Source organism: Callorhinus ursinus, unplaced genomic scaffold (genome assembly GCF_003265705.2).
Source record: "Callorhinus ursinus isolate GAN/ISIS: 27379988/994484 unplaced genomic scaffold, GSC_fseal_2.0 scaffold11, whole genome shotgun sequence".
Taxonomy (NCBI): Eukaryota; Metazoa; Chordata; class Mammalia; order Carnivora; family Otariidae; genus Callorhinus; species Callorhinus ursinus.
Window position 1 is genome coordinate 59107267 of NW_027397073.1, and position 72089 is coordinate 59179355.

The window sequence follows — 72089 nt, forward strand, 5'->3', positions numbered from 1 at the left end:
GTCTTTTGGTTGGAGAGTTTACATTTACATTTAAACTAATTATTGATAAGTATGTATGTATTGCCATCTTGTTAACTGTTTTCTGGCTGTTTCTCCTGAGTTTGGTAAGGATCTTTATCATTACTTTGAATTCTTTATCAGGTAGGTTACTTATTTTCATATCATTAAAGTCTTTCTTTGAGGTTTTATCTTATTTTTTCTTTTCATTTGGAACATATTTCTTTGTTTCCTCATTTTGCTTGATTCTCTGTGTTTGTATTTATTAGGCAAAACAACTGCCTGTTTCAGTCTTGAAGGAGTGGTCTTGTGTAGGTCATGAAACTTCTTGTTCAACCTAGCCCTAGCTCTTGGTTATCTCTTGAGCCTTTGTGAAATTGTCTAAATTGCCTGATTTATTCTTGATATGTCCCCATTGTTGAGTGTGTGCCAAGACCCATCTTGATGTGGTCTTTTTATCCTGTGTTGTGAGGAAGCAGTTCATCTGGTTTTCAGAGGGAAATAATCCACATGTAACTATAGATTTGGTGTGTCCGTGGGAGGAGTTGAGTTCAAGATCTTTCTAAATCACCATCTTGTGGAAGTCTCTATAATGCTGTGTTTTTGTTTTTAGTAATTGTTCACTTTTTATTTCTTCTTTGGTCACCTGCTCTATTCTGATATATATATATATAGAGAGAGAGTGTGGTGATTTGGTGGCATGGGGTAAGGGGTTCCTGGTTCCTGGGGAACTTTGGGGCCTTGATAGGTGGGGCCTTGGTGGAGCTGCTGCTCTGTATTGGTTACCTGTAGGCAGGCCCAGTCTGCGCCTTCATGGAGAACCTGCACACTAGGCTTCTCCCCAGCTCTGCACATTTTTTCCTCTAGAGAATCTGCCCACCATCTACAGATGCTGCTCCAGCCAGAACCACAGCTCCCATGATCTGAGAAGGCCCTGCTCTCTGACTGTTGGGCTATCCCAAGTTGTCCTGGGTCTCTCAAGTAGCCTTTCAGAGGGTCTCAGAGCCCATTGGCCTTCTGTTCCCTCACTGCCGAGCCCTGTGCTCTGAGGTGTAGTCTGAACTTGTGTCCTCTTTTCCACCCCCAACTCCTAGTCTAGTCATAATGATGAGACTTGATTTGAGTTCTCCAACCTTAGTCCTTTATAAACTAAAGAAAATTGTAATACACTTCCAGTAGGTAAGCCTGTTTTCTTTCTTTCTTTTTTTTTTTTTTTTAGGTTTTTAAAAAATTATTTTTTAAAAGTTAACATGTGCATAAAAGGAAACTGGACAACACAAGAAGCAAAGAACAAAGTCATCCATAATCACAAGCAGTTTACAGTCTGACTTCTAGGTCCCATGTGTGTATCTACATAAGTAAGCATTTTAATGTAATTAAGATCGTACAGTTATGTATCATGCTTTTTTATCACCATGAATATTTATCATTTCAAAGTCCCCAAACTTTGAGTATTTTGATAACCAGGAATACACTACACCAACTCCATCTTCCGGGCCCGTTTGGGCCTCTGTCCACTGTTCTCCGTAGAAGGTGAGGTTTCATCCAATGGGGACGGATAGGTCATCCCAGAGCCGATCTGTGGGGCTCCAAGGCCCAAGGATGGTTGAGCTTGCGTCCATGCAGATCCGCCTTCTCAGGCCCTCGGAGGCCCCAACGGCCGTCCGTGGCATTCGAGTGGCCGCCATTCTTCTTGCCCCGCCACACCCAACGTCCAAAGGCGCCGCGTGCCCGCTGGCTGGGCGAGGGCTGCGTGCAGGGCCCACACAGTTGGGCTAGGGGAGTGGGCAGCCGGCGAGATCTGGGCTCCGAGAGGCCGCCGCCATCGGCGCCAAGGTGGGGGTGGGAGTGGGGGTGGGGAGAGCCTGGCGGCTGCTTCACAGTCTGCGCCTGGCCGGTGGACAGCTGTGGCGAGGGCGCTGGGTCTCTGCGGGTCAGAGCCCGTGACTTGTCCCCGGGCCTCCCAAGGCACCTGCCGGCCTGAGGCTGGGGGGCCTGGAGGGCCCCGGGACAGACTGCCGCGCTGCGCTTCTCACCTCGCTCTCTGCCGGAACTCGGTAAGCCTGTTTTCCAGGCCTTTTGTCCTGATAACGGGCCAAATACTTGCCTTTTCTTGTTCCAGGGCAGTAAATATGGAATCTACAGAGGAACATGCTTTAAAGGAGGCTATTTAAATGGAGACTTTGAGAATTGCTATAAATATCTCTATGGCACAATGTTTTGTGTTGGTCTCAGCCTATCCATAGTAATGCTATTGGCTAGGAATGCCTAAGGCCCTCGCTTGGGCCAGTACTACTTGTGGTGAGATCCTATAGACATTTCCTCAACCAGAGCCAATATTATGGCCGGACCGGCTCTGTGTTCAAGATGCACCTAAGCAACAACCATCAGGGAACTTGGATAAAACAAATTTTATTATCACAAGTCCTGGAAGGTACATGGTACACCTGGGGCCATACAATAAGGTCGTGGTTCAGAGAGAGAAGGAGAGAGTGTAGAGCTGAAGTTCTGGCTTTGCTGGGGTCAAGGAAGGGATGCTTAAGGTTACTTGGGTTTACTACTTATTGGCAAATTTAAAATGTAAGAAGAACAGGAATTTAAGCACTGGAAGGAGAAAGTGGGGTCACTCAAGTGACCAGTCAGTTTTCTAGGTCAGTTTTCTACGTTTCCCAGGGCTTCTGGAAAGGGGAACTTCATGGGTGGGACAGCCTAGGCCTTCATCTAGTTGTGTAGCTGGTGATGTGTTTATTTGAGATGGATGTCTTTGAAGTGGGTGCCTTAATAATCAAAAATTAATTGTCAGATGCTTAACCTACACAGAGGCTGAACTGGGATTGGAGACTGGTTATCTGTTCTCAAAGAGAAGGGTTCTCACACCCTATAATGCCTGGGAAGGTGGACAGAGGCTGGAAAGTCTCTGGGTAAGGAAAGCTGGTCCTATGGCCAGCATCTGGAGGAGAAGGATGGTGTTTCCCTCCTGTAATTAAAGTGGCCTCTTTCCCTTCTCCTGGCATGGTTTACTAGGAAGAAGGGGATTACCAGCATTCTCTAGAAGTGGTTGTTCTGCTGAAGGCTGTGTGCATTAGAGAGCAAGGGCAAGGGCTGAGGTGCCATTGGGAATGTCTGCTTCTCATTAGGTTGTGTAGGGGAGAGAGGGGCTAGGTAGAGTTCATTAGCATCATTAGATAGTTTATCCTAAGAATGAAGAAATGCATTTCCTTGACCTACCTCAATGGAAAGGAATGAAGCCTCAGGTCATTTTCAATTCAAAAAATCTGATTTTAACTTTTGGAGAATAGTTTTATGTTTATTCCTTAACATACCATTTCTAATAAAGTTCTTTGACTTCTAAGAGAACATTTTTTATGGACCATAAAGAATAAAGCAATCTTTGTGGTGTCCAAACAATGTGTCACAAATTCAGCCTGGAAGCATCTGTGCAGATCAAACAAACAAACCAAAAAAAAAAAAAAACCTCACTGTACAGACTTTTAGAGAATAAAATGTAACTTTTAAGAAGATGTTTACTTGTCAGAATAAAGGTATTTTGGAAATCCAAAAAGGCATTACAATTAATTTTTACAAAGTTAGGATAATGGATTTCATGTGTAATTAGTCTTGCTGGAGTGGCCACATTACCACTTGCCTACCCAATATCCATTCTCTCTGTCTGTTTCACTGACAGAACCCTGCTAAAAAATGACATTTCTTGGCCTCTTTCATAGTTGGGTGGAGAGCTATGTGATACTGTTCTGAATAATCAGAAGTAAGTGGAAGACTGCTGGGAATTTCTGGGTTGTTTAACTTCCTTATTTTGGCTTCCACTACTTTTTCCTTTTATTATTTTCCCTTTTCCTCCAGAATAAAACGTGACTTTAGTTGGCTTTACCTCTAGGAGTCATCTTGAGACCATGATACAAAGACTGAGAGGATCACAGGACTGTCAGCCCTGACATTTGAGCTGCTGAAGTAATGCCAATTGGCCTACTCCTGGATTTCATGTACATGAGGAGAATAATGCTAATTTATTTAACTGACTTGTGGCCAAATTTTCTGTATTTCTAATTTATATATGACAATCCACGAATACAAATATACTTCCTTTATTTTTCCTATTAAAACACTTCTGCTGCCATGCCCCCATATTTTTAGGAAGCCCAGGCTCTTCCTCTGTGGGTCTTCTCTCCTGTTATCCTCCCCACCCCTCTCAACTGGCCAAGGATATCCATTCTGCTTCCAGACAGAAAGCAGGTGACAGAAACTGGAAAACGCAATTGCCCACCAGCAGAGTCTGTTGCTCATTGCATGATGTTGTTGTTGTTGAAAAGTGTTCCTCATCAGTCTGATGCTTCTTACCTGCCTTTGCTACAGCCTTTTCTTTTAAAAAATTTATCTGAAAATGTCATTATTTCACCTATGTTCTTGAAGGATATTTTTGCTCAGTATATGCTACCAAGTGTATAGTGATTTTCTTTCAGTTCTTTAAAAATATCATTTCATTGTCTTTAGTTTCTACTGTTTCTGTAAGAAGAAATCAGCCATCAGTTTATTTATTGCCTCTTTAAGGGAATTTATCTATTTATCCATACCTCAGACTTCTCTAAGGCCTTCTCATTGTCTTTGGTTTTTAGCAGTTTTATGGTGATGTGGTGAGGGATGGGTGTTTTTGGTTGTTGCTGTTGTTTGTTTATTCTGTTTGGGGTTTGAAAGACTTCTTGACTTTGTGACTTAATATTTTTTAATCTGTTTTGGAAGGTTTGGAAATTATCTCTTCAAATATGCCTGTACCCAAATTCTTCCTTCTCCCCTAATGAGTTTCATTTATTTGTATGTTAAACTTCTTATTGTACATCCTATATATTTTATCCTCTCTTTAGTGTTTTACTTCTTTTGTTTTCCTGTGCTTTATTTTTGGATATTTTCCTCTGATCTGCCTTCTACATTACCATTTCTCTCTTCAGCTATGTCAGTCTGTGGTTGAACCTACATACTGAGTTTTTGATTTTGATGGCTGCATTTTTCAGTTCTAGTATTTCCTTTTTAAAGCAATTTCTAGTTCTTTGACAAAATTCAAAATTTTTTCTTTTATCTCCTGGCACATATTAAGGATAACTATTTTAAATTCTGTGACTTATGCCTCAATTACCTGGAGTCCAAAGGGTAAATTCCCCCCCCCTTTTTTTTTTTTTTTTGGTTTTCTTGTTTTCTAGGACGTTTGGTTGTTTTAAGTTTAATGCTAGACATTGTATATAAAAAAAGGTTAAATATTTGAACCCTAGAATGATTTTATCATCTTACAAAGAGGATACAAATCAATATAATCCTAGTGCATTCTGCATAGTTAGAATCACCAGAGAGTTTTAAAAACTACTGCTATTTGGACTCCACGCTCACAGATTATGACTCAGTTGGTCTGGAGTTGGGTTTGGACATCAATATTTTGCAACTGCTCCCTGAATGATTCTAATGAGTACCAGGATTGAGATCTGCCCTAACATAAAATATGATAAAGATAGTACAAAAGGGGAAAATAAAAGATTAACCACTTAATCTCACTTGTGAATATAGCTGCAAAAATATTAACATATAAAATTCAGCTTTGTCAAAAAATAATGAACTCTGACTAAATAGATTTCATTGCAACAACACATGAATGATTCCCTCAGAGAAAGTTTATGAGCAAAATTTATTACATTATGTTTCCTATGGAGAAAACTCAGAGAACATATCAATAGATGTTGAAATTTTAACAACCAAATAAAAACTTTTTAATAGAAATGGAAAGAAATTACTGAAATGTAATAACGTCTATTTGGTAGATACTCATAATGCATACCAATATCTGGTTTCTGTCTCCTTCCAGGCATATAGAAGGCTCTAGTTCCCAGTCTCCTTGCAGCTCACTCAGTGGAGTCATACGATTACTTTTGGTTTATAGACTGTGCTCTATCTTGGGAGGGTGGGTGTGACAACACTGTGCTCTCTTCTTCCACTGTGGTGATGCAAGAGGCTTTGCATTATAATGGGAGAACAATAGGATTGAAACAGCCTACTTTTTGCCAGTTCATAGAGAACAGAATGCCTGGAGGTTGTCCAAACCCACAACTGGCTTTATGGGAATGAGAAATAAATGTGTTAACCTACTGGGACTTTGGAGTTGTTGCTACCAAAGCATAACCTCTCTTGACTGAGGTTGTTGGAAAACTTTTCCTGCAATGGACCAGAGAGTAAATATTTTAGATAATACAGGTCATATGGTTTCTGTCACAACTATTCCACACTTCTGTTGAACAAAAAAGCAACCATAGGTAATACACAAATGAAAAAGCATGGCTGTGTTTCAGTAAAACTTTTTAAAAATGGTTGGCAAATTTGGCCCATGGATCATAGTTTGCTGATATCTTGACTAATACTTTTGCCTACTTATATCTTATAAATAAAATTCTAAACAATAAAATCCTAAACCATTTCAATTACAAATAGGAACAAGCAGGATTGTCCACCATTGCCACTCAAGAATACTACTTTAGAGGGTGTAGTTAATACAATATAATGTGAAATTAAAATAATTGGTGTACATACTGGAAAATAAGAATTTTTCTTTTTTTTTGCTGTTAATGTAATAATAAACCCAGCAAATCTAAGGAACCCTAGTAAAAATGATTGGGATTTATAAGACAATTTGGTAAGATGAATGAATAAGATAACATAGAAAAGTCAATTACTTTATCATATATATCACATATATCATATGTCATATATGTATATGTATACATGTATGTATGTGTGTGTGTGTGTGTGTGTGTGTGTATGTATCCCCAATAGCAAAATCCTTACATCACAATGAAATGGGAGGTATTCATAATAATGGTAAAAATTACACAATAAAATGATTAAGAGTAAATTTAACAAGAAAGATACAGTATTTGTATGAACAAGAACAGAATATGAACAAATGGAAAGATATCCCATAATGGAAAGATTTAGTATCGTAAGAATGTCAGTTTTTTCAAATGACCATATATTAGAATGCATTATAAATCAACAAAAATTACGGTGTCAGGTATGGGAAGGAGGGAGGAGGGAAAAAGAACAAAAACAAGACAAACAAAACAAAACACACAAAAAACCCAATAAACGAACAAAATCCAGAGATATATAAAAAGGATTTCCTTCATACACCATTATGTAGGATATAATCCAATTAGGTAAAGTTACATGTGTGTGGTTATAGGTGTGCATACATGTATGCATAAAGGTTTGTATGAAGAAATGATTGCCAAATTGTTAATGATGTTTCTCTCAGGATAGTGGACCTTTTTTTTTTTTAAGATTTTATTTATTTGACAGGGAGAGAGAGAGGGAACATAAGCAGGGGGAGTGGGAGAGGGAGAAGCAGGCTTCCTGCCGAGCAGGGAGCCCGATGCGGGGCTCGATCCTAGGACCCTGGGATCATGACCTGAGCTGAGGGCAGACGCTTAACGACTGAGCCACCCAGGTGCCCCAGGATAGTGGACTTCTAAGTGAATTTTTCTTTTTTCCTTGTAGTTTTAGGTGTTACTAATGTATTGATGATGTGTTGTTCACTAATAAGAAAAAATAAAAGGTTTTAAAATTATAAACAAAAAGACCTCACCAAAACAACAAAAGAAATGAAACCATAAAGATGCCATATATATTTTTACACACGGATGGCAGAAATCATGCTTTACTACAAAGCCCTCATAGTGCAAGTACTACTCATCAGTCAGTTATAGTGCTGTGTTCCCCCCTGGATTGGGTGACTTTAGTAGTGAAACAAGGTAAGGAATTGTATGGAGCAGCTGTAAGAATATGCTCTAGGCTAGGGTGCCTGAGAAGGTAGATAGTGCAAGAGATGCTGGTATTTGATTTCCCCAGGGCCATAGAATTGCTAAATCTTCGTGCAAGTGGGCAGTTCAAGACCCAGCCCTGGTAAGTCTTCCAGAGGGAAAACTGTTCACCTCTCACCTCTCGGGAAGTCTTGCCGGTGGCAGGGGTACCTAGCAGAGAGGGGTGTGAGTGAGGATCGGTGGAGGTAGTGTGGTCGATGACAGTGGGTGGTGATGTAGTTGCAGCCAGTTCTCCTAAACTAGAAGACAGAAATTCTCACACTTCTGTCACTACTTTTTCATGGCAAGTTCAAATTTTTAAAATTCAAAACGTTAAAACGTTAGAGATTTAAAGTTGTGCAATTTTTTTTTCATGGATAAAGCATGTTGAATTCAGCTCTCAGCATATAATTCAATTCAGTAAGCATTTGTTGAAAAATTAATATTTTAATTAATTTAAAAATTAATATCATATTTAACTTAATGCTTCCATGTGTCACTCCCTTCATGAAAATTGCCACTCATTCTTTCTATGATATTAAATCCCAGTTTCACTCTCTGCTTTCAAAAGCTCTCCATAGTCACGCAACCACCATCTGTACAATTTTATTCTTCAATGGAAATTTTCTGTGTGAGGCAGTCTTGATTTTCTTTCATTCTTAGATGTTTATGCTTATGCTCATTTCTGTATCTTTCCATAGTGATTCTTCCATTCTGACAGCACAGTGGGTGAGGGCAAAGTCTTGGGGTCAGTGGGCTTGGGGTCAAATCTAGCACTTTCTGTGTGAACATGAACAACATGCCCAGCCTCTGTAAACCTCTGTTTTCTCATCTTTAAAATAAGTCTCCATTAATAATTACTTCACTGGGTTGCTAGAAAGATTAAATGTGCAGTTTATAAAGCACTTAACCCAGAGCCCGACACTCAGTAATTCTAGGTGACTTGCAATGCATCATCTTTGCAAGAGATTTTCTAGGAAATATAAGCTGTTTTTTGGTGGTGTTAGGGTAGGAACTAGGTATTGCTGGATTATTTTCCAAGAACATCCATGCCTGACAGCAGTCTAACTATGTTCCCATTTGTCTACATTCTTGCCAGTGCTTGCTACTACTGTCAGATCAGGCCTGCCCAGGGCAAGAGTACACATCCCCATATACTAAAGATCTACCTATTTAAAAGGTAGGAGTTAAGATATTAAGCATCTAAGTAAAACTTGAACATCTATTCTTCCTCTGATGGATATGGCTTCATATTGACTTGGAGAACGAGGTTTGAACTTAGAATTTTCAGACTCCTTGGCGTTCTTTGTTATGACGTGACAGCATGGAGGATTGAGGGTGTCCTTGGCCTCTTCCTATCCCCTTCTCCAGCCCCCAGCTCCATCCTGTACTGCCAAAGGCCTTGCATGCCTGCCCACACCCCTAGGGTACGTGAGGCCTAGGGATGTGTGGTCCCTTTGCAGGAGGACAGTCCCAGGGAAGAGCCCTGTGCAGGCCCTAGAGGCAGACTTCTTTGGGTAGGGTAGGGCTCTGGTCACCCCAAGGTGGGGGCCTAGGGTCTGGTGAGCACATCTGCTGGCCCCATGGACTTTTCTCCGATGAGCTTGAGGAGGCCATGGTGGGTCCTCAGAGCTGTGATGCAGGGCAGACTTAGGGTTTTTGTCCATCGGAGGGTGTAGAACAGTAGCTCATTGTTTTCATTTGAATAATTCTGATTATTATGAGGTTGAGAACTTTTTCATATACATATGGAATTTTTCTACTGAGTTGATGTTTTCCTTGGACAGAGTTTCTCTATGTTTTCAATACATACAAATACTTCATCTCTTAATAAGTGTTGTCATTTTTTCCCCCTCAGACTGGACTTTGTCTTTTGACAAACATTTTAAAGTTTGATGATGTCAGATTTATCATTTTTTTCCTTGTGAGTTTTGTTTAAGAAATCGTCTCATTATTCTAAGGTGTAAAAATATTATTCTGTTTTTTTCTAAAGATTTTGTTCACATCTGGGTCTTTATCTGGAATTTATCTAAGGCCTTTACATGAATTTTCACATTTAATCCTTGCAGCAATCTGTGAGTTAGGCACTCTGGTTTCCTAGTGGTCAGATGATTGGAAGGGGTTGAATGACTTTCCCAATTTCACACAGCTGATCAGGGCAGAGCCATGACGGGAGATGCCCTCCATTCTTCCCGGTGCGAGGTGATATGTCATTGTGATGTTGATTTGCATTTCCCTGATGATGGGTGATGATGAGTACTTTTTCATGTACCTGTTGGCCATCTGTATGTCTTCTTTGGGAAACTGTCTACTTTTAATTGATTTTTTTTCTCTTGAGTTGTATGAGTTCCTTATAGATTTTATTTTATTTTTTAAGATTTTATCTATTTATCAATTTTAGAGAGAGAGAGAGCACTAGTGGGAGGAGGGACAGAGGGGGAGGGAGAGGGAGACAGAATCTGAAGCAGACTCGGCACTAAGCTCAGAACCCCACGCGGGGCTCGATCCCTCCACCGTGAGATCACGGCCTGAGCTGAAACCAAGACTTGGACTCTCAACCTACTGAGCCACCCAGGTGCCCCTCCTTATATATTTTAGATTACAGATTTTAGATTTTAGATATTGGCCCCTTATCACATACATGATTTGCAAATACTTTCTTCTCTTCTGTAGCTTGCCCTTTCATTTTCTTGACGGTTTACTTTGCTGTGTTTATTTTTGCTTTTGTTGCTCTAGTATTTCAAATAAGCATAAAGGACTCTGTTTAATTAATATTGAGAGAGCAAGGAAATTGAGAGTTCAAGCTGCCCTCTATGGCATGGTTTTCTAGGCCATGACCGGCTGCATAGTCTTAGGAGCTCAACTGTTATAAACGACTGGAGCACAAATACGGAAGCATGCTGGTCCTGCGCTCCTGGAGCTGTGGAAGGGACATGCGCGGTGGGACGTCAAGGCAGTGCACCTGCTCCTGTCCCGGAGGCTCGGTTCACTGCTGTCACTGGCTAAATGATGCTGGTACACGAGCCCACCTCTTCTTAGGCCTGCCAGTGCTCCCCTGAGAAGCCCCCTGAATGTACACCCAGATGCTTTTACAAGAAAACTAATTAGGTTTTTTCCCTACAAAAGAAGCATATGTTGAAGTTTATGAAACTTCTGAGGTCCCAAATAAGCAGCCTTCTTGGTGTCATTTATCAAAATGCCACAGTTTTTCATTTTTTATGGTGGTACTGCGGCTTAATTAAAGCCCGACAATCAATTAAATCAAGTCAACGTAATCTGCTGAGCTTTGTCTAAACCAGGTTGAGAGCCTGAGACAACAGCAATTGTATATGATGCAGTCATGGCCTTCAAGGAAAGGACTGTCTGAGAGCAGCAAAGTGAATCTTCAGGGAGAGCATAGTTGTCAGGGGGAACCAAGCTGTGCAAGGCTGGGCTGAGGACAGCAGGGGTTCTGGAAGGAAGGTCTGTGGGGGCCATTGCTACTTCGTAAGGCTTCACGGAAGGGGGAGATTGAGCCTGGCCTGAAGGGAGCAGTGGGTAGGGGAAGGAAGGAGCGAGGGCATTGGCGGCAGGGCGGTTAGCCTGGGGAAGCGCAAGGAGGTGGGAGACAGTTTGGTACAAGTTGTTCACAATGGGGATTCGGGGTCCCTCAGAGGGCATACTGTGGTGAGTGTGCAAAACCAACTCCTGTCAACAGAGGGCAACAATCCCACCCACTGTGGAGTGGGAGGACCAGGGAAGAGGCTGTGGGAGTGTTGTGGGACCTCGGGATGGGACTAGGGGAGGATCACTCCCCACTCACAGTCAAACCTGTCGTGGGCAGCTCAGGAGCTGGGGCAGCGAGGGCTGCCACCAAGGCCTGTCTCTGCCATTCCACTGCAAGCGGCTCAGCAAAGAGTCGGGGTGATTTGGAGCAAGTTTCTGAATCTCCTGCCTCGGTTTTCTCATCTGTATATTGGGGATAATGATACATCATGGGGAGTGTGAGTGCTCAGCACATTGCCTGACACAAATATTTGTGCAGGGTGTGTGTGTATGAATTATGTTAGATATGTCCATTTATATTTATAATATACTCCAGGCCCACCAACATGGGCCCTGACATGGAGTTCCTGACGCGAGTGAACGAGGTGGTTGGTCACTTCTTCCAATCCCCATAAGTCACCCTCCAAGTGGAGAAGCGAGGGTAGTTCCTCCATAATTTAATGTCATTAAATTATATAATCAATATAATGTGTAATCAAATATATATTATATAATATATAATTATATAAATACATAATTAAATTATAATCATATAATTAAATCATAATAAATTAATAAATAATTAAATTATATAATATAACCATGACTTTATATAATGTTCTATATTATAACATGTGACTATATATTTACAAATGTATAAAATATATTTATTATAATATATAATTTATGTTATATATAATATATGATTATATTATTTATATTCACATACAACTATATGCATTGTAAAGTTTATATTTTATAAAACATTTTATAATTTATAATGCATTTTTATTTATTGATTTTATTTATAAAATTAGATGTATATTGATACATCACATATAAATAATAACTATATTTATATCTATAATTATTTACAGAAATTATAAAATACACTTATAATGATCCCAAAACTCATGGCTTGTCTCAGGTTCCTTTTTCTTACAAAACCTGTACTTGGGCAGAACAAGCAGATGAGGACTTGTGTGCAGGTGGGTAAGAAAACGGAGCTCCTTCCGTGTGCTGTGCTCGTTTCCAGTGTCTGTGCCTTCCCCTCGTGTCATCACCTGTGGCCAAGGCCACGGGAGCCAAGCTGCCTCCCATCACTGCCACCCCCACTTTGTTAAGAGCAGCCCGAGGCCTGGCCAGGTCTTCTCCCCTCCAGTCCTGTGCCTGCGCCAGGGTACCCTGCCACTTGTGAGCCCAGCAGGATTTCAGTGGACCTTCTTCATCACCTCGGGCTCTAACTACAGACTCGTGGCTCCATTTCTTCGACAAGATTTATCTCCTGAGTTTGCTCTTTAGGAACTCAGCCCCCCCGCCCCCGGAACTGGGATGAGGTGGGCCAGTGAGATGTGGGCGCTGTGCTGATGGCCAGGTGTGTGTCGTGTCACCACCAGGCTGGAGCCCTGCCCGAGGAGTGACTTTAGGGACAAGCCAGCGCCCCTAGGAGCCCGACGCGAGCTCCCTCCACCACACGGGGCTGGCTCGCGTTTTGGCCAAGCGTGTTTTCTATCAGAAGGATGCCAGCATGGGAATGTTCTGTCTAGAATTGTCTAGACTACTGCCACTGTCATTTTGTTGACTTAGTTAATGACATCAAGCTACTGTTGTGTTATTTCTGCCACTTTTTATATACCATACAGCTTATTAAACACAGGGAGGAAACCCCCCGCCTTTCACCCCCATTCCCGATCTTTACAACCCGGGTGCCCACTGTTTGTCTCTGAGTGTGCAGGGCATTTAGAGCTGCAGGAGCGCAGACAGACACATTGCCAGGGGCCACTTGGGTTTTGTCTCCGAGCAAACAAAACCCTGGAGTGCAAACACAGGACTTTTGTTCTCGTGGACACCGTTCCCGGGCATGAAAAGCACGCCGGCTCCTTCCTTCGCCACCTTTTGCCAGGCGTGACTTGGCCTCCTCCCGTGGCCAATCTGCTTTCCTCGCCTCATTCCCTGGCCTTGGCCACAGAGGGGCCTTAACCTCCCCGGGGGGAGACGACCCTGGGCTCTATTCCCCAGGGACAGGGCTGCTTTGAAGTGTGTGGTCTTGAAACCCACTCGCCCACGATAAGTAACAGCGTCCCCACAACACCTACCCATCAATGTGGTTTTTTCTGCATGTAAGTTGTTGAGAATAGTCAAGGTGAAAGCTCATCACAATTCTGAAGAAATTACTTCTTAGAAACTTTCTTGTCCTCCTAATTGGCAGGAAGCGAGTCTGGAACCTGCAGTAGGAGTAGAGACCCAGCCCTCCCCGGACCCCGGTGCTCCCACCCTGCAGAGCGCTTGTCTCGTCAACAACGCTCTCTTCCTGCCTGCCCCAGATTCTGGCTGCTGATTTAATTCGATGAGAGCCTGATTTGCCCTTTTGCCCTCACCTCAGATATGTGTAGTAATATAAAATGGCTTCCTTTATGGGTCTCTTGCTATTGCATCTCAGCACAATAGTCAGGGTCTGACGTGCCAGAAACGCAGAACAGATTTCTAAACGCTGCGATCAGAGAATGCGCAAACACCACAGAGCGTCTTGTTCTCTTTGAAGGTTCAAAATATCAATCAAAATACTGTAGCCAATGACCCTTGGTAGGCTGGTCAAGGAAATGCAACCCGACCCACCAACTGTCCCCAGGCAGTTAGGAAACAGATTGCAGTCAGGGTTGGAGGCACAGGAGGGTGAAAAGGGGAAATTGTCCCTGGCAGTCAGTCCGGGGCCTTCCCACGTCTGCGCACTCATTGTGAGGTTTCTCTGAGGTTTCTCTGTATTTCTTAAACATGGCTTTTAAATGGGAGTTTGTGATTTTGTAACACCCTGAATTAATTTACAGGCCTTTTGAAGCCAGAGCAGTTGTGGGGTGAGGGGGAGCATTGGCCTCCCCTCTGGGGAGAGTGAGGCAGAGCTGACCGGGGACTCTTCCCCGGGGCGGGGGGAGGAGGGGACTTACAGACCTTCGACTTGGGGAGTAGCCTTGATTTCAGGCTTCCTGTGTTGTCTTTTCAACTGCTTTCCCCCATTTTGGTTTGGAAAGTCACCTTTATACCACTTCCCCTTGATTTCAGTAATCTCTTCCCAAGTGTCTAGGGCACACCTGTTACCTCAGCTTTTCTGTCAGAAAAACTCGCACTGAAGTGCTGGAGGCCCCCTGAGCTGTCTGCTTGGGGTGGAGGACAGTGTTGGGGTTTGGAAAGGCAGCAACATGGGCCCTGACATGGAGTTCCTGACGCGAGTGAACGAGGTGGTTGGTCACTTCTTCCAATCCCCATAAGTCACCCTCCAAGTGGAGAAGCGAGGGTAGTTCCTCCATGTCACCATCCCCTGTCTCTTTGGCCAACTTTCTTTTTGTGACGGAAAAAAAAAAGAATACTACTTATTTAGCATACGAAGTACCATGCACTATTCTAAACATTTCATGGAAATAGTAACTCATTTAATCTGTACAACAACACCATGGGGTAGGTATTCTGTTTTTTTAATCCTGATTTGACAAATGAGGAAACTGAGGCACAGGGTGGTTTGTAGCTTGGCTTAATGATACAAGCATGAGATCGTTGGTGGTTACATATCTCTCTGTGGTGATGTTCTGAGCCAGTTCCCAACAAATCCACCATGTCCGTCCTCCCTGAGCTGACACAGCTGTCCCAGCCCACCTGAGCTTGCTGGGTTACTTACATTTCAGGACTCATTTCAGTCAGCTGCTTCATTTCACTTCAAGGTCATGTCTTTTCCTTCAGAATGGAATCCATTCCAGGGTACTGTGCGGAGGAGGCTGCCCTGCAAGGTGACTTGACCCATGCAAACAGAAGGTCATTCATTCTAAAGCGTTCACTCAGCTCCGGGGAAGGTGAGCTGGGAGGTCACCATAAGGTCAGCCTCATTTCGGGTCTGCTAAATTCACAGACCTCGAATTCCACAAAGATTCTGAAAGCTTATGAAATAAAAAGCCAATCAGCCCATTGTTCTTCAGCTTCTTCAAAATCTGGAATATCCACCAATCTGATCTGTTTGGAGAAATACATAATCAAAGCCCAACTAAGCATATTAAAAAAAAAAGGTTTTGAGTTTCTTACTGAAGGACAACCCTGGAGATGCTCAGGGGAAAGCCGAGCATACAGCTGAAGGGAATCTGGGGCGGTTTGGTGGGAGGCCATGCCATGGCGCTGCACTGCTTTATGCAGTCATTACTGCTTGCCTGGTGGCTCTGAATTGGTCTGGTTCTCAGTAGGACCCTCATACGTATGTGTCACTAGAGAGTAGATGATGGGATGAATGAAGTGTACCAAGTCTGTAAGGGAGCGTAACCAGGGTCTGGCTCTCAGAACACTGCAGGCCGGAGGCCATGAGGCCCACCTTCTTCCACCCTGGCCGGGGGCTATAGGAATTGCCCCCTTTCAGTTATGTTAACATCTCTAACTGTTCCCGAATTTCTGATCCCCCTTCCTCCCTTCTCATTCCCAGAAGAAACAGAAACTGCAGGAGAGAACTTTCTGCTACCAAATCAATAATCTTCCTTCTTCTCCTGTTCTCCTCAGGGCCTGCTGCTGTGGAGGTGGGGCAGCTCCTCTCCCCTCTCATCCCCACAGGGACTTCTCCCTGTGATGGATGATTCCTCCCCACCTATGTCTTCCAGCTCCTACTACGGGCTCCTTCCTGCCGGCATTCACACATGCTCAGGTCTCCTTTATAAGTTCAACAAAACTACCTCCTGACCTACATTCTTACACCGCCCCCTGCAGCTGCTGGCTCCTTCTCTTTATGGCCAAACTTCTTGAGAGCTCGTTGGCTCTCCTGGCCTCTCATTCATTCCAGATTCTGTTGTCACCAGCATAGCTCTCAGCAAGGCCACCAATGACCATCTTGTGGCTATGGAACCGATGACACGCTGGTCATCTCCGCCTTTCCTGAAACACTTCCTCAGCTTTTATGACACGGGGGACCCTCTTCTGGTTTTTCCTCCCATCAGTCTCCTTGGCAGCTGCCTTCCTTAGCTCTCCCCTTTATGTTGAGCTTTTTTTGGGTTATGTCCTGGTTTCTCCTCTCTTCCTGTCCAACATGCTCCGCAGATTGATTGTCTCCTCCCATGGTTTGAAGAGTTACCAGTGTCCTCCGACAACTCAGATCTAAATGTCTAGTGTAGTTGTTGGTGCTGAGCTCCTGGTGTGCACAATCCACCCCAGTGCTCATTTCCACGAGGGTGTGTATGGATACCTCAAACTCAGCATGTCCAAAATGGAGCCCTTTATTCTTCATCCATAACCCACGCCTCCTTGACTGCTTCCTGTCTCAAGTGAGGGGGACCATTGTCCACCCAGTGGCTCGAGCCAGAGCCCCGGGACTCACCCTTAACTTCTACATCTTTCTTGACTCCCCACCATCCAATCAATCACCACACTGTATGAATTCTATGTCCCAAATACTTCTTGAGTTTGTGCCTGTCTCCCCTCACCCACGGTGGCCCCCACATCCGGGCCACCTTCAGCTCTCACACAGGTCATGGTGTCTGCCTTCTGGGTGGCTCTATGTTAAGTATTGCTATTTTTCCATCTGTTCTCCAAACTGCATCTAGAGCGATCTTTTAAAAATGCACGTTATCAAGTCACTCCTCTGTTGAAAACTTCCAGTGGATTCCACGCATTTAGGAAGAAGTCCAAACGTCTTAATGCATGTGGATTTTCATGTCTTGGCCCCGACTCCTTCCACTCCCATCTCCTGCCCCTGCTTATCTGTGGCAGACTTTTACCTTCTTCAAGGAATAAAATGTGGGGCCGTCTAAATCCTCCTCTGTCCATGGCGATTTGACCAACCGCACGCAGAGTGATCGCCTCCCTGTGCATTCCCAGGGTCTTTGCCGGGCTCCAGGGGCAGACCGGGAATGTCACCTTCCCCTCCGAAGCCTGTGGTGAGTCTTTGTGGTTGCAAGACCTCTGGAGTCTTGCCCTGAGGCTTACCGGTTTTATTGTCACCTTCACTTCTTAACTAAGAGAGAGGGAGGGGACAAGGGTGGTGGATGCTTCAGTATTTAAAATCCCTAAACCCAACAAAATTTATGTGGACATTGTAATTATGACTATGCTGAATTAATGAACTCTATCCTCTCCTTTTTTGGTTGGAAGAACATAACGATCCCAATGAAAGGAAACAGATGTCGTTGCTTTGAGCATTTCCAAAGGCAACTGCAGTAAAATATGAAACATCACCGTCTAAAAGCCTGCTGTGTCACGGAGATGTGCTGATATTGTCAGCTGTGTGTGAGTGGAGTTGGTGCCTCTGGCCAACCCGGCCCCCACATCAGAGGAATAACAACGACAAAGTCATGGAAATGTTAAGGGAAAAACTCAAACTGCGCTCTGAAGTGCGCTCGGCTTTCCTTTTAACCAAAAGCCACGTAAAAGAAGTGAGTCCAAAGGAGGACTTGTGGGCTGGTCATTAAAAGTGATTTATGAACCCAGGAGGAGGAAAGAGGCTCATCAGGAAGAACGATCTTTGGTGATCAATGTCTAAGCCTGGTTAGCAGACGAGAACTCTGGTTCACCCTGATGGTGAACGAGAGCCAGCACGTGTTCCAGCGAGGGCCGCTGCTCACGCTCACTGCACGCAGAGCATCTGCCCATGACCCTCCTGTCTGACCTTCTGTGTTCAGGGCCGTCTGGCCGCTGCCTGGTGGCTTGGATGTCCTAGGATGTCCTCTGCCAGTGCGTTGGGGAAGGGGAGACTTTTTCCTTCTCCCAAGCCGGGCAGGGGTCAGTGGATATCCTTTTACCCCCTTACAAGCTTGCTTTCCTACAAAATGTCAGAGCTTGTGTATTTCTGTCCATTTTTTGAAGAAGTGCCGGACTCCTATTGGTGACTAGCCTCTCCCTCTTCTTTTCTCTTCCTTCTTTGTCTCCCGCTTCATTCTTCTTCCTCCCTTCCTACCAGTGCAATTTAGAGGCCTGAAATCAGAAATGAAGGGGAAGCCTGCCCTTAACCCCTGCAGCGGGAGAACTCAGTGATGGTGCTGGTCCCTTTTGATGGCAGAAGCCAGTGGGCGCGCCCGCTCATGGCGGGTGAGTCTGTGGACGCGCCGGTCTGTGCGGGAGATCGCTTGCTGATTTGGGGGCTCCCCACCAGCCTCACCGAGCCCTGGAGGGTGGTGGCTCCACTGCCATTGTCACCCGAGCAAGTTGCTTTGGTAGATGCCTTCATTCTTTCAAGCTGCCTGGATACTAAGGGGCTTGAATTAATAATTGACTAAAATTAATAGGCCGGTAATTGTCTAAGTGAAATGCGGTCTGGTCTTCATTCAGTTTGATGGTTCTTGTCCCCCTGCTGGATTTTTTGTTGTTGGTTCTGAGGCAACATTAAAAGGCTGTGGATGGGTGTGCCCTGGGTGATTTGTGGTTTAGCCGTCTACTTTTAAATGAAAATACCCGGCAAACAAAAGGCCCAGCTCCTAGGTCCAGAAAATGATTTGCAGAAGTCTAGGGTGGGTGACGGGATTTAGCAGGAATGGGGATAAAGCAGGCTAAAGGTTGGTTGAGAATAAAGTTAATATTCAGTATGGGTGTGTTGTGCCTGCCAAGAATATGAGCCTCACTGTGTTAATAAAAGTATAGATTTAGAAGGAGAGGTGCGATCGTCTGGTTCTGGCCTTGTCGAACCACCCGTGGCAGACGTCTGGGTTCTGCGAGGGGCACCTCTCCTTGAAGGGGGCATATTGGAAGGGGGCATGCTGAAAGGAGGAGAACCAGATCCACGTGGGCACCCCAACCATGCCATGTGGGAAATGGGGGAAGTGTGGGGGGCACGTATCTCGGTGGAGAGAGCTGAAGGGCCAGTGGACTGTTTGGGGACTGTCCCCATGTGGCCAGGCCAGGACACCAAGGGGCACTACCTCCATGTGAGGGACCCCACCAGCAGAACTCTTCAGGGGGACCGAGTTTTGGGTAATGGTGAGGCCCCTGTTATGGGAGTACTGCATAATCCCCCCCCATTGGTAAGCATGAGAAAGAAGTCTGTCTAACCACGAGATTCTATGATTTTCAAATGGACAAATCTGTATTTTTTAAGTTTAAGTGAAATTTGATAGGTGGGCCGAGGGGAATCAAGGTCCTGCATCATTCTAAGGAGCTGCTTGGACCAGCCGTAGTGGGATTTCAGCTCTCCCTCTGCCTCAGAGCCTATGCCCTGATTTGACTCCTGATATACCCCTGCAGTCTTGATGAGCCTGCGGCCGACCTGCCTGCCAAGGAGTGTGGCATCTCCTCCTGCCTCCTTCACTCTGTCCACTTTACTCCTGAGGAGGGGCTGACTTGCTGGGAGCAGATGATTACTTACTCATAGGCTTTGTTGGACATCAAACAATCGGTACTAACAGGATTCAGTACATTTCCCTCCTTTGACTTTACCATCCAAAGCCAGAGACGGGGAGAGCATCTGAACTGACTTGGGGAGAACAGGGTGGCCATACTTCCTTCTTGGCTGACACCGTGGAGAGAAATCCAAGTAGTCTCCAAGAAATCTAACGACCAGGATAGAATTAAAAACCCAGTCATTCCAAGTTTCTGATCTGGGGCCAGAACGCAGGCCATTTAAACCCTGTAGGCAAATGCTCCTGCCTTTGCTTCTTGCAAGAGAAATGGAGGGTCAGTGCTGGTGCCCTGGCAGGGACCAGGGCAGACAATTTAAGGACATCTCCGAAGGTGGTGTTTTCTTAAGGCTACAAGAAAAAGAAGGGACAGGGGAATAGCTGTTTACCTTTCCCCATCCTGTTTAAAACAGGGAGGCAGAATTGCCTAGTGGGGGGAAATGGAAGATTGAATCAGATAACCGTTCTTCACGCTGATCCAGCACTTACCCTAATGTCAAAGGCACAGCTCCCCCTCCATGATGGACAGCGGGTCTCGCTTTACTATGTATGGCACTGTGGCTCTTGGCAGCTCTTGGAATGCCCACGAGAGACCTGGGTCTGCTTCTGCCATCTGAAAGCAACACGTCGTGCTTGCTTCTTAGCTGCCTTTCTTGCTCACTAGTGATCCCATTTGGACAGAACAGAGACTTCCAGAAAGGTTCTGCCGACTTCAGCTGGCTTGGCCTAGCTACCAGCTCATGGACCACATCCATCTGAAAACTCTCACTGTGGAGTCACTTTCGGGGCTGACATTTTGAACTGGGGCTTTCCAGGCTGGCCCTGGGTTTGGCCAGCCAGTGAGGGGGACCGTGGAAATGGGGCTGGGGTCCCAGAGGCAGCTCTTCTCACGGTCCTTCTACAGGACAACGAAGCTAAGGGGCGGTGGGCCTCGTGCGTGCATGTGCATGTGTTGGGGTGGATTGGACATGGCAGGGAGAGGAAACATGGGAGAGATAAATGGTGAAGAAGAACCTGGGAAACATTGAACTAGATTTATTCTGACAGTGTGTGGGCCTACAGCCGTAACATAAATCACTTTCCTACAGAGGAATTCACTTCCTGAGCTTTGCACAACTTCATAAGCTTGGCATGTGTGTGAGAACAGAACCTAGCAATCTGAGAAGGGAAAATGACGGTTTGCACAAATGTGGTTGGAAACCACAACTGGTGATTTTGTCAGCACAAGGGGCTCCTGGGACTGGGGCCCGGCATGGCAGCGAGCTGAGAGCGCTTCGGCGCTCACTTCCAGTATTTCCAGGATGGAATCTGAAAGAGCAGAGTTAAAAAAAATGTTTTGTCCTAGCCACATGGCCTTGAACTCTGGGTTAAGGAGGAAATTAAAGGGGATTTTGGATCTGAGGATGAGCCCAGGATTGGAGCATCCATAGAAGCTCTTTATTCAGGTGATCCTTTCCAGAAATGGGGTGTGCACTTGACCAGTGCAGACCCAGGTTCTCTCTCTGATCCCGTCTGCAAGAATATCCACGGCTCCAACGTGTTAGTACACAGAAATGGTGACTGATCTGATGAATGAAAAATCAAATCCTGGTACAGCTGGGATTGCTCTGGTCCTCTGGGTCAACATGAAATGTCCCCTCCTGCATAAAGTCTTTCCCGGTTTTGTTTTGTATTTTTCTTATGACACTCACCTGGTATTCTAGCTATTTTGTGCTGTATGTAGCTTTCCATGAATGCAGCATTTGTGACTTCTCGGCCTGTGGAGGGCCTGGGTCCATGTTAAATTGACTTGAGTTCATACGTAAGTGACCATTCATTAGGGAATAACACTTCCTTGTCCGGAAGGAAGAGGCTCTGAAACTTGCCTGTATGCTATTCTAAGATATACTATTGCACCTGACTCATTAGCTGGAAATTGTAATGCTGGGGAGACCGAAACAAGGTTCAGCTACATAATGAGAATGGATCCACTAAGCCCAGTGAGTACGGCAGGTCTGTGGGCCACAGAGGGTCCACTTCGTGCTGCTCAACACTCAACTCCGGCAGCAACGACTTGCCTCTGAGTGTACCAATGCTCAGGTGGCCAGGTGCACCTGGGGGATTTTCACCAATACCATACTGGGTGGGAGCAGTGCATCGTGTCTGCTGATCTTGTCCTGAGGGGAGATTCCTTGGCATGACTGATCCCACATTCCACTCGGTCAATGTGATGGAAACTTACCAGCTTCCAGGACCTGTGCCACCCAGTGTGTACGCATGGAGAGTTTGACCCCACAGAGTCAAAATGCCAATATCCATACAGACCTTTATGGTGAGTAAAATGCTTTCACACCCATGGTTCATTTGATTCTCAGAACAATCTGTGAGGTGGCCAGGGCAATTATCAAAGACAGGATAATTATAGTTTTTTTGGTGGTGAGCTACAGAAACCGGTTGTGGCTAACTTCAGCAAAAAGTGTGTTTATTGAGAGGATATAGAGGACTCACATAATTGAAGGAACAGCTAAAGAACCAGCCTGAGACGAATTGGCTCATGTCCTTCCTTGGGACTCTTTGGTTAAGAGTCAAGGATCTGGGGACAGAGCATCCCGGGCCCTGCTGTGGCGAGCACCCCGCTCCGTGTAGGCAGAGCCTTTACTGACGGAGTCTTGTCAAGACTCAACAGGGCAGGGTGTACTGGGACCGGAAGCTGAGGAGGGTGATTCCCCAAAGTGAATTTGAGGTGCTCTTACCAGAGAAGGGTTATGGAGGCTGGTGGGTCAAAACCAACAGTGTATACCACTGTCCCCATTTCACAGATGAAGAAATAGAAATGCCAAGAATTTCAGCGATGTATCCAGGGAGCCACAGAAATGAAGCCAGGGATGTCATTCAAGCCGTCCAACTGAAGTTCCATGAGCTTCCCCCACCCCCACTTCTGATTTTATTATGGAGACAATATGAAAACAGGAAAGACTGCTTTGAGAAGAATCACCCATCATTCCGTCAGTACTACTGTTGCCCGCTTCCTCCCCGATTCATCCTCAGTGCGTTTTCTTTGTCACACGGCTTCCAACCCAGGGTCCCTGCACTGTCCCCACTTACCGGCGAGGCTCCTTCGGCTGGTGAATTCTGTTGACTTTGGTATTTCTGGTACATATAGCAAACCACCGGGGTGTGTGCATCAGGGGCTCCCTTATAAGTTATACCAATGGAGATTTAGAAAGACAAAGGCGACCTTTCACTCAAGATCTAGAATTCGTTTTGACGCTGTGCAACGGAAACCATTGGGATGAGCACTTAACCTCTGAAAGTACGTTTTGAAGTCAATGCCGTGTTTTGCTGAGGTGAGTGGAAGGGCTTCTGAGCACCAGGTGCATTACAGCATGGCTCTGTTAGCGGGCTTTTCTTTGGATGGAGCAGCTGATGTGAAAACAACACAGCTCAATACCAAGTGCCTTCCAGATGACTCTTTAATTATAAGGGCCTGGAGCAGGCAGAGCAGGTGGCTAATGAAGACACGGGCCTGAAGTCACATGATAAATCTGTCAAGAGCCCAGAGAACCAAGTCCACTTTTCCCCATTGTGGAAGCACTGGATTGGGTCAGAACCAATTCATTCCAGGTGCTTGGTGCTGCTTTCTAGATGACCACACAGCAAGTGTGGGCCCCTCAGTGAGCATGTCCCTCTCCTGGATGGTGAATGGGACGACAACAGTGACCTGAGACTAACAGCTGGAGGTCGGGGGGGAAAGGGAGTGTGGGGGGGGGGGGGCTCAGTGCTATGGGACCCCTGATGGCTGGAATCTGGGGGACGCTGGGGAGGCCTGTGTTTAAACTGTCAGCGTTGTTTCTGTTTTTTTCTAAATGGAAATTGGGATATTCTTTGCAATTACCTCTCTGTTTGGCGGGGGAAGACTTCAAAGTGCCCCTTGGTTGTGTGCTTGAGTTCATCAGGGAGCACCTCACAGCCATATGGAGGAAAAGAACACTATCCTGGTGTTCTGTTTGGTTCTTGCCTGTGACAAAGCTGAGCCATGCCAGATCTGGTCAAGAATCAGGTGACAATTACTGCCCTACCCCAGACATCTTTGGTTCCCATGCGCCCTGGGTAAAGGGTGCCTGTCTCCATGGGTTAGCCAAGTATGGGGACAGCAATCATGGAATCAGACGGTACTCGCTAGCTGGCATCTCAATGGCCTGGACTCTGGGGAGAAGTCCTGACTGACTCCTTTCTTTCTTTCCCAGTGTTGGGGGAGCACATCTAGTGGGAGCATCTCTCTTAGCTCCCGGCTTGGGACTTCGGGGAAATTGCTTGGGACACTACCAATAGGGTGCTGAGGGGTTATTCTGATTTGTTGATAATCAGATATTATTGGAGCCTTATTAGGGGAGGAAAAATATGAATTTATGACTCAGTTCTTACATAAAGAAGTTTTTGAGCTTAATCTGATAGTATAGACTAACAGAAGTATACTCTGCATATTATTACTCTGACTACAAAGCCAGTTTGGGACAGGGTATACCTGTTCCCTCTTGCTGATCTTTGGAGAGGTAGAGGCCCAGGACTCTGGAGAGAGGCACCCATGATATGTTGATAAAAGTACTTCCGAATGGCATGGTGGGCCGGTAAACCATGTAGTGCATCTTTCTCTTTGGGACACTCACAGAGCAGGTGGGAAGCTAGCAGTGATTAGTTGAGGACCCATCCAGTGATAACTGCATTGTCCCTCCCAGGCAAGCTGAGGTGTGTGGAGGGCTTGGGCCCATGGACACTGTGTGCCGTTATATCTGGCATGCACTTCTAAGATTTGTCTTTTTTGTTTTGTAAATTTCACCTCATCAATTCATTTTTATAGAAATTACAGCCTGACCTCAGTGTTGGGGAAACTGAGGCATGGCCCATGCTGGGGGCGGGGTGTGGGAAGAGCCTCATGCCTCAGGGAGGGCATTGTGTTATGACAGGAGGTGGTTGGTGATGGGACAGCTGGCTGACAATAGCAAATCTGGACTCGTGAGCTGTATACACGTTCTCTGGGATTCCCGGAAGCTGGTAGGTGGGTTGGAGCCCGCACTATTGCTCTTTGGCTTTAATTAAGGGATGTCTGAGTAGCACAGAACTAAAGGGACACGGGTCCTGCAGACTGCCACCCTCTGCTCCCCTTAGTTCTGTGACCCCTGGGCTCTGCACGGTCCCCTGAACTGCTCGCCTCTCTGAGGGTCCCGCAGAGCGGTGGCATCACCTCTGATCCTCTACTGCGTCCCCGGGGCCCCAGGCCTCACTCTTTCTCTGTGGTGACAGGTCATGGTGACACTAGCTGTTTGTGGAGGGAAAGGTGACCACGCACCGCTCTTCCACCCCTCGGGCAAAATTCCAGGCCATGTCACCCACCTCCCCGACAATCTGTCAACAGCATTTCAGGAACCTGGGCTAGGACGACCACAGAACCAGAGAGAAGAGCTTTGTGCTGGGATTGTGCAGCTTATGTTGCAGAGGATGCCCCCAAAGCCATGACTTCGACAAACAAAATCATTAAAAGATAGATGGTTTCTTCTGTAAGATGTAGAATAATGTAGATGCTGTGTTGAGTGATATTTTGGATTTTTATTTTTTCTTTGTTTGTAAACTCTTATTCCACAAATAATTTTCAGTCCCCTTATAAAGAACTTATAATGCAAAAGAAACAGCAGTTGCAAGAGTCAGAGTTCTGGAGAACAGAGGGTGAAATCAAGGAGACAGAAGCCGGGAGTGGGTGGGTACCCCCCTTCCAAGGGGAGAGCACCCAAGCCACCGCCCGTAGGGGGCACAGCACTCGGGAGCCAGGGGTCTCCTTCTCGGCTCTGTCGGTGAGGCTGTTGAACACCTCTCTACATTTGCCTACAGAGGTTTTTCAGAAAAGAGAGAAATGCTCCCGCCTCTATACTCACTGCCTGGAGCTGCCTCCCTTTCTTCTGTGTGCCCTGCTGTCCCTGGTCTATTTTTCTTCGATCATGCCTATTGCCCGTTGAGACTCACCGTGCCGTGGTTTCAACCAAGGGGTCGTGCATCTAAGACTCTTGCTTTGCTGTCTTTGCGGAGCTCTAGACTCCAATTCCAAACCCTCTGCCAGATGCTTCCAGTTCTAGGCCCCTGCAAACATCTCACACGTAACGTGTTGTGTCCCAAATGGGACTGGGCTGTGTTTCTGCAGCTCTATCTCTTCTCTAAGCTGGTGAATGACAGCTTCTGTCTGGAATGCCCCACACCCCTTCTTTTCCGGTCTGGGGAGTTGCTATTGATCTTTCATGTCCTTCTTAAAGGTCACCATCTCTCTGGCCCTCAGCACGGCGTCAGGATGGAGTGCTTGCTCTCTCCTCTGTGTCCCCGTGTCCCCTGGCCCCTCCTGTGGACATTGCGCCATGGGCCGCTGTGATCCTTTATTTGTTTATGTCTTATTCTAGAGCTTGCTTTCACTAAATACATACACATACCAGGGTCCAGCGCAGAGTTTAGGACCTAGGATGTCCTCCATAACTGCTTGTTGATGAATGCAGGAGTGGTCAAGGTCAAACTCTTTCCCGATTGGCAGGAAAACTTTGGTCACTGTTACCGAGGTGGGAAGATGCAAGCAGGGATGCAGAACAGCGCTGTGACTTCTCACGCCGGTGGGACAAGAATGTCTGTAGGACAAAGAAACAAGGACGTCCTACAGAGACGACAGTAGCAGAGGACAAAGCATGGTACGAGTTTTGGTTTCTGATCTCAGGGAAGAGATACAGAGAACGGATACTGCGCTCCAAAACTTAGCAGCCAAAATCATTCAGCCCTACTGTGGTAAAAGTTTGCCTGAGGCTGATTTAATGCCTGGCTGTCTTCACCTCTGAAACATCCCAGAAGCTCTTGGAGCTGGTTGTGTTCTGGGAGATTACTCAAAGCAAGATCTCTTTAAGCCTGGGGAACACTAGGGCTCGATTAAGTGAAGCATTGGTAGATAGGTTACACATGTAAAGGAAAAACTGAGAACTTTATATGAAAAATGAAATATTTCTGTTTCTCAAAAGCTTGCCCCACATTATGCAAATGCACTATGGAAATGTCTGCCGCGCTAATGTTGGGAGAGATCGTGGTCAAGATCGTGGTCAATGGTGGAACAAGTCCCTAAAACAATAACTAAAAAAACAAACAACTGTTGGAAGGCCGACTCATCTTTAAAATACTAAAGATGACTTAAAATATTTACGATGTATTTTAGACTTTTTGATGGGCAAAGTCCCAAAGAGAAGCAAATAAAGCCATTAAGACTTCTTCAGTGTGGACAAAAGTGGAAAAGGGGGATATTATCCAGGTGATAAAATCATGAAAAGCTTAAACTGAGCTAATGCTCAAACTGGTAGCCAGAAGGTAATTTCAAGGATAGTAAAATGTTCAAATGTACTGAGTAGAACAGCATTTTTTAGGCTGTATTATGATAAATACGTAGAAGAAGGCTAAATGAGGGATGCTATGTTGCGTCTGGGTGACCTCACTAAATCTCGTGACAAATGGCAGAATACCGTGTTGGGTGGACTGCCAATTCTGTGGCTCTGTGGCTTTGGCAAGAGTGGATACAATCACTCACTTGCCTGTATTACCCCAGAGGGGGACACATGAACTGAAATGTATTTTTAGGAGGTAAAAAAACGCATTATTGGTCATTTTTATAAGCGCAGACTCTCATTTTAAATCTGAAGCTCTCTTGAAGGTGAGAAGCGTGAGAATTAAGTAGGGACTCAGGTTCCATATCATCGGCCCTATTAAATGCATCCCTATTTGATGCACATACCCTTATGAGCCCATGTTACCATTTTAGTGAGAATTTCCAGGAATTCTGTCAGGGAGAGGCTCGTGGAAAAGGACAGAGGGGCGACAGGTCAGTGGTGGGGGTAGATGCAGCCTTCAGGAGATGGAAGACAAAGCAGCCAGCAGAGGGGGGTGTCCAGAGGATGAGAAAGGGCTGTTGCCTTCCAGATGGGGACAATCTCAAGGGACAAGGTCAGAACTTGCCTGTTTACTGGAGCCTGGATCCAGGGCCCCCCCAGACCCTACCTGTGTCTTTCAGTGCCTTCCAAGCACTTCTGATTGGTAGCTACAAGCTTATTACTTAACATTAACAAAAACAACAGCCCCTCAGGCCAGGGGCTGTATACAGAGGGACTTCAGGCAGACTGTGCCAGGAAAGGAAAGGGAAAGACAACCCCATTGGGGGAGCACCTCTGGCTGACCGGGCCGTTTGTCCAGGGCACAGTGAGGGCTGGGAAGGAATCGAGCACACTCCACACACGGACACATCATGTTCTGAAAGGATTTGCCAGGGAGAACTGTTGACGTCCCTGTTGTATAGATGAAAAAACAAGAGTCTAGGGGAAGTTGAACAACGTGCCCTTGGTCACACAGCTAAGGGGCTGAGCTGGCTTTCGACCCAGACCTGTCTAGTTTTCATTTCTGCATGTTATCTGCTGCCCCAAGACCAGAAGAGGCCTTTTCATCCACTGGGACTTGGGGAATAATCTCAAATCTCTAATTCATAGTGAAATTTCTTGATGAAGTTTAAGAGAAGGGAAATTGGGCATAAGCCCTGAAAAGTACATTGGCTCAGCGGCCTTTGGGACAGTCAGTCCACGGAAACAAATAGAAGGGTATATTATAAACCACAGACCTGTCCATCCTAGGCCGTGGAGTAATGGATGATCCGCCCAGGCTCATCAGCTCAGCTTGGGCTTGACTTTGTGGTTGCGGGACATGTGTTGTTAGGGCAATCTGCCAGTTAGGGAACCAGTAGGGCTTTCTAGATAACTCAGTATCCCTACAGATCAGTGGGCATTGGTTTTGTCATATGCTAAATATTTAGTTCTGTTGCTTTCATTGATGGGACAGGACTTGCCAGTTTGTATCTTGGCTATTGTAATAATATCTGGAATGATCAGCAGAATGCATTAATTAATTAAACAACTATTTACTAGATGCCTACCGTGTGCCAAACACTGGGCTACATTTGGAGGTGGGCAGTGCATGCTCTAGAACAGTGCTGTCCAATAGAACTTTCTATGATGGTAGAAGTGTTCTTATCTGCATTGTCTAATATGGTAGTTACTAGCCTCATATGGCTCATATGACTGAGGAACTGAATTTTTAATGCATTTTAATTAATTTAAGTTTAAATAGCCACATGTGTCCAGAGGCTACCATATTGGATGGTACATATCTAGATTAGTCTTGGGTTGTATTTTGAAAAATTATAAAAACGGAAAACATTACATATACTGGAAACATACGTTTGTAAAAATTTTAGTAAAATTGTACGTTATGCCTTAATAATGATTATAATAAATGCTATGAGTAGATTTGCTATGTACTGATTTATTCAAAGACATTTAGGTGGTGCCATCTACGTATTGGGCTATGCTATATCCTGTGGGAGGGAAAAATGATGTGGAACGTGGAAGGCCTCCTCCATGTTCTGAAGAGGCTCACAGCTTTGTAGATAAGTGCCTCTACCCACACATGAGCATTTACACATCCACACATAAAAATACCAGGGAACCGACTGCTGAGTGCCCTGTGGCAAGTATGCCTCACAATCCCAGGTGGCTGACGGTTCCATTCATCAGATCCAGACAGCAGGATCCAGAGGAAAATGGACATTTCTTTTTGAGAACAAAGAAACCTTTCCTGGAAGTCTGCCCAGCCTCCTTCCTGTCATATTTTCTGGGCCCTAATTTCAGCACGTGTCCACCCTAGCAAGAGGAATGGATTACCATGACTGGTTTAGACTAGATTTATTCCCATGGGTTCCTTCTCTTATAGATGGGTCCCTGAACAAAAATCAGGGTTCTGTTGGCAAGGACCTGGGGTAGTCGAATGGAGATTGAATAAGCAATCACTGTCCTTCTGAAAAGTTCCCATCCTCTGAATCAGAAGGGGCTTCTCCAGTACCCGTGCTGCATTTATTCCTTTGTCACAGTACTCAAAGTGTAGTGTGTGATAAAGTGTTTGCTCAAGGGCTTGATTTCCCGTGAAGGACTGGGTACCAACAACACACTTTTCTCTGTTAATTGTGAGCTCCCTGAGGGCGTTGGACATGCTTTATTCATCTTATCTTTGAAAGCTCGACACCCAGCTCAGTTCCTGCCATACAAAGAGCTCAGTAAATATTTGTGGGACTGGATATGCATTTATTTAAGCACTACTCAATTCACATCTTCTTTCCTGACTTATTCTTTCAGAGACTACACCTGTTGGTCTGGCTTGCAGCTGGAATTGGAGAGGAAATTTATTTCCATGAATGGAGAAGTGTCAGAGTGAGCAGGCACAGAACAGGCTCGCGAGAATAACTTTGGGGCAAAATGACTTTAGAAGATCAACCAGCCAACCAAATATAAGGAAGTTAAATGATGCCATTAGTGCAGAAACTTCCAAATGGATGCAAGAATCAAAGCCTTCAAGAAGCTGATGTGATTGGCACTTGGAATAGGTCTCTTATTAATTCACACGGACCATAAAAGTAATCTTATCTAGAATCTTCCATTTATAGCCCTTGTTATTTTCTCCCTTTATTTTCACCTCTTCTCTTCTGCTTGGCTTCCTAATTCCTGGGTATCTGACTCCGGTAACATCTGCAGCTTCTCAACTGGGATGTTTATGGGGTGTCAGATGCCTACATATCGAGAACTCTTCCTGTATCTGGGAATTAGACGTGAAGAGAAAGAAAACAGGGCATGAGACCATGTACACCTTAGCTCCGAGTTAGGTCATCTGAAAGCTGTGTCCCTGGACCTCGTTATCTTAGCTTCCCACAGAACAGCATCCAACGAATTAAGATTGAATATCATGTCTTCAGCTTTTATAGAGGGCAGCCAACACAGAAATGTACTTGCGAAGAACAAACCTGGGTATTTTGCAAAAGCACAGTGGAGAACTTTATTATGTTACCCAAAGTCCTTTTTATAAGAATTGGTAAGGCTTTTGTTTCTCTGAATGAACATTATATTGACAGTGACAAGTATATCCCATACAATGACAGGGGACTCAGGACTGAGTCTGGCCCCCGATGGCAGCCTCTTTCACATCCTGGTGACTGGTGGCATCCATTTATTTGTTCCTTTCAACCAATTTTGATTGTTTTTATTATTTATTTTTCTGTTGTATACTGTGGTTCGTTTTCTAAGTTGTCTCAAATGTTTATGGATATGTATGCCTATGTTTTTTCCTACTTACATACTCACCTACCTACCTACCTACCTACCTACCTACCTATTTACTTACCTACCTACCTACCTATTTACCTACCTACCTACCTACCTACCTATTTACTTACCTACCTACCTACCTATTTACTTACTTACCTACCTACCTACCTACCTATTTACTTACCTACCTGCCTACCTACCTACCTATTTACTTACCTACCTACCTGTGCATTACCTGTCTTCCTAGCTACGCATGTGGTACATGTCTCCATCAGCCTGGGCTTCCTTAAAGTAACTGAGTTGTTTTTCTTTTCCTTCTTTGGCCTGATTATTCAGGCATTTCCTAAAAATAATTTGGAGGAAGCAGAGACAGATGTGCAATGCAGCTTGACTATGGGGCAGGAGACCTTGGGCTGATTCCAGCTTTGCCTCTTGCCAAATGTCTCATCCTTGGTAAGTCACATATCCTCTAGGGGTTTCAATCGGATCATCTTTAAAATGGGATAATTATATCCACTTTGCCTATTGAACAGAGGACATACATATTTTGGTGTGTTGACAGATATAAGGTCAGAGGGAAGGTGGTTTGTGAGGATGAAGCCTTTGGCCAGTGGCCTGGGCAGCTCAGCTGTCATCCTCAGGGTATAATTAGAGGGACTTGAAGGTCATCTAAGTGCTTCCCTCCATTAACCCTAACGTTTCCACCTTTAGATTCTTTTTTCAGGATCCCATAGGAAATTTGTATATTTCATGGGTTATTGACTGAAGGAAGTCAGATTTCTATTTCAATTTAGCTCTGTTCCATTTTTGCTAAAACTTTTGAAGAAAATGAATTATTTCTTGTTAAGTTTAGACTTCTACTAGCTTGGATGCGGTTTGTAAATTAGAATGCTTTTTTGGAACATGATGTCATGGGTAGAAGTTTTCAGATGAGCACGTCTTCTGTGTCTGTACCGTGTGGTTCCGTTAACTGATCTACATCAGCACAGATCTGGTCACCTTTTGAGGCTTCAAGGGCATGTGGCCTTTTAGGAGAGAAATGGAGCTCTCAGGTGAGAGGTGTAGGATGAATAAGTGGTAGTAGAGAGTAGGGTGGGATGGTGGAAGTTTCTGGAGCACTTAGTATTCAGTATCAGGCCAGAGGTGAGCTTTCTCCATAAAGAGTGAGGGAAGCTGGGGAGAATTGGGCTTTCTAGCATAAGAATAGGCTGAAACTGACCTTCTAGAACTTGGGCCTCAAACCTATTTGCAAAATATTGCTTTTTTTGCATGGCTTGGGGGAGACTCAGGAGTGACTTAGGGATTCCATGTGGCTTCCCCAAGCAGGAAGCCAGACAGTTCATTGCTTCCACAAAATTCTACCAACCTCCCACTTTCCACATGGGTTCTTTGGTTCTGTGGGACAAATGGGTATGGATTACCATTTTATTGATAAAGAGAACGAGGAGCCAGAAATGTTATTGAGCCAGAAGATTACTTGTTGAAATCACACGACTAGTTACTGGCAGGGCTGAACCTGGGAGCCAGTGTTGGGAGAGGGAGTCCTCCTCAGGCCTCATGTATGCCTGTGGAGTGTGCCAAGACTGCTCTTTGCCCCAGGCCACCTTTAGAGTTGTTCTTGCTGCTGATGCCCTTGAGAAATGAGGGTAACGTCTCCCCACCCTCTGCCCCTAAAAGGCAGACTTGTTTACTGTTGGCTGTGAAGACAGTGGATTCCCCAAAAGCTCAGTGTTCCTGGGCCATGACACAAACCCACTTTACCTGTAATACTGACCTGGGCCGGGGATCACTCCTGTGGACCTTGAGGGCAAGAGGAGCTAGTGCCAATATGTTGATGCTCATGCCGCCTGCTGTGTTGTGAGTAATACGGTTCTTTGTTTCTGACCCAGGAGCTCATGTCTCCTGCCAGCATCCATAAAATAGAATCAGGCTAACCTGTTAGTGTGTAAGTGGGGTAAAGTCACATCTTAAACCTGACATCTAGCTTCCTGAATCCTGGGTGGAGCTCCTTCCACAGGAATGCCTTCTATAAATACCTCAACCCCAAGGGAAGGTATGGTGGTCACAAAGCTCATCTGGTGATATGACTGGATCTGCTCCAAGTTCTTTCCTTTTGATTTTCTGGGCCTGGGCCTCCGTTAGCAGGCCTTCGGTAGGTATCGATTGTGGGTAGTTGACTGGCTCATTGGTAAATGGATCCCTAGAGGCCAGCAGAGGCCAGCCCATGGACGTGATAGGGAGGGAGCTGGGAGGAAGAGGGAGAATGGATAAGGGAGGAGGAGGATCACTTGGCAAAGACATTTACTGTCCCTTTCCCATTTTCTGTACCATTCATACCATGACAAGAGGAGTAAGGGTAGCGAAGTTGCTCCACTGAGGCAGGAGCATCCTTGAGGATCTCGGGAATGGGGGAGGGAGGGAAAGGCTAGTGGCCTGTGGGAGGCATCGTGTGAGGGAGGAGGGCTGCTGGAAGAAGAGCTCACTTGGGGAGAGGTCCCACTGTGTGATTTGGGGTAGAAGAGGGGAAGCGAGGCCAGGGTAGCATCACGATCTCACCCGGAAAACACTGAAGTCCATTTTTACCTTGCTGACTAGTTCCTTGTAAGAATCCTAAAGAAATCTTAGCCAGTGAGGAGAACTCCAACCAGGAGCGAGTGTTCCAGGCCCTTTAAGCCTGATGAGCCTCCTCACACACATGGTCCACAGAAAGTGAGGCCAACTCTCCCCAAGACATATCAACTGCTAAAGAAGTCTGAAATGATAGCAGGTGTTTTTCAAAATGACTTTCCCTTTATTGACTAAAGTAGATAGGCCTCTGTCATAAAACTTTAATTGCTCATCAAATATTTGGCTAAAATTGAGTCATTTTCTTTCAGGGGAAGTTAGCATTCTTAAATCACTAGCAAACGAGAGGTTTGTAAAAAATTTACCAAAGCACTCTTTGTGTGTATACACAATGGTTAATGGTCAATAAATAGATACATTTCTTTATTGCCTAGAGGTTCTGTCTAATGTTTAATTTTTAAAAATTGTACCACTTATATGAGGTATGTAATGTAGTCAAACTCCTAGAAATAGAAAGTAGAGTGGTGGTTACCGGGGATGTCAAGGAGGGGGGAGTGGTGAGTTTTTAAATAGGTAGAGTTGCAATTTTGCAAGATGAAAAAATTCTGAAGCTCTGTTGTCCAACCATGTGAATATACTTAGCTCTAGTTTATGTTATGTGTTTTTTATCATAATCAAAAAATTGTGGAGGACATCAATGTAGAGTGAACACAGTATTGATTTTATAGTTTTAACTTCCCTGGTTGATTTAAATTCATATGTTCATGCTGTGGGAAGAGGCAAAGTTCAGAGAAGGGAAAACATCTTTTTTGCTAAATTTTAGAGAACTCCTCAGGCTACTAAGTAGCAGTTAGTTGAATGTCTGCTCAATATATATATATATATATATATACCACACGAGCACACACACGTATGGAATTTGAATACACTCACATTTCACTAGAGATCATTGCATATTTTCTTGTGTGAAAGAAAAATCATATCAATGCTTATTCACTTTTCAGCCATTATAAAAGATCACTAATTAAAGAAGACACTTCTGGGCTTACATTCGAAAGGAATGAAGAGATAGTTCTAAATCCAGGTTCATAGCAGCATTATTCACAACTGCCAAAAGGTATAAACAACTCAAGTGTCCATTGACAGAGGAATGGATAAGCAAAATGTGGTCTATACATCCTTGGAATATTATTCAGCCTTAAAAAGGAAGGAAATTCTGAGACAGGCTAAAACATAGATGAACTTTGAAGACATTCTGCTAAGTGAAATAAGCCAGTCACAAAAAGACAAATACTGTATGACTCCTTGGGGTCAAATTCAGAGAGACAGAAGTAAAATGGTGGTTGCCAGGTACTTATGGGGGTGATGGGTGGGGGTAATGGGGAGTCATTGTTTAATGGATGTAGAGTTTCAGTTTTGCAAGATGGAAAGAGTTCCGGAGAGGGACGGTGTTGATGGCTACCCAACAATGTGAATGCACTAAATGTCACTGAGCTGCACACTCAGAAATGGTGGTTGTGAATTTTGTGTCCTGTGTATTTTACCTCAATTAAAAAAATATTGATAAATGATAAAAAAATCACAAGTTAAGGAAGAACCTCCTCAATGTTACCATTCATTTCTGCCAGCCACCCGTCCAAGCTCATAGGATGCTCTTCCCAACACTTCACAGGCCAAACTGACAGGGTCTAATGTGATCAAAATACGTAAATTTTGTCTCACTCTCTTCTTTCTGACACCACAATCCTCTTGTCTGACAAGCTGGGAAGTGGTTGAAATAAATAGGACCTGCGACCTGCCCCATTTGGTGTTCTTCCCACATTCTGAAGCATTTGCACTTTTCCAATGTGCACATGTGTGAGGAAGATTTTCTAATATCAAAGATGTTTTTCTCATTAAAGAAAGCCTTTGATTCAGCCATAAATAATCATCTCTGAGTGAGATGTTCAAATGTTCCATTTGTAAAAATCGGTGATTCTTAAGTGAGACCATCCCCATATTGACGTAAGATGTCCGTTTAGTACTGCCCTCTGAGCCTCGCCAGGATAAACAGGACAATTGGACGTTGGCCTGCTCCCATCAAGTGAACGTCACCCATTCCACTAGCCCCTGTTGACAGATAGCTATGTGATGGGTAAGCTGTTCAATGAGAACACTTACTTTCTCCCACAACCACAGAATCCTGTATTGCTTTGTATGTAAAATTCCTGCCCAGAAAAGAGCAGTTTGGGCAGTTAAGTCTACTGGCAAAGCCATGATGGTTGGAGACATCATTTAGTCCATATTAAAAAAAAAAAACAAAACAAAACCAGCAAACCTGTGTTTCCCTGGTCAACATTTACCCATAGGTATTTAGTTGAGTTAAAGGAAGGAAAGGATGAATTTTATAAGATTTATTTTTATTTTATTTATTTATTTATTTTTTTATCTTTTTAAAGATTTTATTTATTTGACAGAGAGAGACACAGTGAGAGAGGGAACACAAGCAGGGGGAGTGGCAGAGGGAGAAGCAGGCTCCCCGCCGAGCAGGAAGCCCGACATGGAGCTCGATCCCAGGACCCTGGGATCATGACCTGAGCTGAAGGCAGATGCTTAACGACTGAGCAACCCAGGCACCCCGGAAAGGATGAATTTAATCCAAGTAAAAAAGAAATGAACGGTGGATTTCTTAATCCAGAGCCAAGCAGAGCATGGCATTATAGAAACAAAGTACCATGTCAAGGCACTGCAGCCTTGCCCCTCCTTGGTGTTAAGATCTCAACTTCTTTGTTAATTCTGAATGAATAGTTAACTAAATGGAAAATTTTGGGAATATTAGGAGCTCTGTCTGTCTCTACATTGAGTTGTTTTGATCCCTTGATTGTTGACTTCCATCCTGTCGTCATGGCATCACCATCTCTTGGATGTTTGGAAGCCCTACAAGGATGCAAGTCTTCCCTTCCTCTAGCGGCAAGAGCACATTGGCACAATCCAAAGAGGAAGATTCTGTGATCGTCATCATCCCTGTCTTACAGATGAGGAAGTAGAAACTTAAAGAAGTAATGTGCTCCAAATCATACACTGAGAAAGAGGTAGACCTGGGACTGATCCCAGGGAGAGAGATGCAGTAGCCCATCTATTCTTTTTTTTTTCTTTAAATTTTTTATTGTTATGTTAATCACCATACATTACATCATTAGTTTTTGATGTAGTGTTCCATGATTCATTGTTTGTGCATAACACTCAGTGCTCCACGCAGAATGTGCCCTCTTTAATACCCATCACCAGGCTAACCCATCCCCCCACCCCCCTCCCCTCTAGAACCCTCAGTTTGTTATTCAGAGTCCATCGTCTCTCATGGTTCGTCTCCCCCTCTGATTTCCCCCTCCCTTCATTCTTCCCCTCCTGCTATCTTCTTCTTTTTTTTTCTTAACATATATTGCATTATTTGTTTCAGAGGTACAGATCTGTGATTCAACAGTCTTGCACAATTCACAGCACTCACCATAGCACATACCCTCCCCAATGTCTATCACCCAGCCACCCCATCCCTCCCACCCCCCCCACTCCAGCAACACTCAGTTTGTTCCGTGAGATTGAGAATTCCTCATAATAGTGAGGTCATATGATACATGTCTTTCTCTGATTGACTTATTTCACTGAGCATAACACCCTCCAGTTCCATCCACGTCATTGCAAATTAGCCCATCTATTCTATGTGCTGAGTTTTCTTATGTCGCTGGGAAGTTGGCTCCCTATTTCTTCCAGTCTCACACAACAAGGGCCTTGTGTGGTTGCTTCTTAGATTAGAGAACCCCTGTGTTGCACTCAGAGATGTGTGGGCAACAGTGAGTGGGGTCTCCTGCGAGGCTGAGAGAGTAGGAATGCAAAGAGCCTTAGGCTCAGAGAGATGATCCAGATGTAGTCAAAAAAAATCCTGGTTTGGTTTTTCGGTCTGTTCTGCCTGGGGTACTGACAGACTTCTTGCTGGCAACTCTCCTCTTTTTGTTGACATATTCAGTATCTCCTTAGGACATAAGCTGGTTCTGGAACATGGAGTTGGGTGGCCTCAGGCATGTGCCACCATTAGGATCTAGAACCCCAACTCTGTTCTTCCCTGACAACCCATCTTCCTTGTAGGTTGGAAGGGTTTTCTCTTTCTTGTTGTCATCAGGGGTCCTGAGCCCTCCCAGAAGAGCAGTATTCTGCCCTTTCCCTGCTAGAGCAGAACACGCCCCCTCGCCCTGTCTAGGACTCAGCAGACACCCCTACACTTAACACCGGATGAAAACGGTAAATGACCAGATCATGAATTTGGCAACGCAGCTTGAATACTTGATCGAAGCAAATCCTTGCTAAAATATTTCTGCTTCATTCCAAACCTCCAGAATTACTTTTTTACACTTTCCTTTTCTCATTATCCTCTATTTTTAGGCTAACCTAAACAACCACATAGTCTTTGGATTACACCTTCTTGACCACTCTCTAAGGGCATTGTTTGCATTGAGGTCTGTCTTTTTAAGATCTGTTCTTCTTTTTGTGTGTGCATTCTCTGGCTTCTGTTGTCCACTCCACTCTTTTCTCTAAAACATATGGTTATTAGAAGAAAAGTGTTAAATGACAATCTGCATAGGGCATTGTGTGATGTGCTACAATATTCCTTAGTTATGTTCCAGGTTTTGAGTTGTTGACATTCAGTATCATCTTCTCCCTTCTCTTTTTCCCTGGGACTTAGTTATTAGCTATCCATTCACCTCTGGAAACTGAAATTTGAACAGATGTGCTTCCTTCACAAATAGTCCATTTGGTCCTCACTCGAGTGTCGTCAACCGTTCAGTTGACTCAGATCGTACCTTCCTCCCTGGAGAGCCTTGGGCTTGTCTCCATCCACCAGGGCCCTTTTCTTCTCCCAAGACGGTTGTCTTGAGTCTGTTCATTATCAATGCAGACACTTGGCTGAAATTTATCTTAATCTTTTTCCTTCCTTTTTTGAAGTTCTTACCCATTTTCTAATCATATCCTGCTTCCAACTGCAATTTCTCTTTCATGGTTTCTTCAAACATAGTTCTCTAAACTTCAAGTGGTTTAGATTGAACTCAGCCGGAATGAGCTGGGACTCTGGAATGTGCAATGTTAGAATACCCAACACCTTCCACTGGCTTACAGTTGACTTGAACTTTGAGTCCCAGATCCCCCCGGGGACACACAAGTGGGACATTTCTGCCTCATACCTATTTGTTTCTCTGCCCACTCCTTTCTCCTTCCTGTTTGGTGTGTTTGCCATGGAGATCTAACTTAGCCTTCATGACTATGAGCCCATATCTTCCGGTGTTAAGTGTAGGGGTGTCTGCTGAGTCCTAGACAGGGCGAGGGGGCGTGTCCTGCTCTAGCAGGGAAAGGGCAGAATACTGCTCTTCTGGGAGGGCTCAGGACCCCTGATGACAACAAGAAAGAGAAAACCCTTCCAACCTACAAGGAAGATGGGTTGTCAGGGAAGAACAGAGTTGGGGTTCTAGATCCTAATGGTGGCACATGCCTGAGGCCACCCAACTCCATGTTCCAGAACCAGCTTATGTCCTAAGGAGATACTGAATATGTCAACAAAAAGAGGAGAGTTGCCAGCAAGAAATCTGTCAGTACCCCAGGCAGAACAGACTGAAAGGTGAATTGGGTGAGGGGCAGGGGGAGGAGAATTAGAGAGGGAAAGTGGCTCATTAATGCCCTTGGATTTCCTTCACAGATTTTTGGCTGATTTTCTCTCACACAAGGCCGATGGCACCTGTGTGGGCTATTCTGCTGCCCCCTTCTCCTCAGGCCCCCAGAGGGTTTCTGACACATACCTGAAAGTGTTTTAATGGGAATAAAGCTTTTCATCCCACTGATGGCAAACACTGGGGAGAAGTATATGTGGATTATAGCAGTGTTAAAGTGTGAATACACCTGTGCAAATCCTATAGGGTCTGACAGGGAGGGTTGGAAGGACAGAAGAGAGAATCCTAGGGTCGTGTCATGGAGAAGAAAAGAGGAGGGGGTCCAGGATGTTGCCAATTCTGCATCTGTGTCACAGTCTTATACAACTAGGGACACCACTATACCGTGAAATTTGGGGCAGTTTGCTTACATTAGGAAGGAAATGAGGTCATGACAGTCCCAGCATAGGCCTTGCAATGGTCTGAATGTGTGTGTCCTCTCAAAATTTCTATGTTGAAATTCTAACCCCCCAGTGTGATGGTATCAGGAAGTGGGGCTTTTGGGGGATGATTAGGCTGTGAGTGTGGAGCCTTCATGAATGGGATTGATGTTTTTATGAGGAGACATCAGAGAGCTCTCATGTCCTCTCACTTGTCAAGAAGTAGGCGACCTGGAAGAGGGCCCTCATGAGAACTGGACCATGCTGGCACCGGCTTTTGGACTTCCAGCCTCCAGAACTGTGAGAAATTTCTGCTGTTTAAGCCACCAGGTCTATGGGCCTTTGTGATAGCCGCCCATGCTGACCAAGACAGGCGCTGTGATTTACCAGGCACCCTCAAGTTTGGGGAATGTTCTGAGTAGATTTTCTTGAAGTGGGAGGAGAAAAATGACCGAGTTTGATTTTCTATTACAGATAAATAGAAACAAAAATAGATCTGCATCTTTGGCACTTTAAAATTAATATTCCATTTCTGCAAACAATGTCATAAATATGAACGGGTCACCCCCTTCACAAGCACTCAGAGTGCTTTAAGTTCCCCTGCTCTGCCAGTAACATGTGAAATTCCTTTTCTGCTCAGTGTTTGCCTGTGTAAGAAGTGCTCACTCTTGGAACCAGAGTGTTCTCACCAGGAGCCCAGGCCTGGAGCAACACCCAGAGTTTTAATCCAGGCTCTGCCACCTCCCAGATGGGTGGCCTGGTGCAAGTTGCTAAGTCTCTGCCCGAAGCAGGATCAGCTACACAATTTGCAGGGCCCAGAACATTCCACCATGTATGAGGCCCACGTGACCACACAGGTTGTCCCCCAGGGAGCTGGCCTGGGTACTCATTTCCCTGTGTCGGTGAGGATACTGATAACAGCTCCCTCTGAGGTTGTCGTGTGAATCCGGCATGCTATTGCTTAGAGTTCCGGGTGGATATTAGCATCACTCACGGGCGTGACACACGGGTTCAGAGAAAGAGCCCTGTAGTAGGGTCCGTCCGCTGTGGGCTTAGCCAGCCTGGACCAGACTCGTGGCATCTCCGGCAAGTGTCTTCGAGCCTTTAGCGCCTCCCCTTGTGAGATGGAGACTGTGATGCTTGCCCCTCGTCCCTCACAGAGTTGTTCTGAGGGAAGTGCCATGTGCTGACCGAGTGCCAAATCATGGCCACCTGGCTTCAGCACCAATATCCTAGGAACTCCCTTTATGTGTGTGAACTAGGGAGCTGCTCACTGCATTTGCCGAGCTCTTTTCAGGTTTTTTCCTAGGCAACTCATGCACCTGATTTCATTTAATCTTCCCCCACTAGATGCACAAGGTAGATAGCATCACCTCCATTTTGCAGATGCAGAAGCTGAATTTTTGAGAGGTCCTTGGTGGTAGCTCTGGGGTTACAACCGGGGCCAGATTGTTTTACGTTTGAAAGCCTGCACTTTCCTCTGCGCCAGTGGTCCTTGATGGTCGGGATGCATCAGAATCACTGGACAGCCCACCCCAGGTTCCTGACTCAGCAGGTGGGTGGGCCCAAGGGCGTGCATTTCTAACAAGTTCCCAGGGGATGCTCGTGCCACTGGCCCAGGGACCACAGTTTGAGAACCACTGTTCTGGACCAGTTTTCTCAGTCCTGTATGCACATCGGAGTCACTTGGAGACCTTGGGAAATGCCGATGCCAGGGTCCCCACCCTCAGAGATTCCAAGATAACTGGTCTGGGGTGTGGTGTGGGTATCGGGGTTTAAAAAAACTCCCCAGATAGTTCCAGCATGCAGCCAGTGTTGAGGCCTATTGCTCTGTGCCATGTTATCTCCCATTTGAAGATGAAATGAAGCATTGTGTGTCCAGTGGCTTTGGGAACACATGCAGGCATTATGTCTCCCATCTAGGGAGAAACACCAATTCCAGAACTCCGCCAGCTTAGAACCCAAAGCAGATAGTCAGATGCATGCTTGAGCCCTTAGACAAGATTAAGACAAAATCACCACCAAAGAAAATGAGTAACAGATGTCTGAAACATGTTGGGGCTTTAAAAGTGTTTTTCATCTCTGACTTTGAGAAAAATATTAGCTGGAACCAGATAAGAGGCAACTCCCAAGGCCAGCTGGTGCCCTTGTCCTAAGGTGCCCGGCATAAGCAGAAGGAGGTACTGGGGCCTGCAGACCTCCCATACGCAGGCGTCCTCCAGCTGGGAGTTCTGAGTTCGTTCTATTCCTTCCCATAAGAAAATGCTATAGCTGTGTGTTAGGGCACGGGATCGTGTTGCTGGGAAGCCGACTGTGGGGAAGGTGTTTAAGGAGTGTTAGTCCTACTCACATAGGGATGCCTGACATTTGGGGATAGAGTTGCCAGATTTAGGAGAAAACAAACTCCCTAAATAAAACAAAAAAGAAACAAACAAAACTCCCCCAGACCAATGCCTAGTCACATTTGAATTCCAGATAAACGGTGAAAACGTTTTCACTATCAGTCTTTCCCATGAAACACTGGAGATGTACTTACGCTAAAAAAGTACTCATTGTTTCTGTGCATTCCAGTTTCTGTGGGCAAAGTGTGTTTCATCTGGGAATCCTACCTGGGGAGGGCTTTATTTTCATCAAGGTGTTCCCATGCTCCAGGGTGCATTTCCTAAATCACCCCTCCCTGAGTAGATAGAAAAGGTATTACTCATGAAGAAACATTCTGGGGAGCTAAGTTACCTGTTAGCAAGATGGAAGGACCAGGTCTAGAACTTGGTTCCCTTGATTCGTAGTTTTGTGTTTTTTCCTCTTCATTACGTTAAACTTCATCAGGAAAAACAATCCCAGGAGCTGAGCCCTTGGCTGAAGGGCATGCAGTTAGTTGTGTGTCTTAGCTTTACCTCCATTTGGGGAAGCACGGACCTCATGAAGAGAATGCATACAGTTGGAATCGTATTTACCATGTTGCGGAGGGCACTGGTTTGGAGGGGCAGCCCTTGGAAGCCTTCTGGGCCCTTCCAGGCCCTTCAAAGGCCTGTGCTGTTGGCCGCTTGGGGGCAGCAGAGGGCAGCAGATGCCCGTGGGGGGCTCTGGGCAAAGGGGAGGTGGGTGCCTGCAGGACCAGCACTGTTCCATGGATCAGGGCAGGCCCACGGGGTCGGGCTGTGGGGTTCAGCCTCAGAGTGGCCTAGTGAGTCACCATTCTAGGTCAGGAGTTCAGTGAAAGGATGCAGGGTCCTGGACCACAAGGTGGGGTGGGGCGGGGGGGGCCGGGGGGTGGTATCTCTGCTCTGGCCAAATGGACCTCAGAGCAGAAGAGCCAGGGGCAATGCTGTCCCGGTGTTTCGGGAACACGGAATGTTCAGTGAATGCTCAGTCTGGAATGGGTCATATTTGGTAGGGGTTAGCAAGGCAAAGAGTTGCTTTCTACAGCTCCATTGAAGGAGAAATCAACTTAGATTTCTTGCTGTTCTGTTTGGCTCTCATTCTGTTCTTTCATGTATAGGATTGCTCATCAGAAACCAAGGCTGTGTTTTGTTCAAAGGGCCTGAGACCAAATATTAGTTTAGCTAGGGTGAGAAAGCGCCCTTTGCAGTATTGATTCTCAGCAGCAAACCCATTCATGTACAGTTGTGGGAAATCAGACCCCCTGAGCCTGCTGCCTAGACCGGCCTTCGGTGTTTGGGCTTGTTCATGGGCCTGCAGATACCTTTAATGCTGCGAAGCCCAGGAAGGCTCACGACTAACACTGATACAGCCTTTCCAACCAGTAACTGAATGAAGAAGACAGTGTCAGGCCCAGGTGTGTGTGTGAGGAATACACACATATTTATGGTGTGTGTAGTTTCTAGATGGCAAGAAACTCCAGTTGAGTTTTGACTCTCATACTAGCCCACAAGTATTTTCTTTTTCCTCCTGTCCTCTAATTATGACTTCCGTGGGTCCAATACTGAAGAGCCTCATCTGGTCACTGACCATCTTTGCTTTATGTCTTCCCTGGGTTTCTCTCCCTGTGTCCTGCTATTAGACTGCGTTCTCAGACCATTCTCAGACACGTCAGGCTCTCCCAGGGCCCAGCTGTCTTCAGTGAGATCTTGGGGGAGGGGACAGCTTACCTTCCTTCCTTCTGCTGGGGCCTGAAACTCAAACCTGAAAGGCTAATGGGAGACAGACAATTAGCTCAAAGGCTAATCGAGGTGGGGGCGAGGACTGCTCCCAGGTGCCATACAGCTGACAACAGACCCAAGGACCCACATTTGTATTGTGAGTTGCGATTTACAATTTTCCTCCATTACCTCATTTAATCCCAGAACTAGAGCAATAAAGGTGTGCGGTCCTAACACATTCCTCCCTGGAGAGCCTGAGAGAAAATGACTCTGAGGTAGGTAGTGAGAATCATTTTGGCCACCTCATTTTCACAACTGAATTGAGATTTCTATCCCTGCTGCTGGTGCCACATGGTGGGGGAATCAGCAGATCCAATTAGCAGGTGCAGAGAAGTTTGCTGTTACTGGCTCTTTTGGAAAAAAAAATACAAATAAGTAATTAAAAATTGTCCCTTTGGGTATGGCTACGTTCTGTCTACACCACAGACAGTTTCTTTAAAAGAACAATTTCCTTTTCCTTACTATGCATCAGTCAGTTGAATCCTACATTTTTATAGCATAGAGAAATAATGCACTTTGTGGCCAAGTTAGGAAATATATGTAAGCAAAGAAAAAAAATCAAAGCAAAGCCACGTACAGTCCCATTGCTCTGTCATAACCACTGGGGCCAGTTTGGTAGAATTCCTTTTCGACTTTCCTCTACGCACACACAAACACACACTCCACCCCGTTTCATTTTAGAAAACAGAAATCATCATTCTGAAATCATTCTGCACATAGTGTTTTGTACTCCCTTTTCCCCTTTAGTGATGCAGGATGAGCATTTTTGCCCGTCATGAAATTTTCTTCTACACATCATTGTCATGGTTATGTACTATCCCACTGCAGGCCTGCTGTGTCCAACACCCCTGTTGTTGGACATCTCCTATCTTGAATGTCCAGAACGGAAAAGCATTAGCCCAGTCCTGGAAAGTGCCAGATCTTTCATTCTGAGGAAGGGACTGACCCGAGTTTCCATGGGACTGTGCGGTGGCACTCTCCCCATGAGGGGGCCCACACGAGGGGGCCCGTGGAGGAAGAGGCCTGCAGGCCCGTCCTCGGCCAAGCCAGCTCCCCGGTGAGCCCCGGGTGTCAGCTTTCTCCCCTGGTGTTTGGCTCCATGAAGCGTGTTCTCCTGAGTGTGATCTACAAGCTGGCGGTATGAATTCATGTCCCCCTCACTCTGATGAACATCTGATGTGAAATTAGGAGGGGAAAAAAAGATATGCTCCTTGCCTGCTGAGCCCTGCACAGCGGGAGGATGGGGAAGTCGGAGAAGAGATAAAGTTACATCCCTCAGGCATTAGGCGCTCGGCGGTTTGGAGCACATGCCTTTGATAATCGGCATTAGTATCTCTTTCATGTCACTGAACACAGAATGAGGCTGCATCAAAGGGGCTGTTTCAGAAGAGAAATTGTTGAACAGGCTTGACTGGGTGGAACAATGCCGGCAGGGGCAGGGGTGGAGGGTGGGGCAAGCAGGGGAACGGGGTAGCGGGCCTCCTCCGCACTGCCCCTGCAGCCCGGCTGGCTGTCGCCCTCCGCCCGGGGGACCCCTGGCCGCCCCCTCCCCGGTGACCAGCAGCGAGGTCAGGAGGAGGCACGAGTCGCTCGGTGGCCAGGAGTCAGTTAGGCCCGGCGTTTGAACTGCTACAGACTCTCAGATTTTTTTTTTCCTCTCCCTAATCTTGACTTTTTCTTAATGTTAATCTACTAGTAGATACTCGTCCTTTTACAGACACTTGGGCGTCCAACACAAACATGCCAAAAGAACAGCGCTTTGTTCGCTCGCCTTCAGGAATCCAGCTCCGTGAGTACCCCAGAAACTGAAGGGCTTTATGATGATTCGCCGTTTTCTGGGCTGGAGCCTCCCAGGGCCAGGTGACTGGCTGAGGGTCGATTTGGGGCATGTAGGCCGAGGCTTTCCCCTTAGATCACCCCGGCGAGCCTGGCTCTAAGCCCTACCACGGTCCTCCTGGGCTCTCCATTGCTAGCGTTATTTAGTCTTAAATGGGCTTTGCTTCTCTTTTAATGTTTACATTTTAAATGATGTAAAGCGAAGAAAAGGCTACTAAGGATTCCTGTGTGAGAATAAACACAGGTGATGTGTTTGAAACACTTGACACCAGAAGGAAGACGCCAAGGTAGGACTTCCGATTGTTTCCACAAGGGGGGATGGGGGAGACAGGACAGGTGGTCTTATGGCAGAACTCCTGGCCATCGTTGAGAGACGAGCAAAAGCTTGGTGCGAAGCATCCGTGGTTGCTAATGAAAGGTTCAAATCCATCCAGTGAAGTTTTATGAAGATTGCATATTCTCCCTTCTGTCCCTCAAATGCTTTTCCTTGTCCTGGTTTCTCTTCTGTTAGATTTCATTGGTCTCGTTCACTCTTCCACTTTTTTCCCCAGACTTTATTATATATTGGATATATTCTTTTTTTTATTGATAGAGATTTGACACATAACGTTACATTAGTTTCAAGTGTACAACATAGTGATTCCACAGTCTGTATGTGATGCGGGGCTCACCACAAGTGCAGCTTACGTCCACCTGTCACCACACCACGCTATTACAGTATCATTGACTGTATTCCCGTGACTTCTTCATTCCATAACTGGAAGCCCATATCTCCCACTCCCCTTCCCCACAGCTGCCCAGAACCCCCCTCGTCTGAAAGTCACCAGTTTGTTCTTTGTATTTATGGGTCTATTTCTGCTTTTGTTTATTTGTTTTGTTTTTTGGATTCTGCATATAAGTGAAATCATATGGTATTTGTCTTTCTTGGCCTTATTTCACTTAACATAATACTCTCCAGGTCCAACCGTGTTGTCTCAAACTGCAAGATCTCATCCTTTTTTATGGCTGAGTAATATTCTATGATGTGTCATGTCTTCTTTATCCATTCATCTATTGACCGACGCTTGGGTTGCTTCCATATCTTGGCTGTTGTAGATAACTGAACCACAACAGCCAGGCAGAAAGCTCAGCGGTAGAAAGGATCCGAGCTGCGTTTCAGGTGTGGGGCATGAGTAGCCATCAGGGGCAGGATAGCATGCCGCGAGCCCTTAGGCTGGGGAGGGGCCTTCACAGGCAGTACTGCCTGCCCTGGTCTATATAATGAGACAAATCGCCCTGTGGGAGGAAGGTGGGCTGGTCAGTTTAGACCTATACCTTTTTTTTTTTTTTTAGACATATACTTTTTATTTGGATGGAAGGGCTGACCTGTTTTCTGGAGATGGTGTTAGTAAAAGAGGGACAGTGTGGGAAGTATATTTGGGGGGGTGCCGAGAATTTTGCCCATTTTGATTCATACTGTAGAATCATGGGTAACAAATATCTAAATCGGACACTTGTCAAATATAACCTGGGCCTCAGCCAGGGCAGGGTGAACTATTTTACTGAGTAACTAACCTAGTCAAAATTTTTATGAGCAATCTCCAAGTCAGCCAGCATGAGCCACCCAAAGCTGGGCCTTGGATTTTGTTCTTCTCTGGAAGACATCAGCCCCTGGTGAATCCATGTGCAGAGCTGGTCCTGGGCGCTTGCTTCCCCCCCTGGCCTGCCCCTCTGTCTCACACCAACTGTCAGGCTCCTTGCGGGGCACTGACTCGTGGAGTCCAGTGTCCCTTGTGTTCTTGAGCCTCGTACCGGGTGTGCTGTATCATGGCATGAATGAACAAAGCCAGGCCCCAGTGTTCTCCTCTCATCTCTCCTGTTGCTCCTTCTCAGAGGCTTCCCACGTCTCCTACCCTCTGTCACATGTCTTTCTCCAAGACCCATCGTTGTCCGCCTTTCTCTCTCTCTTCCTTTTAAAAAATGTATTCTCATGTCATTCCTGTGATTTCAACAATTTCCCTTATGCCGGCTTGTCCTGGAGGCACCTGGGGAGGACCTACATTTTCTTTCACATGCGTAGCCCTATGGCCCGGAGTGTAGTGCCAGTCCATGCCTGGGTTAAGATGACATGAAAATGAAGCTGACCAATAGCGGGGCTTTATCTTGGCAGGTGGTTTTGCCTACACATGCAGTGAACAGGGGACGATATGCCCACGGAGAGGGTGGCTTGTGTCCCCATCTCCCCTGCATCCAGCCAATGGCCCCGCTCCCTGGGACAACCAGATGCAGGTCTGAATAAGTGTGCGTGGCAATGGCCTTTTGAATTCATGCACTTGCGTTACAACTGAAACTCTTTCCCTGGGAGGAGGAAATAAATTAGGGAGGTCCCACGTAAGCTGTTGGTACTTGAGGCCCTGTCATTTGGCTTCTCCGTACTGGTGACGTCAGACAGGGTACGATGGTTTTGAGTGTACTTGTATTAGTCAACCTGTGTCCATCACCACATATCATATGTGGCCTGACCTCTGGATGGTGCAGGGCAGTGACGTGATCAGTAGTAAAGGGAAGAAGAAAGACTCAAAAGAAAAACTCAAAATGTGTAAATAGAGCCTCCATGACTAAGTCATGGGTAAAGATTTGATTTAAATTGTTTGGCTGTTAGGGTCCCTAAAAAAACCCACATTCTCTGTCCTGGGCATAGCCCCCTTAGGTTGAGTTCAATAAACGTTTATTGAGAGCAGCACGTGTATATGTAGGAAGTATGTAAACACAGGCCACTGAAGGCAGGGGATGCATAAGGTCCTATGCTAAGAACGGGTGCTTGGGTAGAAAGGTAGCTAAGGCAAATCTGCTTCTCCCAAGAAGCTCACAGTCTGGTTGGGGAGGCCAGCATGGTAACAGGCAATTTACAAAAAGAGAGCTAAGTGCCTCCTCTTTATGCTCAGTAACATGGAATCCTGGAGAAGGGACCCTGAACTTAGCCTTGGTGGCAAGAAAGGGTCCCTGGGGGAGAAGGTGTCCTAGGGATTTACAAGAATCGTGTTTCTCTATGTCAGCATATCATCACTTATTTCCTTGTTAAGCCTCTTAAAAGATGATGGAAAGGGAGCTTTGGTGGTCTTGTGCCAAAGCTGGTTTGGCAGGCTGAGATCTGGAATAGTAAACCAGTTTTTTTCTGGATCGTCTAACAATGGATACCCTGGACTCACCCAGCTTTAGTTTGCCTTCCTGAAAGTGCTGGCTTCAGGGAAGTCTGGGAGCCCATGGCAGCCTGAGCTGGGTTGATGCAAAGATCTCCACATTGCCCTTCTGCCTGGTGGGCATGTGCTGTGTGTGCGCTGATGCTTGGAGGTGCTCCAGCCTGGGCGGGTGTGACATGGTGTGCTGGGCAGGGAATTGCCTTGTTTCTCAGGGGCTAGAGGTGAAGTGAGCTGTGAACTGATGCCTGGAGTGAGCTGTGCTAATTTACTGAACAATTAGCTGAAATCAAATATTCATCATTTACTCAACCAGGAGTGGAACCAATGTTATTTAAAAAAAAATCCAATCAACTAGGAGAACAAAAATCTCTAACCCTAAACCCCAGTGTATCAGTTTGAAACCAAAATGATTTATCTTCAATTTACTGAACTAGAGAAAACGGAGGCACCAGCATCTATTTAATTCAGCAGTGATCCATCTTGCTTGACTTTCTGGCAGCCCAGAGGACAAGCAATAAGAGGATGAGAGGTAAAATAGAAGAACCTCCCTACAAATGCTAGTGATGAGACCCAGCCCGACTTAACCCACTCAACCTGCTAGAGGGCACATGTCATCTGCCCCAAGAGATGGGGTGTTTGGTGGTGCCTGCAATCGAGAGCACCTGACTCCCGAAGGCAGGTGGAAGCTGTCCTTGCCCCCTCTTTCCTTCCATTTTGGTGCTCAGTTGTTTCCTCACCTATAAAATGGAGATGATAATATGTGGCCTGCATACTTCACAGTGCTCTTGTGATAGTCAATTTGGATCATGTTAATTATTCACTTTCCCAATTTTTTTCCCCCAGAAGTACAGAGACAAACATTCCAGTAAAAATAAAGATGATATTTGGTATCTTGGAAAGCTTAACACGACAGGTACTTGAAAGTTTCAGGTCAAGAGCACCTGGTAATTGACTACAGGCCACCAACCACTCATTCCAGAGCTATTTAATGTGCACCCATGAGGTGCCAGGACTGTGCACTGCATGCTGGGTAGAACCATGAACAAGTCGGACACGTCTTTGTCCCCCACAAATTCAGGACTGCTGAGCAAGTAATTGCAAGACGATGTGCAATGCGGTCAAAGGAGAATGCCCGGTGCCATGTGAGTGTGGGGGGCGAGTGATGGCAGGCCTGGGAAGTCTTCCCAGAAGCGGAGCTTCAGCCGGGATCTAAAGTAGACATTAAGAGCTAATTAACCAGACAAAGGAAAAGGGAGAGAATGGCATTGGGGGTCTCAGTGAAAACATCTTCAGATTTTGTCAGCACAATGCCAAACATTGAGATGGTTGGTGGCTCTGACTTTTTATCTGATTTAAAAAACAAATGCTGACACTTAGCTCTGTGTATGCACAGTCAAGGGAACCACCCCAACGATCAACCATACAGACATCCAAGCTCAGGGCAGGGTTTAGCTGGCCAGATCACCACTCTAAGTGTGACACTCCCAGAGTGACGTGGATGTCTGTCTGTCTACACATGGGGTGGGACCCCAAGTCACACAGAAGGAATGCTGATGCTGTCCACACTGAGGACAGTGTGTGTGCTGTTCACTTGTGGAGAAATGGAAAGACTTTCCTTTTCAGGGGCTGGTCATGGCCATTGTTCTGGCTCTTGGGATAAGACTCTGAAGTTCTTGTCCCAAGCCCTACAAGATGAAAGAGGATTGACAAAAGACGATTTTTCTTCAGCACAAAGGGGGGTGGGGATTGTCAAAATGTGACAATCTGTAGCCAAAAACCTAGTGAAGATGCATGCTCCTTTATCCCCAGCTGAATTCGGGGTGTTGTCTGCTCTTGCCTTATGTCACTTGTAAATAGGGTGACTGGCTATCATGTCAGCCTGAGAATAAGGTTTCTGGGGACATGGGACTTCCAGTGCCCAAACTGGGGTAGTCCCACCAAACCTACTTACAGAGTTATCAGGGCAGGGGTATCGTGTTTTCCAGGCTAGGAAAACACAAGGTGTGTGGGTAGTTCTGTTCCCCAAATATCCCCGCCAATATTTTCATGAAACAAAGGTCCATATAGTTAGAGACACGGATATGCTGCTCTCTGGCCTACCAGCTCGCTATCCCCTGGGTGTGGTCTCAGAGGGCAAGGCAGAGATATGCTCAAAATAAGCAAAGTGACTTTAAAAATGAACCCAAATGAACACGCCTGGAAAAGCAGAAATGATACAAAATACGGCACATCTCTTTATAAGTTAAGAGGATGGGCCTGGGCATGCCTGGGGTGTTGGCCCTAACTCTGTACACACTGTTGTAATCTGTAGTCTGTGTAGATCAATGGGCAGCAGTGCTATTGAGGACATGGGAGCCCTTAGGACTGTCTTCCTTCGATGGTCCCATTTTACATCATAAATATATACGGAAAGATATCTATATTTCTTGTTATATTTCTGAGAAGTTTTAAAAGGTTTTATATAAGTTGTAAAATTTTGTTACATTTGAAACAAGTTATTCATTTTGTTTTTGTGATTTTAAATTCACTATATTTGTATATTCTTTTTTTATTAACATATAATGTACTATTTGTTTCAGGGGTACAGGTCTGTGATTCATCAGTCTTACACAATTCACAGTGCTCACCATAGCACATACCCTCCCCAATATTCTTAAATAAGAGTAGAGTTGATTTACAATTGACTAACTGACTTCACATTGTATTTTATAGACTTGTGCTATCCAACACAGTAGTCACTAATCTTGTGTGGCTGTTTAAATCTAAGTTAATTAAAATTAAATAAAATAGAATGACATCAGTGAAAATGGTGCAGTAGGGACTTCTGAAAATTCTTCCCTCCATACAAGCAATGGGAACACTGGCAAAAATAGTATGAATCAAATTTTTCAGAACTCTGGAAATGAACCAAAGGCTTGTAGCGACCCAAGGAATGTTCAAGAAAAATAGCTGAATCTCCATAAGAATAGTGAGCTTTATGATCTTTTAATTTGCACTATTCCTACCATCCCACCCCCTGCCCCCACTCCACTGAAGTCTTGAAAATAGATAGCCTGGGGTGCCTGGGTGGCTCAGTTGTTAAGCATCTGCCTTTGGCTTAGGTCCTGATCCCGGAGTCCTGGGATCTAGCCCCACAGTGGGCTCTCTCCTCAGCGGGGGGCCTGCTTCTCCCTCTCCCCCTGCCTGCTGCTCCCCATGTTTGTGCTCTCTCTCTCTCTGTCAAATAAATAGATAAATCTTTAAAAAAAGAAAAGAAAGAAAACAGATAGTCTGTGATTATGGTGAAGACCAGCAGCCTGGCAGTCACTAAAGGGGGCAGAATGGGACTGGAGCTCCTTCAAAGCCCCATTTCCAGAGAACTGTCATTATTTGACCCATCTGCTTGTTCCCTGGAAGACCCCATTTTTTAAAGATTTTATTTATTTATTTGAGAGAGAAGGAGCAGGGAGAGTGACAGACAGAGAAGCAGACTTCTAGCTGAGCAGGGAGCCAGACACACGGGGCTTGATCTGGACACAGAGCTTGATCCTGGGACTCTGGGATCATGACCTGAGCTAAAGGCAGATGCTTAACTGACTGAGCCACCCAGTGCCCCTGGAAGACCCCATTCTTAAGGCTGTCTTTATTTGACCTGACATGGAGCTTGCCAGGTGCAAACAGCACCCAGGGGCTTTTGTCAAAAACAATGAGAAGCAATTGTTGAACATCTCAGTTGCCTGAGGCACTGGATAACAGTTGGGGCTAACAAAACGTTAACCAAAGGGTTTAAAAGGTAAATCTGAAGAATGGGATGTCCATATGGAAATTTGAAAAGTTTCTGGGACTACAGAAAGTCATATTCATGCATATGTAGGTTTGTATGACTGCCCAGGGATCTACACATCTCAGGAAAGACTTAATAAGACCATAAGCTCTTATCTTTGACTAACTTTGGGGCTCTGTACAAGGGGGAAGTGAAGGACAAGGCAAAGGTGTAAACTGCTTGACTGCACACAGAGTTCCTGGCAAAGACTTGGAAGACTTATGGGTTCCAGGCACTTAAAGAAATCTCTTTCTGATCAGTAGCTGACTACAAAGCTAACTGGCAAGGACTTCAGTGGCCACACACAACAAAACATAGAGAAGTAGTTCAGAAAAGTCACTAAAAAACAACAACAGCAATGAACAGCAACAAAAAAATTCTGGGAAGAGGGGACAATCTGATGTATTGAGTTTCTGTATTACATATTATTTAAAATATAAGCATTATATGACATAATTTCAACAAAAATTATGAGACATGTAAAAAAATGAAATACAATCTATAGGAAGGAAAAAAAAAGCAATCAATAGAAACTGTCCCCAAGGAAGCCCATGCATTGGACTTACTAAACAAACACTTTAGGTCAATTATTTTAAATATGCACAAAGAGCTGAAGGAAACCATGAGAATAATGTCTCACCAAATAGATATTATTAACAAAGAGATAGAAATTATAAGGAAGAACCAAATAGAAATTATGGAGTTGAAAAGTACAACTGAAATGAAACATTCACTGGAAGTTTTGTATAGGAGATTGGAGTAAATAGAAGGAAGAATTACTGAACTTGAAGATAGGTCAATTGATATTATCTAGTCTGAGGAGCAGAAAGAAAAAAGAATGAAGAAATTGAACAGAGCCTAAGAGACTTGATGAAAACCATCAGATGGACTAACAAAAACATACTAGAAGTCCCAGAAGAGTGGGGTGGATAGAGAGAGAGAGAGAGGAATATTTGAGGGAATAATGACTGAAAACTCCCCAATTTGGATGAAAAACATTAGCATCCAAGAAACTTAATGAATCCCAATGAAGATATACTCAAAGAGAGCCACACCTGGACACAGAATATTAAAACTGTTGACAGCCAAATACAAGAGAGAATCTTCAAAGCACCAAGACAGAACCAACACATAACTACAAGAGATACTTAAGATGAAGAGCTTTCACATGTTATCTTTTTTTTTTTTTTTGCGGTGGAAACAATTAAGTGGATGACATATTTGAAGTGCTGAGAGAAAAACACTGTCAGCCAAGAATTCTATATCTAGTAAAACTATCCTTCAAAAAATGAAGGAGAAACCAAGACATTCTCAGATAAACAAAAACAGGGAGAATTTGTTCCAGCAGATGTGCTCTACAAAATATGAGAGGGAGTCCCTCATGCTGAAATGAAAGAACACTAGGCAGTAACTCAGTCCACATGAAGACAAAAAGTACCAGAAGGGCAACTACCGAGGTAAATATAAAAGGTGGTGGAAATACACTTTTGTATGTAACTCCTTTTTTTTCCCTCCTATCTGATTTCAGAGACAACTGCATAAAACCATAACTATATATCTGTGTTGATGGACATACAAAGTATAAAGATCTAATTTGCATGACAATGATAGCACAAACGAGGGAGGAGGAGCCAGGGCTACACAGGTGTAAAGTTGTGGTATACTGTTGAAATTAGGTTTGTATTAATCTGAGCTAGGTTGTTACACATTCAAATGTTAGTTGTAATCTCTGGGGCAAACACTAAGAAAATAAGTAAAAAAAAAAATAATGACAGAAATGATGGGACTTAAAATGGCACCATCCCTTGTGCCTATTACTCAGCACAAAGCAGCTCCACAGTATTTTCCCAGACACCCACCCTGATTTCGTGTCTTCCTTATCCTTTGGAACAAAAAGCTGCTGCAGAATGGACTTTGAGTTGTATAGTTTATTCTTTTCCAAGCCATATTCATTAATTATCTAAACAAATAATTAGACAAACACATCCATACATTCACTTATGTAAATATGCTTAAAAATAAAGTATGTACACATTTTAAATAAATACATATATAGGCATATTTAAATATTTTATTTTAAAGAAGTTCAAAGTTCCTCTCTACTCTCATTCTCATTTTCTATAGTTTCTCTCCAAAGTGCAATAACTCTCAACAATTTCTTGCAGATCCTCCTAGAAAATTTTAATTCACGTATTTTCATTTAATGTACACTGTTTAAAAACTATGTGCACAAAGGCTATCATATGATATGCTAGTATGCATCTTGCTTCTCTTATTGAAGATTTCTTGGTTATTATTTTTTCCAAAGATTTATTTATTTATTTATTTTATATTATTTAATAGTATTTATTTATATTTATTATAATATTTTATATTATAATATTTTATTATATTAATGTATTATTATAACAATGTTATATATAACATATATTATATATATATGAAGAGAGAGAGAGCATGGTGGGGAGGGGCAGAGGAAAAGAGAGAATCTCAAGCAGACTCTGAACTGAGCATGGAGCCTGATGCAGGGCTTGATCTCATGACAGTGAGATCACGACCTAAGCAGAAACCACAAGTCCAGTGCTTTACCAACTGTGCCACCCAGGTGCCCCTCTTGGTTATTTTTGATCTTTGCCAGCATAGGTTGACATCATTCTCATTCTTTCTGTTATGTACATATTCTATTTATTGTAGGTGTGAATCATAATTTATTATGTGTCTTATTGTACATTTAAGGTATATAACACTGTCACTGTTTTTGTTATTACAAATAATGCTGTGGTGACTGTCCTTATACAAATTGGCATACTTTTGTGAGTGCAGCTGTAGGGCAAATTCCTAGCTGAGAAATTCCTGAGTCAAAGGCTATGTCTATTTCAAATTTTGATAAGTTTTGCTATACTGGTCTCCTAAAAGCATATTCCAAATTACATTTCTATCAATAATATAGGAGAGTGTTTATTTTTTACCCTCACTAATACTTGGTATTATTAAGCTTTTAAATTTATGTGAATAAATAGTATTTCACATAATTTGTATGTATTTAATTTTGAATGAGATTGAACATCTTTTTCATGGTCTGTTTCTATTTTTGTTTCTGTGAACTGCCTATTTGACCTTTTACAGAGTGTTTTATGAGTTATCTTTTTCTTATTTAGTTGTAAGAGAAGCCAGGTTTTTGAATCTCAGTTACATTTGTTGAGTTTGGGGAAAAACTTTTTTTCTTCTTTTTAAAGGAGATTTTTTTAAAAAAGATTTTACTTATTTATTTATTTGAGAGAGAGAGAGAGTCGGGGGGCAGGCAGAGAGAGAGAGAGGGAGAAGCAGGCTCCCCACAGAGCAGGAAGCCAGACACAGGGCTCCATCCCAAGACTCTGGGATCATGACCTGAGCTGAAGGCAGATGCTTAACTGACTGAGCCACCCAGGCACCCTGGAAAATTCTTAATCTGTATTGAATTCTCTTCCTTTGTGTGTGAAATCGGACTGGATTGTTATGCCTCATGGGGGTGTGGGAGGGAAATGCCTTGCTCAGTAAGGATTAGTTTCCCTCCATCTTCAAAGCAACAAGCATGCATGTCCAATTCTCCTTCTGCTTGGAATCTCTCCACCTTCTTTTTCTGCCATCAGCCAGAGAAAGCAATCTGCTTTTAAGGGCCACCTGGATAATCTCCCTAAGGTCAAGTGGGCCATATAACATAATCTATTCGTGGGGGTGGTAGCTCTTCCTCCTCACAGGTTCTTGTGATTAGGCAAGGAGTCCTGGGATGGGGTCCCATGTTATAGAATTCTGACTACCATAGAAGTGAGACTTTTCTTTTTCCTTTTTTTCAAATATAGGCTTGGGCGGAGCTCTGCTAAATAGAATAGGTAACAGTTGAGCTGTTGTGGGTGAAGAGGGGTGGGGAAGCTTGGAGCTCCCCCATCAGAACCTCTGTTCAAGGTGTGCCCCAAACCTGGGATCATAATTTTGGAAGTTACAAGTAAGGCATTAAGGCTATTTCTAGAACTCAGATGCTGTACTGCAAAGGGCAAAGCATTAACCAACGAGTACGTTTCATAAACAATTTATCAGGATGGCTTTTGCTGAAGTACAGTGCTGAGCAAATGAGCCACAGGACTAATATGTTTTGATAAAATAGGAGTAAAAAGAAGCAGATCCAGGGGTAGCTGAGCGGCTAGCTGACCCATGCAAGATCATGCTGAGCTGGATTCAGATCCAGGTCTGTTCGACTCCAAAACCCAAAGGCTTTTCTTTATAACATTCTAATATCAAGCCAGCCCATGAGAGTCATCACTGGGAAAGAGCCTGGCCGTCTTGCTTCACCTGTCCATGCAACACACAGGGGTAGCTCTGACTTTGGGAACTCAAACTGCAGTGGTTTCCCAGACTCATGCCGCAAAGTGATGAGGACAGGCCTTTGAATGACTAACTCTTATATCCCTACTGAAAGAGCTCAGAGCTTCCTACCATAATTCATAGCAGAGCAGCACCTTTGCAAATACTGGGCTACAAAAGCCAAAAGAGCATTTTGGTGAGTGACTTTTGTGAAAAAGTATTTCCCAAGTTCTAACTGAATGGATGTTTTGGTAAAGAAAAAAAAAAAAAACAAAAACAAAAAAAACCCAGATATTCTTTAGAGTTCTTCTGGGAGCCATCTTGGGAAATTCATGTACCCTTTCTGTGGCTGCTTTATATTTAGAAACACACACACACCACACGCCATGGCAAGGTGATTGCAAAAAGAGGCTTGATGTTGCCTTTCCGTTGGGTGGTTTGAGTGTTTTTAATGGAGTTGATGCAGCAGTTGGGTAATTGCTTATTGGAGAGTGTGCCAGATACATTCTCAAACAGAAGCCTTCCCCTCCCTGGACTCCTACTCAATCATGTGTTAAGGAATCAAAGGTGGCCATCTCTTTGGGCTGAGATGAAGCCTCGACTCTTCACCCAGAGTCTGCCAGAACTATCTTGTCCACTCAGGATAAGAAGACAAGAGATGCTTTGTAATGGCAGGAACTTGAAGACTAAACTAGAATCAGGTAAACAAATGAAAGGCACTAAATTGTCTACAGCATCTAGCTTTACATAGATTCCCATAAATAACTCACGGTTTTCAAACCTTAGGGTGTGTGAGGTCACTAGGGAGCTGTTAAAATGGAGATTGGTCACTCCTACTTCCAGAGGGGTTCTGATTCAGTTGGCCTAAGCTCCACAAAATTTTAATTTTTGGTAAGTAGCTCGGGTATGAAGAAGAATTTTTTTTAAGATTTTGTTTATTTGTCAGAGAGAGAGAGAGAGAGCACAAGCAGGGGAAGCTGCGGGCAGAGGGGGAAGCAAACTCCCCACTGAGCAAGGAGCCTGATGTGGGACTCAATCCCAGGACCCTGGGATCATGACCTGAGCCAAAGGCAGACACTTAACTGACTGAGCCCCCTAGGCATCCCTACAAAGAAGCATTTTACCTGTCTAGCTAACTGAGCCTGTCAGAAGAGGCCAGGTGCATGCAGGGAAGGACCTCATAACTCTGTCCTAAAGGAAAAGTGGAAAAATAACTTGAAAGCCCACAATGGATAAATGGGTTGGTAAATTGTGGTGCAGGAATATAATGGAATATTGTGTAGCCAATAAAAATGGCACACATGCATTCGTACTGTGAACACGAGTGAAATGTGGATCCATGATGATTACAATGATGTTCACAGGTAATGGGAAGATAATAGCAGAAATAGACATGATTGTCCTTAATATCTTTTAACTTCATCTACTCAGTTATTCTGTAAAAGTGTTCACCGTGAGGTCCATATTAAAATCATATATTTTCATTTCGTATAGATACTGGGCTCTGTAACAAACATACAGAAGATGTCATTCCTATTGTAAGATGCTGTTGGCCAAGTGATGGCAGAAATACCAAGGGAAATCCAAAGAAAGATCACAGGATTTTTGGCCAGAAGGCTTGTGTTTGAGTTCTAGTGTTAGTATCAAAGTTGGGCGTTGGCAAATATCTTCACCTCCCTTTGCTCCAGTTTTCACATGTTTAATATGAGAATAACAATAGCAACAATAACCATTTTTACCTCAGGAGTTGTGATAATGATTGTATTAAGGTAGTGAAAATGAAAGTACTTTATAGACTGTTAAATGTTATGTAAATAGAAATTATTTTCTTAAGCTGTTATGCAAAGTGGCAGGGGAAGATATCAACACTTGAGAAACCTTCCCCCTTGGAGCTTTTTTTTTTTTTTAACTTATGAGTTTGGAAGCTCCTCTTTGGTCTGCTTAATAGCGAGTTCTTGTAACGGAGCATCTCTGAGGCTTGTGTGTGTGAGACAGCATTTCCTCACAGAGCATAGAATAGCCTCAGGATGGTCAAGCACAGGGCGTACCTCAGCTTCGGCACACCCTTCAACCAAAACCTGTCCACGGACCTTGACATTCAACAAGCCCCCTGTCCTTTCTTTTCCATACAGGATGATGTATGAAGACTGCGGGGATGGGATGCACATGACACATGGCGTGTCCATTCCCTCTGCCTCCCCGACACCTGTGCAGACTGTGTGTCCAGCTCTGGCTACCGACCTCAGGAGTCAGGTGGCCATTCCCTTGGGCACTGGCCAACACTTGCTCGGGCCTGATGGACTGCTTGTGTGGGTCACTGCCTTGACAGGTGTGTCACCGTATTTGGCTGGAAAGACTCTTGAGAAGGCTGGAGAAAGCAGCAGACTGTTGTTCTCATGGGCAGGTGGCAAGCTAGTGCCTCCAAGCCCTCCCATCCCCCCATGCCCCCATCCCCCACCCCCAACTCACCCCCCCAACACCACCGCCAGAAATGGAGCTGGAGCGTTAGCCAGATTCCTCCAGTAAAGCCAAGAAGTCCTAGTTAATTTCATGGTCATTTCCACACTGTTTATCAGAGAGTCTCTGCTCCAATGTAAAGCTCCCAAATATGGTATTTTCATGAGCCCGGCTGGGATGTGGCCAAGTGCCTGAGACATACAAATATTTACTAAATAAGCAAATGCACTTGGAAATGTGTTTCTGCCTCAGCATTAGAGCAGTGGTCATTGACGTTAATTCTCAGAGTGAGACCATTTTATGGATTATTCCCAGCAGGGACTAAGAAAACATATCAACATCCAGAGCTTTTAAGGTCCCCAGAGCCCATGGGGGAATCCACATTTTTCTAAGGGAAGGTGACATTTTATGTGCAAAGCGGCAGTAGTGACTTTGCTGTCGTGTAAAGCAGGGTGCAGGCAGAGGAGAACTTGGACAGTGGCGTTAGCCTCAGTCAGACTCGGGGTCGAGTCTCAGCTTTGGCACACTTGGTGACTTCCTGTAAACAACTTACCCTCTCTGAATTCCTGTTGACTTATCTATAAATAGGGGACAGAAGTCCACATTCCATGGGGTGTTGTGAGGATTAAGGGAGATGATGTACATAAAGCATGTGGCCAATAGCGTGCACTCACGAAATACTAGTTTTCCTTTCTTTTGAATTTTTGTATTTTTTTTTTTAATAACTTAGGGTTCTCCCCGACCTCACATTTCTTCCCCAGGATGTTCCTCTGGAAGCCTAGTGTATGTATGCAGTGAAACTGAATCCACATGTTCTTCATTTGTGTATACTGAAAACATCAAAATGTTATTCCAGAAGATTTGTTTGATGTTCAAAAGTTCTATAGGGGCAGCACTGGGAGAGCATCTGGCGTGCTCCTCAGACGGCTGTCCAGTCAGATTTCAAAGCCCCACCGTTAATTGCTTTTTATATTCTGTCCACTTAGAGCAGTTTTTGAAGATAACCACCGGCCTGTATTATAGTGAAGACTGACACATGATTGTATTTTTTTGCTATAAAATATGATCACAAGGATTTTATTATGTACTCATGAGGACAACCCCGCATGAGTGCATATCTGTGTGTAAGTCTGTGTGACTATTATTAAATCGGTTATCCAGCTTCACAGAGGGGTAAACTGAGTCTCAGAGGGATCAAGTAAAGGCGAAAAAAATGACATTTGGCGAAAGTGACTTTCAGATCGTGTTTTTTGTCTCCAAATCTAGAGCATGCCACAGTCCCTAAAAATGAGAGGTTGTTAAATGTGATCCGTTTTTGCTGCAGGATGGAAAGGGCCCATGACGGGGAAGATGGGGGCGGGCAGTGCCTGTGGAGACCCTGGCAGGGCAGGGCACTGGGGAGGTCATGGGATGGGGGCCCCCAGGTAGGGAGTATCTGGCAGAGGCGGTCTGGCAGGGGTGGGGTGGGGGGGCGGTGGGGAAGCTGGGGGAGGTAGCCCGAGGCAAAAAAAAAAAAAAAAAGATCCGTCTCTCCTTTTTTTTTTTGCTTGGTTTTCTCCGGGAATCCCCACAGAGGGTCAAACATTTAGGCAGATCTTGGGGACTCATTGCACAGTGATCAAGTTATGAGGGGTTGGGCTCAGTGCAAAACTGTGCAGGCGGAGCGATTTAAAAAATCTGGCAAGAATCACTGAATTGAGAGCCAAAGGGGCCTTTTAGACGTTGTTCCATTCCCGCAGGCATTCCTTGATTCATTCAGCAGTTTTCACCGAGGCCCTGCCATGCCCCAGGCACGGTGTAAGGTGCTGGAGATCCAGTGTCAACCATAATGGATATAGACCTTGCCTTTGGGGACATAGCGTTGGTCTTTCATTCAATTTTTTAAATTCACAGGGGAAGAAACAGGCAGAGAGAAGGAAAATCACTTTGCCCTAGGTCCGATGGCTGGTTAGTTATTGGCAGCTTCCCCGTTTTCCCACCCCCAACTTCACCCCACTCCCACAATGGCCACTGACTCAGAAGAGAAAAGTTCCAAATCTCTGGACTTTTCTTCCTATTCCTCTGACGTGGTTGATGGGCCAGCTGATGGATCCTTGCGGGAGGAAACCCAGAGCAGCTTCCATAGAAGGGGACCAGCAGGGAGCTAGTTCTGGATCGCAGGTGTAGGTCTGGTCAAGTTGCTGATGCTGCACCCCCCAAAAATGGGTGCTAGGCACACTTGCCTGGCACCCTCTCTGTGCTTGGGATGACCCAGCCCCTGTCTGTGAGTGGGGCCACTACTTCCCGGGGGAGGAAGCCAGCCCCAGAAGAGTTCAGATCCTTTTAAGTGGTGCCTCGGGACCCTAGAAATGGAGGGAAATAACCCCAGACCACAGATGGGGGACAAGTCCTAAAATGTCAGGCCCCATTCTGCCTAAATCAAGACATCCGGTCACTTGCTTCAGCAGGACAAAGAGCCTTTTCTTCCTAAGCCAGGACTTTATGTCTTTAATCTTTGCCAGAAGAAAAGAGTTCTCATTACGTCTGCATCTTATCACATAACTGTATATCATAAAGATGCTGTTATCACCTCTTCCTTCTGATTAGCTGGCCCTGAGTGATTCTAGCTCATGTGATGAGCCGTGCTCTAAAAACAATGACAGTCACTGAGCCATCAACAGAGGCCAGAGTCACAGGCGCTGTGGAGTAATCTGTGGGGATCTCGGCAGGCTCTTCATAATAAACAATGACGAGAACAGTTCTTTGTCCAAACCATGGCGAAGAGAGCCTTTCTCTACAGATATGCTTTGGCACCTGCAGCCAGAGACTGCAGAAAACTCCATTCCAATACATGGCCTCACTTGTTGGCTTTGTTTCCTGAGTCAAAACAACAAAAGTGAATAGAGATGCAGCACCTGGTGTCTTAGGTGGCCAAGTAGCAAACAGGTGTCCTCCCTTTGTGTGTCAAAAGCACATTCTGGAAGGGAGCCTGGTGATGAAGATGGGCATTGCCTTCAACTTCGAACTGTGAAAATGAAGAGAGAAGCATGCATGGATATTTGGATAGCCTGTCCAGGATTATCACGACTGAAATGGTGATGCTGCTGACGGTCATGGGGTTGCAAAGCCAGCAGCTTCTGGTTTATGACAAGCACTGTGGCCTCGAAGGCACTTGCTCCTTGGGGAAGGCAGGCCTGGGCATTGGTGCAGTTTCTGTTCAAACTCTCCAGGAGCTTTTCATGCCTTTGATGAAAATCATACAATCTAGTGGGATCAGGAGGGAATACACAGGTCAGTGACTTATAAGTGACATGAAGAGTGAGCAAGGGGGAAAGGGAGGAAGATGGTCTAAGGAAAGGACCAGAACAGGGGGCATGGGGCCTAGAAGGACACAGATGCTTGTGATCTGTTCGGCAGGAAGAAGTGACTTGAGGCTGAAAGTGCAGGTGGAGACGGGCTGTGAATTGGACCCGCGTTCAAAGAGCTGGCCAGGGAACCAGCTCGGAACAAAGTAGATGACAGCAGATAGATAATATCTCAAATAATCAAAGGAGTATATGGCTATAGTGTGGAGAATGAATGGATGGGAGAGGGACACAGGTGTGAGGCCAGGTTGAGGCTGAGGCTCTAACCCAGGTGAGGGAGGTGGGGACCTGAGCAGAGGGAATGGCCATGGAGGGGGATTCAAATTCTGTTGGAAGGTGGAGTTGGCAGAGTTTGATGATTGACTGCACGCAGAAGGTAAGAGAAGGAGTCAAGGATTCCCCAGAAGCTTCCCTGCCATTCTCAGGCTACCTGGTTCACATTCCCCTCCTCCCAAGCCCCATGGCACCAGACTTGTCCTTCCTCCAGCCAGCTGCGCTCTCCTGGCACCAATCCCCCCTGCTCCCAGCCCATCAGTGCCAGGAGCAGCATGGCTCGTTCCTGGGAGTGATCCATCCTAGACTACTATGGCTGAGAGCATCTGTCCTGGTCTCCAATCATACATGCATCTTCATCAGAGAGTTCCATGATCTTCCCATTCACTGGGAGAGGGTCCCAGCTTCTGGAGGAGGGACGGGTCTGGAGTGCTCCCATTTCACCAGTGGGTGGGACTCCACCTCTTCCCAAACTTCAAGATGCCCCCCACCCTGCTAGCTCAACTGTTCTCTGCCTTCCATTCCTCCAGACACCAGCCATATGGGGATGTTGGCCAATGTCACACAAGGAAAGGACCCATGATTCACAGGTCATGAAAATGCCTGGTCAAATCCGATTGTTTATGGGACACCCAGTTCTGACAACGTTGCTGTGTGACACCGGTTCTAGGCCTGAGGTCTGTTCCTCGGTGTGGGAGGTGATTTTCTACTGGTCGGCTTGCTGGACAGCTCCGGGTCACTGAACATCCCCCTCTGGGATTAGCACCGCTTAGAGTTTACGCCCTGTTGTTTTTGCAAAACCCCTTTGGTGTAGGAGAGGATAAGAAGACTCTGCCTGAGTGAAAGTTTGTCCAAGAGCTGAATTATCTGTGTTGAGCAATAACGTATGTCAGGGGAGAGGTCGAGAGGGAGAATGGCACATGACATCGTAGAGGAAGCAGGCCTCATACCCCAGGTGGGTGAAGATCACACCAGAACACCGGGCAGTTAGAGCTTGTTGATCCGATGTGCCCAAAGAAGTTTTGCAGGCCCTCAATTTCCCTGAGTCTGAGAGGATGCTGGTGGCAGACAACATAGCTGCCCACAGCTGCCCATCCGCGTGCCAGGGGGCTGCCCCTGTGTGCCCCCCGCTGAGGCGAGCCAACAGAGTAGGGGCCAAACGCCATCTGCTTTCCTCCTTTTGCCTCACGGACATGGCAGAGACTAGAAATACTGGTTTGGCAATGCAAAACCTGTTCATCTAACCAGGAGCAAACCGGATTTCAGGTGACCTTTTCCTTCTTTTCTGTCTTGTTTGAATGCGTGTTACCTTTCTAATCGGATGAAAGAGCAAGGCTACATTTGGAGGCGAAATTGGGAAGGCATCCCCCAAAGAGATGAGTGGGGGACTCTGGTCGTATTGGAAGCAGACCTGGGAGACTGAGCCCAGATGGCAGAGGGGCCGGAGATGCCAGCGCTGAGCCCAGAGAAGCCTGGGCCCAGGAGCTGCCCCACTTGCCGACAGCCTCGAATTCTCAGCTGGGCCGAGTTCTGATGGGAGTGAAAGTAAAATGTAAAATCGAAAAAGGAAATACCTGTATATAGAAATTTCTTGAGGCACTTGTCCAAAAGGGTCACGGGGTGGCGGGGAGCCTGGCTCGAGTGAGCGGCGGGAAGCCCTCATGAGAGGGGGACACCGAGCCCTGGAGAGCTGGGCCTGCGGCCTTTGTGGCTGGTGCGCGCCCAGCCGCCTCCCCTGCGTGGGACTGGGGAGCGCAGCGAAAGCGACGGAGAAGGGCTTGTGCTACCAAAATAGAAGGCCCAGCCGCTTTGCTCCAAAGCTTTTGCACCGATCCTCCGCCCCTGGGCTTTGGCTTGACTCTGGAGTGGTTCCTGGGCTGGAGCTAATGCCTGGGACCAAGCGCGTGTGACGGCACCCGAGGCTCAGGGCTGAGGCCGCGCTGATGCTTCTCCACGGCCGGTCAGTGTCTGTCAGCAAATGGCCCGATGCAGCCCCCACAGGACTGCTCCAGCCTCCACCCCAGCCAGTCCTGCTGGTGCTGCTCCTGCCCCGGGCCCCTGCAGCCCGCGGACATCTCAGAAGAGCTCTTCGGCGTTTGGTCCCCCTACCCCGACCAGGTATGTGGCGCACGGGGCCTGAGCTGGGCCGTGTGTGTGGCAGGCATGAGACAGTGTATCCTTCCATGTCACTCTGACCTGGTCCCCGTTAGCCGTAGGTGTTTACCTCAGCTCATTCATCCCTTCGGATGAGTGTTTCCCTCAGTTTCCCCTGCGACGGAGGCCCCACTGGGCCCACCCCATCAGCCCTTCCTTACTATGGGTCTCAGGAATGACACAGTTCAGGCATCCCACCGGGATGTCATCAACAGCATTCTCCAGGCAGAGCTCAGGTTCTCTGAAAAACAGAAGGATCTCCACCGTAGAACTGTCCTGAGGATAACATGAGCTCATGTCAAGGGCCTAGAACAATGCGATTGACGTTCCCGCTGTTGCTGAATGCAGGTCCGCTCACACGGCCCTCACTTTGGATCACCCTGTTGCAGGGGAGGGGGATGGAGTTTTCCGCATTCCCGGTGGCATCCAAATGCCACACCTCCTGCCACTTTGCAGGCCCACCCCGGTATCGCTGCAACTTGATGAAGAGGATGCAGAGCCCCCAGTTCACGGGGCCAGTAGGATTGGATGTCGCTTTAACCAAAGTTCTAGTGAGCACTTCGGGTGGTGCTCTGTGTTTGTAAGCCACGCTGCACACAAATACGACATTTGAAAAAGTCACTCCCCGGGACTGTGTGAAATGCAAACTTTCAATGGAGAATTGGTGTCTGTTCACTCATCACATTTGCTGTGAGAAACAGCATGGAACCACTTTACAGGGAAAATGTGTCTTTTTTAGAGCAAATATCCACAGAGAAATGTGAAGAAGCAAAGTTATAACTTTCAGCTGTTGCTCGGCCATCAGCCAATATTACTTTCTATTTCCTCCTTCGACTGGAGATTGCTACTCCCCCCTGCATAAAGGAGAATGTGGAGGCCCAGGGAGAGAACGGGAAAGAACATTCTTGTGGCTGGTGCAGTGAGGGCTGAGCCCGGCCTGAGAGGCAGGCCGCGTGGACAGCTCACAGCCGCTGCTCACAGCCCTGGCCCCGGCAGGGATAGCTCTCTAAGTGCAGCTCTTTCCCTAGCACCTTCTGGCTCTCGTGCGACCAACGCTCAGCTGGGTGGTAAACTAAGCTCACTGATCACCATGAGGAAAGTGGGAAGCAGGAAGTTCAGAGCAGAGTTTAACTTCCTTCCTGGAAAATAGCCTTGAGCTGTGATTTGAAATAAGAGATGCTCTTTAAGGATTAGTTGTATTTTCAGAAACCACATCAAATGGAAAACCCACAACCACAGAAACTCTGGGCTTGGCCTTGAGTTGGAAGATGTTGCAATGATGTGAACCAGCAGTGACCCAGCAGGAGGTGGCCGGGGCCTCACCTGAGCTCCCAGGGGGAGGCCAGAGAGTAGATACCAGACAAGCCAAGGGCTCAGCCTGGCTCCCGGGTCCATGAATCCCCTGAACTTAGAAGGTTCTCACACATACCTCTTTGGAAGGTGGACTAGCACGAACATGGGACCAGAAACTTACAAACTGGCATGATTCATAGCTCCTAAGGGTACCTTAGAACCCTTCACTAGTACTGATGGGATTTTAAGAGATAGCTTTCTGTTATTTGACTTTGTTTTATAATTTATCAGAAGGACGCTTGGGTCTGGAGGGACAGGCCATTTCGGTAGTCTGGTGGTAAAATCCAGGTTGCTTGCCTCACCACAAGGAGGCTTTGGGAAGGCAGGGGGCTCCCTGGAGTCTGAAAGGTGAGGATGAAGGCCCTGGAGACAGGTGAACCCCAAGGGGGCTCTGTCCAGTGCCATGTTCAGTAGCATGGACCTGTGGGATGGGTCTTCACGTTCATGATGTCCTAATATAAACAAAGTGGCCCCAGGGGCTGTTTCTTGACCATCCTCAGGGATGGTGATCAATAAACTTGCTCGCAGTTCAGCGAGTATTTTGCTTGCATCCTCCCAAACTCTGATCACCTTGAGGAAAATAAAACAGCACGCTAATAGAGCTTTACATACTATGGTTGGACATCTGAGTACAGCCTTCCCTGCGTGGGAAGGAGAAATCTGTCTCCGCCTGCTCTGTTCGGCTTTGCCGGGCCAAGGGAAATTGCAATAGCCCAGATTGGCATGGTTCAGAGAAGAGGGGAGTGTAAGGTCCAGATCAGCAAGAGAGGAAGGAAGGAGGCTCAGCCAGAGCAGGCTGGTGGGAGGGAGTTTTCTTTGGCAGCTGAAGGGAGAGGGGAGATGAAGGTGGCAGCCACCCCAGACACAGTCAGGGACACTGAGAGATGGGCCAGAGAATCCTAGAAGTTTTGCTCTAAGTCATGAATGAGACCTCCCTTTGCCATTTTCCCAGAGATTGCCATAAAGTTTGAGATCGCTGTTGGAGCGCTTTTTGTTGTCAGCCTGGTGTTTCCTCCGAATAGGACAGTGAGCAGGAGAGGGCAAGCACGTGCCGCTGTGCAGTTTGCTCCTCAGCGTTGGCCTGTGCAGCAAGAGACTTTTCCAGAAGGAAATCGCCCCTCACCACTGCATTCCGCAAAGGGCTGCTTACCTGGTTTGCCCACTGTAGACGTTTGAGCATTAACACATGATTGTTAACTGAGGCCACTTGGGCCGTATAATATGTAAAACAATATTTTAATAAAGGCTCTTTAACTGAGGCCTGTTTCTTCTCTCTCTCTTTTAATTGTGGTAAAATACACGGAACATAAAAGACATCCTCTTAGCCGTCTTTAAGTGGGCAGCTCAGCGGTGTTAAATTACATTCACACTGTTGTATACCATCACCACCATCCATCTCCAGAACTCTTTTCCTCTTGCAAAAGTGAAACTCTGTCCCCATTAAGTAACGACTGCTCATTCCCTCCTCCCCCCGCCCCTGGCAACCATCATTCTACTTTCTGTCTTTATGAATCTGGCTACTGTAGGGACCTCATGGAAATGGAAGAAAACAGTATTTCTTTTTCTGTGACTGGCTTATCTCACTTACCATAATAACCTCGAGGTTCATCCATGTTGGTCAGAATTTCCTTCCATTTTAAGGCTGAATAATAGTCCATGTATGTATAGACCACATTTTGTTTATCCATTCATCTTTTTTAAAAAAAGACTTATTTATTAATTTTAGGGGGAGGGGGAGAGGGAGGGAGAGAATCTCAAGCAGATTCCCCACTGAGCATGGAGCCGGACATGTTTTTTTTCCTGATGGCAGCCATTTTAAAGGGTGTGAGATGGTTATCTCATGGTGTCTTACTCTCTTTGGACAGAAAGTCAGATCATGCTGCTTCTCTGCTGAAAACCTCTAACCAGTAAAAGCCACAATCCTCCTCATGGCCTGGGCCCTGCAAGATGTCCCCCCAGTGGCCTCTGCCTCATGTCCTACTGATGCCTCCCTTACCCCCAATACCACTTCTTCCACCCACCAACGGGGCCCCGATTGCCTTCTCTGGGAAACGTCTTCTCCCCTGGTATCTGCTGGAGATAATTCTTCTGCTTTGCTGGGTCGAGGGAAATGGAAGTAGCCCAGATTTCAGTTTCAATTACTGGTGCCCCTACTTCTTCTAGAACGTCACCAAGATCAGCTCTGCAGAGAGGCTGTCTCTCTTTTTCCTACAAAAACAGCAGTCTCTTGTCCTGTCTGCATCCCTCACATGGCCTTACTTTCACCACCGACTGTCTTTTTTTTTTTTTTTAAGATTTTATTTATTTATTTGAGAGAGCGAGAATGAGAGAGAGAGAGCACATGAGAGGGGGGCGGGTCAGAGGGAGAAGCAGACTCCCTGCTTAGCAGGGAGCCCGATGTGGGACTCGATCCTGGGACTCCAGGATCATGACCTGAGCCGAAGGCAGTCGCTTAACCAACTGAGCCACCCAGGCGCCCCACCACCGACTGTCTTACCACCAGGTCGTTTCATATCTGCTGATGTCCCCTTTCCTGTCCACCCCCCAGGAGGTACACTGCAGGATGGAGGGGGACTCGGCTCTGTTCTTTGCTGACTCTCGGGCACCTGGACCCCCACTGGCATACAGGATGAAAGAAACCTGCTTATACTGAACCATAAATCAAGACCTCATAGAGTTACTGACTTTAGGTACTGATGCATGACCCGGTGTTTATGCAATTCTAATTCTATCAGTTTCTAATGGATTTTTCTGGGTTTACCTGTAGATAGTCATTTTCTTCACAAACAATGACCATTTTGCTTTCTCTCTCCCTTCTCTCTCTCTCTTTTCCAGCACAATCCCCGAGGGCTCTACCACTGAGGAGAGCCGAAGCTAGCTGGCTTCTGCTCTGCTGTAGATATTTCGTCACATTAAAGAAGTACCATCTGTTCGGTTTCACTAAGGACTTTGGTTAAAGTCAAGCATGAAGGGTTAATGCTCTTGCAGGGCTTCTTCGGCATCTGGTGGGCATTAGGTTTTCTCTTGGACCCCTTGGTGTGGCAATCATGTTAAGGGCTTCCTAAAATTGGCCCATTCACTATCTCTACGTTTGAACCCCGAAATGCTCCTGGGTGAGGTGGCGGTGCCAAGCCCCACCCGATGTGCCTGGGAACTGGGCCCGCCGAGGTCGTGGCAGACTTCCCGGGGAGGGCTCAGGATGGCTTATTGTTTCTGAATTAAACAAATGAAGAATGTGACTCAATTAGAGGCAGCATAATATAAACCAAGATGGATTTATATTTAGCCAGGCAGAGACATGTGGGAAAGAATGGAACTTCCTTCAGCACGGGCTTGGAAAGTCGGCTTTGAAGGGAGGGAGCTCCGCTCTTCCACGCTGTCTTCACCTCCCCCAGACTCGCCCCCAGATGTTTCCCTCTAGATATTTCAACGTCTTGGGAAAGCATCATGGTTCAGTGGAAAGCAAAGCTCTAGAATGTTCATCTAGGAGCCTCGCCGTCTCTGCCAGAGCCGCCTGCAAGGACGGAGGCCACGTCCTGGTCTTCCTCACTTCCACGTGGGAGGATGGCACCTCCAAGTCACCCAAGGCGACTTTTACGAATAGATTAAAACATGGCGGAGGGGTTAATACACTGCAACTCCTAGAGAGCATTAGACAGAGAAACAAAATCCTCTTTGTTACAATTCTCCATGGGTTTTCTTCTGGCAGGAAAATGAGACAGGAGGAAAGTTTTGGGAATTTTTCTTCATTGAGGAGGGTGAATGAGTGTGGAACCAACCACAGAGTGAAGACCACCATCCTATGACTGTGTGCATCCAACTCAGCACTAAGCTTTACATTCTTTATTCTAATCCCTGCCTCAAACCCTGCTCCTGGGGTGGGTATTGTCACCAGGTAAGGTTGTATGGCTATGATGTTCGCAGTTGGGGTGGGCCGGGAGTCCAGATCTCTCTCTTTACCAACCGGAGGGAGACAGGCAGACTTGGTTCTTTCTCTTCCACACCTATTTCTTTGGGGTGGTACATAATCTCCTGGTTTGCTTGTGGAAGGGTCTGCCCAACCCCTCACCCCACCCTTTTTAAACAATTGGGAGTACTTTGTGTTTATTCTAGGATAGAGCAAAGAAGTGAATACATTGTAGATAATGAGAGCCACGTTTTTCACTGTTGGAGAAAGGAGTTATAAATAAGCTAAGGGAGCAGGCTGGAATAAACCCTAGGGTGCTGGACTGGAATTGAAGGTCTCGGAAGGAACTCATGTCTTTAATAAGCATATATGTAGACAGATGCACATGTATAGAAACTTGATAAATGACAGATTTCATTGCACACAATTGAGAAAAGGATGGACTACGTCATAAAAGCAGCTGAGACAAATAGTTATCCATATGAAAACAAATAAAAAGGATGGCCCACCTCATGTCATAACAAAGGCTCACTGTAATTGCATTAAAAACTTAAATACGAAATTAAAAAAATATTAAGACACCAGAAAACATTATAGCAACATATCATTATGACATTGTGGGGGGGAGAAGATTTTTTTTTTTTAATGAAGACACAAAAAAGCTCAAGCAATAAATAAGAAATAATGACAGATTTGACTCCCATTAAAATGAAAAATTTGGTTTATCAAAAGACACTAAAAAAAAAGTGAAGATCAAGTCACAAAAACTGGAAGAAAATGACTGTAATACAATGAAATCACAAATGATTTGTGTCTAGAATATATAAAAATCACTGGGTCTGAGCTTTTTGAAGAGGCAGTTTGTTCCAGGAACAGCCCTTCATCTGTGGGAGCTGCTCTAAGGGAAATGGATCAGGAGGGATTATTGACACAGAGCTGCATGGTGACTTTACTGAGCAAGGGGTACCTGAGAGTTTAGACTAGCAGGAAAGCAAATGCAAGTTCAGGGCCTTGCTTGCTTAAGAAACATGAAGATTGGTTCATGCTTCCGGACTCATGGGAAGTGGCCAAGCGGTAAGAGGAGGATCTGAAACAGGGAGCGGCTGTGTGGGAGGAAGGGAGTTGGGCTGCGAAGATGCCCGGACACAGCCTCAGAGGGAAGCCAAGTACGGAGACCACCCTTTAGGTAGAAAGAAAGTTCTGAATGAGCAGAAATAGTAAGTCTTCCTGGAAAATAATTCAGACCCAGGACTCTGTATTGCTGTGATTCCTTTGCCTGCAAGAGCATTATGTTGCTTCTGAAAGGAAAGAAGAAACCTGTTGAAATATGTATGGTTTTTCTATCAATTCTGCTTTTCTAAAAAACGAAAGCATCCTCACTTCGCTTCTGTTTCCTCTCCCTTGCCCCTCTTCCTCCACCTACCCCCTTCCCTCTCTTCCAGAAAGTGTACCCAGGAGGGCTCAGCTGCTTCCCCCGGGGACTGCTCTCACCCGGG

General features: G+C 45.5%; 1 long non-coding RNA gene across 2 annotated transcripts; it reads left to right on the top strand.

The window, feature by feature from the left end:
- The first annotated feature begins 1204 nt into the window (after positions 1 to 1204).
- Positions 1205 to 35358, top strand: LOC112835206 (uncharacterized). Of its 2 annotated transcripts, XR_003211140.2 has the most exons (4): positions 1205 to 2054; positions 12520 to 12580; positions 17700 to 17980; positions 30154 to 35358. It is a non-coding gene; the product is annotated as an uncharacterized lncRNA (long non-coding RNA). The 2 variants fall into 2 exon arrangements; XR_012380084.1 differs by lacking the exon at positions 17700 to 17980.
- Positions 35359 to 72089: the final 36731 nt, after the last annotated feature.